This window comes from Plectropomus leopardus, chromosome 7, assembly GCF_026936395.1.
Source record: "Plectropomus leopardus strain MGB_pleo_1.0 chromosome 7, ASM2693639v1, whole genome shotgun sequence".
NCBI classification, from domain to species: domain Eukaryota; kingdom Metazoa; phylum Chordata; class Actinopteri; order Perciformes; family Serranidae; genus Plectropomus; species Plectropomus leopardus.
This window is the reverse complement of record NC_142182.1, coordinates 14,819,991-14,885,483: the sequence shown is the minus strand read 5'-3', so window position 1 is coordinate 14,885,483 and position 65,493 is coordinate 14,819,991. Positions and strand designations below refer to the sequence as shown.

Genomic DNA, 65,493 nt, shown 5'->3' with positions numbered 1-65,493 from the left:
TATGTGATATTGGCCCTTAATTGGGCAGGCGCATATAAATATTTTTGGAAAAGTAGTTAATTACTAGGCTAAAATTACAGTATTTCATGATTTTCATTCAAAATGTAACCTTTACTTTCCAGATTAAAATTTGTATCTCCAAAGATACATTGCCCATTTGGAGTATAAATTTAACACTTTCCCCTCAATTGAACTGTCAGTGTGCCAAATTTTTAAATGTTTAATTAACAATTAATTAGCTACTTTCTTTCATGATTTGCATTAAAAAAATAAAAAGGTGGAAAAATTGCGCAGTGTACAAATTTAATAAATTTAATAAATCAAAAAAAAAAAAGGAAAAGCAGCAGGTTCTTAGACATACGGTTTAGATGAGGCTGGAACCATGAAATGTTTTTGCATGAAAAATGACCTACACAATTATAAAAAAAATACTGTAGTTGCCAATTAATTTTGACCTATTTGACCATATGACCTGTGCACAAAAATATAATCTAGTTCTCTAATAATAGTAGTGGAATAAAAAATATAATATTTCCCTCTGAAGTGTAATGGAGTAGAAGTGGAGAGTGGCATTAAAACACTAAAATAACATAAAAGTTCATCAGATTTGTACTAAAGTAGAGTGCTTGAGTAAATGTACTTACACTCCAGCTCTGGTCAGCAGAGGGACGCACAGCAACTGATATTATAGTAATTCAGATCAATGCACCTAGCAGTATTTCTTTAGCCCTGAATTTTGGCAATGCAGTCATTATAATTACTCTAAAACTTTAAATTTGATAAATAATATCCATGCAACTTTTCAAGCCTCACACTCATAGGCATGCATACACACAACTTATAACTATACTCGGTTGGACGTGTAAGGTTAATGTTGAGTTCAATCAGCAGTCAATTCATTTTAATTTAGACACTCAGTAATGCCCTCAGTACACTTCCAGCTAAGTGAGACTTAACTCTCACCACTTTAGTGTGTGTGTGTGTGTGTGTGTGTGTGTGTGTGTGTGTGTGTGTGTGTGTGTGTGTGTGTGCGTGTGTGTGTGTTTGTGTGTGTGAGAGAGAGAGAGACAGAGAGAGAGTTAGAGAGAGAATTGTAATGAAGGTTCAGGTCTGGGGCAGTGGAAAGTGGCTGTTTGTGTCACAGAACAAAAAGGGAGAAAGTAAGGGAGGAGGAGGGAGTGCTCTAACAGCAGAGGTGGATAGACGGAAACAGTTTGGTCTACAGCGGGATTGTCCTGCCAAGAGCGGGCACTGGGGCCGCATGGAAAGTTTCCCCCTCCGACTTTCAGGCAGCCGGAGGAGAAGCTGTCGGTATTGAATATCCTGGAGAAGAAAAAAGGGAAACGGTAAATTGAAGATCCAGACGCGAAGATGGAAAAGTTTGTCAGTTGAAGTGAATAGTTTTGCATGTAACGGGACTGTTTAAGTGTTTCCCTCTGAAGGCACTTCATCCCTCCATGAAGAATGGACCGCACTGATGCCTTGAATCATTTCTCTAAATAGTTTGGCAAAAATATGTGATAATGATTACTTGACCTTTTTACATAACACTTTACGTGCAAAACATCTAATCCAAAGATGTTATCAGCAGCAGCAGTACTACCTTATTGCATGGAGCCACAGAGAAGTGGATGAAGAGCAGGTACAGGAACACGATCAAAGACAGAGAGAGCAATTAGAGAGAGTCCAGATCCGGTTCAACAGTGGCCTGTTAGCGTCTGCTGTCACAGGCGAGGCTCGTACAGTAGGCTTGGGCTACAGTATGTTATGTGTGTTATGTACCACAGTCAGGGATGAGGCAGAACTGTGTCGGGGGAGCCAATTATCATTTTTGGCAGCAGTTGTGTTTAAAACCATTCTCATCCCGCGTTGACAATCTGTAGCAGATGTTTCATAGATACAAGATTCACAAGGCCTCAGTGGCTTGTTATCTATCAGGGGTCATTGAACACATCAATTGATTTATACTTATACATTTTAGCTACCCTTATTGCATGTCTCTGTAACCATCGATCCACTGCTTTGACTGATATATCTCAATAATTATTGGATGGACTGGCAGGAAGTTTGATACAGATATTCCTGGTTCGTAGAGCATGAATCACAGGGAATCAGGTGATCTCCTGATTTACCCAATGAAATATCTCAACATCTAGGCTATAGTATATGGATTGGCACAAATTCTTGTACAGATATGGAGACAATGAATACTAATGACTACAGTTGGATCATTACTTTTCATTCAGCACCATGATCTTACCAAACTTTGAACATGTGAAATTCTTGAGGTTTTGATAAAGCACCTGCAAAACTAATGACATTCCCATCAGCCTCAGCTCTACTTAGTGTTAAGTACTAACATTAGTGTACTAACTTGTTAAACTAATTAATTATCGGAAGTTTTTAATGAGTGTTGGAGATGTCTGACTTTTCTCCGATATGATGGAACTAGATGGTTATCAGCTTTTGGTGCTTTATAAAACTCAACAGCGATCAAGACCTTGGTTACCTAAGATTATCCGCAGAGCTTGTTGTGAGCAGTTTCATGTAGGGACTGTTATCATTCTACCAAGCTACACCCGCTGACAGTATCACCATGCAGAATAAAAAGGTTGCACCTACTGATAGCGTACTTAGCACCACTGAGATTAATGTTTACATCTCACCTTGTCACAAGCATGAGCCTCTCGTCCATGAGTACATGCACGCTTCCGTCTGTGCATTAATAGGCAGGTGTACGCTGGTAAAAAGAAAACAGTTCCTTAGTAAAACTGCTCACAAAAAGCTGTGGATTATCTTGAGTAACTGGGTCATGATTTCTAGAAATACACATTGCTGTTGATTTTTTTTCAAATGTATTTGTTGGTGCTTTGAGCACCAAAGACAGAGTGCCATTTAGTTCTGTAATATTCGAGAGAAGGCAGATACCTCGATAGCCAATAACTCAAACACTCAACAACTCACACCAAAACAATTAAGGTTGATAATTAGCACTACGGGTAAGAGAAAAAAATCTGCTTGTTTGATTTTGAGATGGACTGTCCCTTTAACTTTCTCTAGCCTGAATGAAGCAGCCAACTTGACACACAAAACATAAACCATTAGCTGCTCCACCCCACGCCTAATTAAACCCTTGCCCCTTTGCCATCAACACTAAATGAGTGGTCAGAGGTAATGGCCAGTTCAGGTCAGATTCCTCTGTTTTTTCATGTCCCATGTTCACACTCTCAGAGGGAGCGGGTGCATGCCACGCAGCAGTCCTCTGTCTATTAATAGCCACGAGGGATGGAGTCGCGGGCAATCTGGATGGCGTGTAAATTTAGACCCTCCCCCCTGGATGTTCCGTTGATGTCATAAGCCTGACCTCTGACCCAGGAGCCTGGCTGCCACAAGGCCCATGTTGAACTTGAATTTCAGGGTTCTGAATGTAAGCGTGTACGCCTGACACATGCAAACGCTTATTTATCTACAGTGCAAGTACATGCACACAAATGCATTGATAAAATGCAACATCAGGAACAGTTTGAAGCAAAGAGCCGTATGAATGTGTCACCAAATGTGCTCAGTACTCTGTACCTTCTTTCACTAAAAGACTCACACATGACTATGACGCTCACTGACTGTGAAGCCCCTTTGTCTTTTATTCACAAACTGGTCAGTGTGCAGATAGAAGCACCGTTTGTGTCCTGCAACAAACAAATCAACAATAGGATCTTCTGTCTTGTCTTCTCCAAAAAGCTTGACACTAGAATGCAAAAATGTCACACATGATGACGCTCTGATTTCCATAGATTTTGATATCGACTGCAGTTGGAGTGGGGCGATTAGGTAGAGTGCTCACACAGGTTCCCACAGCCTTATCCAGTGTCTCTGCCCCTGCCAGAGTTATGTGATGGATCGGAGAGAGGCTGGGGGGGCTGACATGCATAAACGGGGACAGGGGCAACTGATCTTCAAGGTATGTCAGCCGACACTCTTGGGATATCTTGTGCACAGCACTGCGGAAGAGACATTAACCCTACAAACACAACAACATTGTTCAAGCCATGATTCCTCTTGTCTTATTTTTGGGTCTGATAAAGTTGTTGTTGGATACCAGTAGAGCCATGACCATGTTACAGTAAGAACTGTGTTGAAATAAATGAATAGTGACACCGGATCAAAATGAATCAACATGAGCTGTATACAGTTTAGGTTTCGGAAAGTTATGGCAAAGGATATACTTCTGTGAGAAAGTCAAGCTTTGTGCATCGACTCAGCACAAACGGAAGCTGATCTATACTTTGTTGACATTATAACTCCAGACACAATAGATGTTGACAGTCCAAATGCCAATGAATGCCACCTTCGACCAATCATGCCACCCCTTGCCACCCTTGAGGCACTCATAAACAACATTCCTGCCCTAAAATGTCTTCTGCGCTCCACATGAGACGCTCAGCACATTAAACAGCAGTCAGTCTATGATATGTTATCACAACACACCCTAAATCCATCACAGATAATCATATTGCTTCACATTTGGTTTTTCATTGTATGTGATTATCCTAAAGAATCCTCCGTATTTGCATATCACGTCCTAAAATAGTGATTAAACTGCAATACATTTTGATTCTTATTATTTGGTCTTCTCGCAGGGGTTTTGCATCTCTTTCAGTAAGAGATTTCTTCCAGTTTTGTGACATAATGTTGTCAGTAGTTTCACATGTAGTATCAGAGCTTTTTTTTTTTTTTTTTTAGAAATCAGTGTCACTTGGAGAAATGCAGAAAAATGACAGTAAGGTCAGACAAAAGCTCAAAAAAAGTGAATTTTGTAAATGTATGCAATATCAAAAATATAATGCTTGGCTTTGGTTTGGTTGGTACTTGGTGAAGGTGAGCTACATAGGAGAGTGCTGGATGGCAGGTGCCTCATCTTGCTTTGTAAAATGAGCAAAATTGTCAATGCAAACAGTCTCGAAGCCTTTTTAGCTTCTTCATGCAACCAAGTCCCTGGACCAGTCCATTACATGTATCCACTTCAAACTCAGTGACAGTGTTGGTTTTAAATATTCCATTAATTCTCAATTTCAGTCTCTGACATCACTCCTTGCACTCTATTCAAATATGAAACACCACAAGACCGCATTTGGATAAGGCAAGTGTCCTGACCTTGCCATGCCCAATTGATGCCCCTGATCCGTTTACCAAACCACCGGATGACAAGTCTCCACAGTCTTTTACGCACGGAGAGCGCACGGGGGGTTTGCAAGCACGCATGGGGATCCCTCCCTTCCAGGCTGTCCATGGCCTCCTCGCCCCGGCGGGCAGTTCCGAGACTCAGCCAAACCCTCCCGATCCCCCATTTCCCTCTCTCTACCTTTCCTCTGAAGAAACAACCCGGCGTTACGTCAGAAAGTGCAGGGCAAGCAAGACAGCGTCTTAGGAGCTATTCGTAGGCATTGCTGCCAAACCCGGCTTGGGGCTGCTCACGAGCTCACTGCAGCCAATGCAATTTACAAATGCAACTCTTTTTAAACAGCAGCAGTATGTGGTAAGTCACTTATTCATTCATACTGTTTTATTTCCTCGCTGGGATTTTTTTCTCACAGCTTTCTTCACATGACAGGTCTCTGTTGCTGGCACAATTGCGCAAAAAAACCCAACAACAACAGTGTAAACGGTGTAAAGATAAAGAGTAGGCTGGTTTACCCTGTAGCCTCACTGAAAACACCATGACATGATGAAGCAACAGAGCTTTTTGACGCACAGAGATTTCTGCAGCATTTTTTTGTGTTTGATTCTTTGCTGATCTCAAAGACAACATGCCCCACGCTCGAAATAGGAACCCCAGCCCCATCCCAGAGGTAACATGGGACACGGGGCTGAAGGAGATGAACGAGACCTGGAAAGGAGCTATAGCCTGTCTCGGAGTGGCCGTCTTCTTTGTCATGACCATCGGGATCATATATTGGCAAGTGGTGGACCAGCCTAACAAGAACTGGATCCTCAGGGGGACTTTTAGCGGACTGATCTGGGAGAGAAGAACCCACTCGCTGGTCATACAGACCCTGACGGAGGACAAGACCTACGTGGAGATAGACGTCGGGAACGTGGGGAACCCCGACATCGAGGTTCCCTTCGTGAGGAACCTGTGCTGGCTGAATAAAACAGAGTTCTGCTATACGTGGGACTCGGTGGCCGAGGTGAAGATCTCGCTGGAGGTGAATGAGGAGACGGAGACGGAGTGCTACAGCATGACTTGGGCGCCGGTGCACTGTCATGTGGAGCTGAAGGTAGGATTTCTCTCAGTGTGCACTTAAGAGTCCAAAACACAACCACAACCTTGCCAAAATGCGCTTTAACGCACAATGTGATGTGCAAAAAAGGAGTTTTGCACTTTGAACTTTCATGCTTCATTTGCAATTAACTGAATGTTAACTGGCATGTGATTGTGCATATTGTTGCACGATGTAAAATACAAAATTTGAGGGCCCCCGTCCACTTTAAAAATCTGAAAACACTATATTTAGCGTTTTCCTCATACACAGCAGTTAAACGACTTTTTTTGTTTGTTTGTTTTATATTAGTGGTTACCTAGATTTACCTGATTTCCATTACCACCTGTTTGTATAAAACTGTTAAAACACTAGAGACTGCATTTAATTAAATAGGTGACTCAAAAACAAACCTTTTTTTCGCAGCAGACTATTATGTATAATCCATAACTTGGCTCCTACTAATCAAACAAAAGTACTGCAATTTATGTTTATTTTTAATTGTCGAATTTTATTTTGTTGAAACTGAATTACAGAAACTACGACATCCAATGAATTCATCTGAAAAAAAAATAAAATAAACACAGCCATGACGCTTGAGTGATCCATTTGAGCTGACATGATGTAATAGACTAAAAAAATAAATTGTTTGCGTGATTCCCTCTCCCTTCTACAGCCCCCCATTTAACTGAGCGGACTACATTCGAGTTAAATCCGCCTCTTCACAGTTGTTACGCTTTTTGACATGCACAGTACTTACTGTACTTTCCCCCCTCAGCTTAATTATCAAAGGCATTTAACTATTGGGATGTTTGGGGAGGTTAATCTGTCCCCGCTGGAACATTCCTCGCCATAACTCCCTGTCATGTGGCGCGACTGCTCACAGAAAATCTTTCCAAACTAAAGTCGCCTTTATTTTTCTAATTTCCAAAATCCTGTCCGGCGCCTCTCAGGTGACCACTTGGCACCTGTTATGAAAGTCCTTAGCAGAGCCCGGATTTTCTGACGTGAAATAAATGAGCTGCCGTTTTACGCATTTGTAGCCCTCACGCGTAAAGACGCTTGAGGAAGGACAAGCTTTCTCTTAGAAAACATTGTCATTTAATCCCCCCTGCGTGCGATGCTTTCTGAGACAGTCCCATGTGCCAGCCATCATCACATACCACCCAGTGCCCTGCATTTTATACACTAAAGTCACAGTAACTTGCTCTGACTGTCAAATATGAGATTCATCCATACTCCAGCACATCATGTACAGAGTGTGATTGCACTGGAAACATGTTGATGTGTTCCAGCTTCTCCTCTCTGGTAGGAGTTAAGGAATACTGTATGCCAAAATATTCAGACAAGAACAATTTCTTTCCACAGAACATCACTCAGATGAACAGTTACCATCATTGAAATAGTGTCTGTAAGACCAAACATCCACTATACTTTTTTGTAATCAAATGTTTATTGAGATTTTCACAATAACTGGAAGGGTTTATTACAATAGCCAAAGTGGGATGTAATCAACAAAGCACATTGTGGTGTAAAGTTTGCCATTACAGATCTAGGCACTGTAAGCAAATAAACCATATAAAAACAAAATAAATAAAACAAATTTTAAAAAAGGAGAAACAAAAACCCTACCCGGGCCTCTAAATACCCAAAGCTGAATCCCAGAAATAAAGATTAGTAATAGACAAATGCTAATTTCCTCCACTAAAGGGTATCAACAGAAATAGTGGACAATAAACATACGCTGTATGCATACACATGAAAAGTTGTAACAATATACATGTGATATATATATATATCAGTCAGAATGATTGACAGATTTAGACAATCACAGTTCAAATAAGAACACAAGTCATTACAATTAAACATTTCTTTTGTGTAGTAGCCTTGACCAACAATAAATATTTTTCTGATTTGACAAATGTAGCCGAGCTGAGGAACATCCGCTACACCTCATTGTGCCTGTAAATGACATGTTTTCAACATTATCACTGCCAAGACAAATATAAGCAAGCTGAATTTGCTGTCAAATTCTACTATAAAAAGCATGTTACATTTTTAATTCCATATTTATTTCAGCCCCCTTTGCAATCTACACCATTATTCTGTGGTCTACTATTTTTATTGTGTTAAGGGCGTAGGTTTGGTTCAGCACTGGGGTTGGGGTACACATATGAAAGAATGTTTGGGGGTTCACCAGCCAGAAAATCTTGAGCATCAAATACTAAATTTCTTACATTCTAGTGGGGAAGGGGGTAAATTGTATTGCATAATATCACTATATTTTTCCATGGCAACATTTTTTCAATACACAGAAGCAAAGTACCTATTTTTATCGATCACTTTTAAATTATTAGCAATGTGAATACAACTTGAACTTTTAGTAGCCTACTGCATTAATAAAATCAATTGCTTTTTCAGTTCACTCGATACATTTTGCTGCAATAAAAATGTCTGAAGTGAGATGAACCAACTGAAACCTTTATCTTTTTAGATAAATGATTCATCATCATTTGTAGTAGAAACACTTTGATGAATTGGATGAAATCTGGGGATTCACATCACTACATTCTGGTTAATTTTCATGCAACAATTTGTACCTTTATTACATAAATTTGTGGTGTAAATGTCTTTAATTTGGTTGAAATAAAAGGCTTCTGCTATGTAAATGTTTTTAATGGAAGAAAAAAATGCACTTACATGTTCTAAATATTGAATACACATAGATATATAGATATATAGATAGATACTTTTTATATATATTTATATTCAGTCTAACTGTAAATGTTTATCATAATCAGCTTTGTTGTCCTTGCTTTTAACTGTTATGTTGATTTTTGTGCAAATACATTGAGAGTAACAAAAAAATGGAGTCAGTCTTGTTGTATTGGCCAATAAAGCTGATTCTGATGTTGATTAAATTATAGCCAAATTCACCTTATAACCACTCATATATAAAAACGTACACTCCCCATTTATTTTAAAGTCTCCTTAAAGTATCTGAGTTAGCTCATAAACTAATGACACCTCTTCTGTGTTTTAATTTTCAACCCCTACACCCTTTTATATATATATATATATATATATATATATATATATATATATATATATCTATATATCTATATATATATATATATATATATATATATATAGGCTATTTCAGTTTTTGGTCAGGATCCATATCAGTTCATGTTCAGTTGCTGCCTTCACTCTGTCTCCATGTATGTAAACCTTAATCTTGCGTGTCCTTCTCACTCACACTGTTCATGTGCATCTTTGCAGGACTGCTTCTCCATGACCAATGTGTCCTGGTACGGCGGAGCCAGCGTCCGGGGTCAGACCTGGCCGATCAATGACCAGAACGCCACCACGCAGCCCTTCATCGTGAGTGATCTCAAGGACAATCCGTCCGGCTTCGGCTCTGCCCTGGAGCGCTACTTCTTGGGCTCATCAGGTGAGCAGCTCACTGTTGGAATGAATCATTTGCATCAACTGAGATTTACTCGTAGTCATTAGCAAAAGCGGAGTCATAGTTCTTCTTCGCACCTCGGTCTGTTACAAGAAGTAAGACCTTTTTAAATCTTTCAAATGACACATTGTCAGCTGTTTTTCCACACTTGCCATCAGCGCAGGGTTAGCACAAGGGCTCGGGAAATCTGACCCCACATCAGTGGGTATACAATGCATGGCGTGAATCCCAGGGTGTGAGGGAAGCCCTGTGGAAGTTGTTGTGTTTTCTTACCACCCCCCTCATGTTTGTTTGTGTTTGAGCTGAGAAAAAAAGGCCTCCAGAACAAGCATCCGTAAAAAACATACACTTGTGACTGGACGGTATGTCATCTATCCCACAAACAGAGTGAAACACAATACTGTCTGTGGTATCTCGGTTTATTAATTTAGAGATTAGACTACAAAGGGAAGCAAACCACCTTTCGCATCTTAAATTAACTCTTAGGGATACCAGGGTAATTGCCTTTTGTTACTATTAAAAGGGCAGGTTGGATGAGGGCCCTGATGACTCTTATAACTCACCAGGTTATTTTGGGGGTGTTAGATTTTATCCTGGGGGCAAAGGGGGGAGGCAGGGACCACTGGCGGATGTGAATGGTTAATGTGACTGACGAGGAACGTGTGGTGTGGAGTGTGTGTGTGTTTGTGTGGTAGCGGGTATAGCATTAACCTCGAGGGACTTTGCCCTCAAGTTATGTTTGTTTGAGGTTTGCTTATTGAGCTGTAGCTTAAATTTAATCTTTGTTGTTGAGAGATTTCACATTTTACAATCAGACATTTCAAAATCCTATTTTACACACACATTGCAACATGTAGTTTTATTCGGACTGTCAGTGTGTTAGAAAATTATGTGCATATGTTTGGTGTGAGTGTGCGTGTGTGTGTGTGTTCGCCCACTGAGTAGTGAAAGAGCCAACCAGCATCTAGATCAGTGCAAAGTGTGTGACATCAACCCATGAGGTGACACAAACAATCGTCCGTTATGACTTCACCGATTGTTAGCAGCAATCTTACACACATTCATTCACATACTGACAGAAGCAAATGCACCCATGCACGAGCACATACACCCATGCACATTTCGGGATGTTATGTAACACAGTGGCAGGCTTAACAAGAGAGTCACATGACTCAAATCCCACCTTGTGAGAGGACGGCAGTAATTATCAGGACCCTGTAACCCTTTGTTTCTCCGTTTAGCTTTGCACAGAGAACAAAAAAAAAACAAAACAGATGAGATGAGATGGGATCCTGATGAGAACAACTGTTTGAATGTTGCCAAGTAACCACTCACAGGCACACTCTGTACATAGCCCCAAACATAGCAAACTGATGCTCAGCAATGACAGCGATGCCTATTGGAGCATTAAAGGTATATTTAACATGATATCTTGCTTTAAAGTTCAAGGATGTTTTTGTTTGGCTCTTAGATTCACATTATGTGCCTCAGAGAGAATCGTTTTCCACAACTGAAGACGTATTGAAATTTGTACTTGGCTGCTTTCCTGTTCCCTAGGCTCAGTGGAGATTATAATTGAGAAATTATTTTTAATGAAGTTAGACTGGTATTCCTCCCCCGTGCACGCAACTAACAAGTTAAAAATTAAATGTGGGCTGTCACACTTTAGATTTGGCTAATGTGTCAAGTATATTTCATCACCACGAACAAGGGTTCAACCATCAGACTTGTAAAGCCTCCTACCTGCATGTATTCACACATACAGTACATATACGTATAAGTATGTACACATGCATAGATGCATAGACACACACACACATATATATATATACATATAAAACAATAAGAAACTTTGAAAAAAAGGTTTTTTGAGAGAGAAAAAAGAAAGAAGGGAAAAAGAGAAAAACTTGATTGCTTACTTACTTCATTTCAATACCTATTCACTTATGTATAATGATTTAATTTAGTTTCACAATCAATTGGCTGTGACCAATCAACATATCTTCATACAACCATCTGTAATATCTTACGAATATGCACATAGAGTGATTCTTATGATACTTCAAGAATTAGTACCCCACGAATGAGGTTACATGCTTACCATAAAGTTATATACTAAATGTGAAGTTAACTAGGTTAGGTTTTAGAGAATAAAGTTATTCTGGTTTGGTTATAATAAGAAACATGGTTAGGCGCCTATAGGCAAGTAAAGTTTTGTAAGTTAAGTTTTGGAAAAGAAACACAGACGTCCCTTAAAGTAAGGGATTCAGGTTAGGTTTAGAGGGTTGAGGGTTAGGGTTGGGGTGAGTAGTACTCCTGACACAGACTTCCTTCTTTATTACCATCAGTGCATTGGTCATATGATTGAAGCCTTCCTGATAGTGTTGGTGTTACATGCATTTTGGTGCATTACTTTTCATAGTGTACAAACGGTGTAGGAGAACAGCATACACACACACAAAAAAAATTAAATTAGAAAAAGAAATAGGAAAAAAAGTCTTATGTGCCTGGTCCCATCATGTTGCTGGTAGAAAATGATGTTTTATATGCAGTGAGGGGTTTTCCAACTCAACAAACTTGGTATCTTAGAGATTCACCATGAGCTCTGGTGGGTTGATAGGCAACACATAGTATTATATTTTGGTGTTACATTGAAGCACTATGTGCAACATTTAGAGTATATCTACAAGTCTAAGCCAGGATTGTCTGCACATGGCTTTCAGCATAGGGGCCACTGGGCTGCTGTTAGAAGCTATCACTGCTAACAACAGCAACAGTGCTGACAAAGCTAATGGTGTTAACATGGTGAGAAGTAGAGGGTGGGCGCTTTGCTTCTGTGTTATCTGTGGTAACCACTGTATAAGCATAGTGCAGAGTGGCTAGTTAGTGGAATACACACACAAACACTCTCAAGGACTCACAAGCACGCCCGGCAGGCCACAACAATAAACAAAGAAGCACGGATTACAACACACACAGAGGCAGCATCACCTCATTGTCTGCTCAGGACACCATTACTCCACCAAACCTTTAAATAGCTAATAGTTATTTGCAGCTATTTTACTGCTCTGAGAGTAGCATACAGCCTCTTTAAAACTTCCACAAAAACTGACTTGTGGTGCTTGTCTGTGCACCTCCTCAGACCATTGTACATGGCTAAAAGGTGCAGCCACCTGAAACTGTTTTTTAACCAGTACGCACATGAGAATACAGTTTCTATTCAGTCAAGCAATAACTACTATCTGATGTTTACTGTCTGACACAACAGTTTGCATCCTGCATGAGGTTTGATTAATCCCCTCCTTTCAGGGAAAGTATGCTCTATATGTGCAGTCCCTTTTTTGTGTGCAATTCCACACATCAGATCCACTGGTTGCCTTGAATAAATCACTGATGCATAAGCAGCTCCAGGCTCCTGCAAAATAACCACATATGCTCTTGTGCACATCAGACTGGTCGGACCACCATTAAGAAGCATCACATTTTAAACTGCAATGGATGACTGCAGCTTGACGAACAGCATGATGTGGTAGTCATAACTGTTTTATTGTTGTGGGACCGGAAACTATTACAGCAGCTATAATGGAGAAAAAATCTTCCTTTACGTGTGGATAGTAAACAGCATCATTATGGGAAATTGTGACTTTATGAAACTGTCTTAGGGCTTAATCAGATTATTGATTTGTTCCAAATTTTGGCAGTGAAATGGTATTATTTTTGCGTGTAAACCGACCAAATTTAATTGAATGCAGAACTGAAAATCACTTATTGCACGTAAAATAAAAACAACATACAGAACGTTTCAGTTTCTTTGTATAGACTGCATGTAATCCATAACCATATTTTGTCTTAATTGTTTAGTTTCCAAGTAAACAGGGCTTCAATATGTTTGCAATAGTGAATTGAACAATTTTTACTGTATATTTCAGACTCTACACCTCTCAGTCAATAATTTATCCTCTCAGGAAAGCCACTTTTAACTCCAACTTTCTCAACCAGCAACTCTCAGTACTGCTTTTAACCAAATGAGCGGAGCTGAATTGACCATTTTTGAAACCAGCAAACCCAAGTTTCATTTATGACATGATTTCCAACCATTTCTAAATCATTTACGGGTGTTCTTTTCCAGTGTCAGGCTGCTGAAACAACTGTGGTATTGTGCAAAACAGATCCATGAAAGGCATCATTTCCAGCGGTGATGAAAAAGTAAAGGAGTCACCACATTGATTTTATTATATTTAATTTTATTTATAATTAACAGACCAAATTGCATTTCAGCATAAAGCCTCCATCACAGCTACTTTTTCCCCGAGTCTGCTCTCTGCAGTTTTAGTGTAACTTTACACAGCTGTGTAAGCCCACTGACTGTTGTGAATGTATGGGACCTGTCTGCACCGACTCTCATTAGTCATAGTAGCACATTATGAATGTGGTAGGCAATATATGGAGCTGTGACTGACATTGCTAAGCTAAGAGGGCCCCTGGGTACTGTTAAGAAGCAAAGAAAGACAGACTGGAACACAAAGCAACAGAGCAACACAATGACCACATACTGTACTGTAATAGTTGATATTAAACTGAATCAAGAGCAAAGAAATGTTGTGAAAATCTCCTTTGGTTACATTTCATTCTGTTAATGCTGAACAAAGCCTGTGTGCTCCGTGACCTTGTCTTGTAGTTTGAAGAAACCTGTTGCACTCCCTGGCTCACTGCGTCATAACCAAGCCTTGAACCACATCCCTGATTTTTTTTAATCTTTTCTTTGCTCAGAGCATCTCTGAATATATCAGTGTATGTGTGTGTGTCATTTCAGTTTCAGAACAGTCTGAGCTGCTGCCTCACGTCAGTTTATTCTCCGAGTGCTCGCCTGCTTCCGGAGTCAGCACCAACAAGGGTCAAGCTAGTAGATTACATAGGATACGAACCACAGAACAAAAGAAAAGTGAAGCAGAGAGACAGCAGAGAAGATATATGCAGCTGTGCAGTAGAGTGACATTTGAGAGTGTTGCCAACTGGAGGAACTTGTCATAGCCCCACCTGTCTTTATCCATACAAAAACAACGGGGCTACTAAGAACAGATTAGATATCACTGAAGCTACGTCCTGCATTAAAAATATAAGAGGGGACTCTCAGGGAGAAGTTGTCCTAAAGCTTTCAGGGCTTATTCCTGCATTTACTCAACGGAAGGTCTTTGGTATACAATTTACACAGGATTTTAGAGAAGAAATGTGCGCAGAAATAGTGTACATATATGTACCTATACTTTAGAAAATACTTACTACACATTATGTCAAATCGCAGGGTAATCAGGTGCTGCTTGTTTGCTTAATATAATACAGGGATTTGCCATTACATTGAAATATAATGTAATGTAATGTAATATAATATAAATTATAAGTGAAAAAAACTGTAGATTCACCAACACAATTTTGTGTATTCAAAAACATGCCTTCATTATTGCTCAAAATTTTAAATTAAATGGTCCTACATCAAATAAAGATGATTTAAAAAATGTAATTCACAAATGAGTTGACGTTTTCTGAGCAATTTGTTTCTGATATTCTTCATTACGTTACAGCAACAATCTATTTTTGTCACATGTGAGGCAGGATGGGGACCCAAAATGCAGAACAAACAAAAAGGGAGCCAGAAGTACAAAGTACAAAGATGACGAGGAAAACAGACAAACTGACCAAGAAGAAAGGGAAACACAGGTATATATACAGAAAGGGCCTAATCAGGACAATGCCACACAGCTGGGTAAATGGACACAGGAACAGGAGGGAAACACAGGGATTGGTTAATTAAAGAAGGTGTGACTGGGAACACTGGGCTGGAGCAAACGAGACTTGAACAGAAACAGGTTTGCCGGGGAGACTGACAAGGAAGGACAGACAGGACTGATAACAGAGACAGAGGGACACAGAATGAGAGAAACACAGAGACGGGGAAAGAGACACAGAGACACACAGAGACATAGAGACATGGAGACAGAGAAAAAGCACAGGTGAGACACAAGGAGTAAAAATTCAAAATAAAACAGGAAACAGAACATCAGTAACAAGGAAAAACTGGAAAACAGAAAACCCCAAAACAAAGTCCACAGGAAAACCAAACTCCCAAACCATGATAACTTTTCAATTATCACTTTAAGTTTACTTTAAATTAAAATGTTATTTTGTTTTTGTTCGATAAATTGAAAAATAAAGCCTTTTTTTTATTTGTATATTATTTAATGATATATTTACAATTTTAATTTAAGCATTAGTTGTGGTAACTTCACAATTATTTTTTTATTGTATATAAATAAAGACACATGAGATGTTTTTTAGTGCAAGGATTGGAAATAACTGAAAAAGTTCAAATATTTAATTGTAATGAGAGATTTGTAGGTAAAATAACCAAAAACAAATTTATTTGTATTTGCATCTATTTTATTTATATATACAGACATAAATATTATTAGCAGCACACATTGTGCATTACTATTATTATTATGAGTAGTAGTAGTAGTAGTAGTAGTAGTAGTAGTAGTAGTATGCTTTTTTACCCTGTAATATATTTTTATATTTTAAGATAAAAATTATCTTTTTTTATTTTATATGAGCATTATTGATAATCAGAGGGTCTCTTAACTTGGCTCTCATCAAAGTTTTCTCAACTCAGTGTTACAAATAAGGGCTTGAAGTGTTCCTATTTGTTTTCACAGCAGGTTGTTGTAATAGTGAGCGTGTGATAGCGCTCTGAAACGAATAAAACTAATTTATCTACTGTCTCCATATCTGATTTTTTTTTCCCATACTAGCTTTTATGTAGTCAGCATCAGAGATAAGAATCAAATGTAATTTCTGCAGGACTTATCAGAATCGGTTGCAGCTTCATAACATAATAGACCACCTCCATGCGGAGGTGTATGTCTGCAAATGAGCATACGTATTACAGTACCTCCTTATCCTCTCTCTTTGCATCTCTGGTCCCTCCATGTTAGCATATTTTTTCTCCCCTTCTCCTCTCTGTCTCCCACCCCCTTTTCTTTATTTCTATCTCTGACTCAATCTTTCCGTGTGGGATCCAAAGAAATGATACTTTACTGCTCCTGCTCGTTTGTTGCTCGGTCTCTTGGAGGGAACCAACCAAGCACAACACACAGATAGGGAGAAAAATTATGTAACCATCATAGATTTAGATTACTTTTTCCCTTTCAGATAATGATACTTAATCAGCTTTATTTGATACAACAGAACCTTAAAATGACAAGGATGAAGCTGTTTTTTCATTATGCTGCTAAATAGTGAGCAACAGCAAAGGATGCAAGATAATAACAGACACAATTATCCAATCCAGGAAAAGATATTTTAAAATTTCCTAAATTTCAGTGACAACACACATGCTGGCACAGACGGTTAGGATTAGGGTAAGGAGGCACATGGTAAGGTGTAGAGAAAAGCATCACATTCAGACGCAAAGCGGACACCAGAGTCCCATGTGAAAGTCTGGGGTATGTTGGACCCCCATGCCACTCACCATATAGGTGCCCTCATACTCCTTATATTACATCATTATCATCAGTGTTTCAACCTGACACCTTACTGCCACTTATCATGCATGCGGCAGGTCCTGTCCTGCTGCATTCTCAACTGATGCCGCCTGTCCGCATATCATACACATACAGCAGGTGCCATCCGGTGGCGTATAATAACACTGTGACTGATTCTGTCCGGTTGCGTTCTCAGCTGATGCTATCCAGCAGTGTATCATGCAGACATGAAAGGTGGCTTTTGGCGTTGGGATCTTACGCCCCACTGACAAAGCGGCAGTATTTGACGACTTCAGAATGAGAACGGGCTGGCAATACTGTTAACCTTTTTGAATGTTGACCACAGTCTCCTGCCATCTGCTGGTATGGAGGGATATTTCCTCTCACGCAGGCACAGAACTAGGTGCTGGTTGGCCACCAGTTTGGTATGTTCATGTGTAACTTTTTGGCTGAGACATGGCAACATGAGGCGCTGAAGCAGGCAGCTTTCATCACCGCTAGTTTTGTGATGTCTGTCCGGTGTGTCTGGGCCTTTACCCAGACGTTGATTCAGTGCTGTTGCTACCTCCACTGCTGGCTAAAGGCAACAACTGTCAAGACAACTCTGTCCTCCAATTCTGCAATTGCACCTTTTATACATAGCGTTGAGGCAGATTAATGCCACAAAACTCCAACTTTGAACAGGCAGCGTAAACAGGGCTACACTAGTATGAATGGATGTGGATGTATGGAGGAGCCCATAGAGAATACTTATGTACAGGGTCCATAAATTTGTGCTGCACCCCTGACAAACAACATAGGTGGAGTGAAAGCTTGTTGTCCTCAAGAATGTTTTTTTTAATTACTATTTTTCTGAATAGTTCCTAGCTGAGTGTTTCTTTGGCATTTTCTTTGTCTCTCTGCAAACCCCAGATCACTGAGTCACACTTAAACAGAAATAAATGCTCACAATATTCAGCTCACATGTGGAAGTTAAAACAAGCTGCCACTATGTTACTCAATAGGTCACCAGAAGGTCCCCAGGCAGCTGCCCTGAAACCTCGACTCTCGACAAGTAAGAGGTGAAACACTTTGACAATGACTCACTTAGTCAACAGACATTTGTTAAAAGCAAGCTGTCATCTCTCATATGAGAAGGCTACCGTGTATGAAAATCATCCCATAAGATTTTCCACAGTCGATCTCCTACCTAATACTTTCCATTGAGGACAACAAGAAAGAGACGGCAGAGAGGGACTCTTTTAAATGGGGGGTTGTAATTACGGTGTGTATCACACAAGTGACCAGTCTGTAGTTGCTCAGGTCTGCTCTGTTTCCTTCCTTAAATATACTGAACTATTAGAAATGGCCTTAAAGCCAGCATTAATCCAAATCTAGGGATTAAGTTGTCTGAAAAATTTGGAATTGCTTTAATGGTCTCCTAACTTCACCAATTGAGACTGACGTAAACGAAAAGGATCAAGGAAAAGAGAAAAACTTTTTTATTACATCAAAGTGTGGGATCTTCTTATTTGATCTATTTTTACATTTTCTCCTTGTGATATTTGTACAGAACACAGTGTCTCACACTTGAAACAATAAAACTGATTGATTATAGGAACGGAGCAGAAAAAGTCTCTTTAGTGTTTCATTATTGTTTCAATGAGTGGAATAGGAAATTTACTACCATGGCAAGATCCCAGTTTTGTGGCCATCAATTTCTTGAGGTTGGGCACAGAAACTAAGTTTCCATTGTTAAGGAAATGCATGCCTGAACACACACACACACACACACACACACACACACACAGACACACATATACACACACACAAACACACACACACACACTTGCACGCACACATAGTTTGCGTTTGAATGCACCTTTTTATAACCCCAGTCAAGTCTGTAAGCGTGCACAGGTGTCATAAATAACAGTATAAATATGACAGGTAAAAGAGTGCAGCCCATCTGGTCCGCAGCAGCAGGGAGTCAAGCAGGAGCTTTTTCCACCCAAACCAGCCGCTCTCCGAGGGCCTAGACGCCACATTAAAACCTTCCTGACCCATCAGAAGGTGCACGGGGTCACCTCCGCTACCACCTCCAAACATTCAGCTCAGACTGAGCGAGAGGAAGTGCAGAACCTTTATGGTCCCATAAGTTCTGCTCTGTTTTTCTTGGAAGTCTACAGTTTCCCATTAAAGAAAAGTGCGTGTGAATGTGTGTGAGAATGCATGTGTGTGTGTGAGTGTGTGTGTGTGTGTGTGTGTGTGTGTGTGTGAAGAAGTTGATTTGTGCGTTCGCTCAGCAGCTGTAAAAATGGAGGCATGTGTGTGTCAAATCTTTCAACTCTGCACAATAAACTTAAATCTTTTTTCGCCTATCTATTGCTTTGCAGGTGAGCAGATATGGTCATCGCTCGGGCATATAATTTTGCTTTTGAGAGCTAGTGGAAAATATTTGGGGGGAAGCTTGCAGTGTTTAAGGAATTGTTCTAAAAATAGACCCCCTTCTTGCTGCTTCCCCTTTAACTCTTGTGCACCCCACTTCTGGCTGTAACTCAAGACCACAAACCTGCTTCACTTTCTTTAAATAACACTTATTGATTCCTGCTTCCCTCAGATTGTGCTCAGTCTGAACAAGAGGTAAGAAGTTCATTTTCAAATGGGAGGACCCCCTCCTGTAATGAAAAATGCATACAGGCACATGCAAAGTTCTTTGTATAAACAGATCAGACAGGATTTAGTATATTTAGCATTCAAATCTGCTTGTTTAGTCAAAGATAGAATAAAAGGTACAGCTGTTTTGTCCCATTTCCTTGAGGCCCTGCAGTGTCATTTCCCATAAAAATTAAATATGACTCAAGAAGTCATGCTCGCAAGCTTAAACATCACTTTCCACCCCGTGTGCACTTTGGTAAAACACACTGTTTGCAGCCTGCTGTATCTGCACATCATTCAACAAGGCTGCTCGGTGTCTGGTGTACTCTGGTCGCATCTTTTTCCACTGCCTGCATACCACTTCCATCCCTCCATAAACCTATAACAAAAAAATATTAATTTTAGCCATTTTTCCCTTGCAGTTTAACTTCTTTGACTTCGTTCAAAACATGGGAAGAGAGTGATGAGCAACTAAACAAAAAACAAACAAACTCAATAAAGTGCTAAAGGTTAAACTAATTTGTTTCTTTTCTCTGTGACATAATTTTAAATATATATTTAAGGGAATTATAAATATAATTTTCTGGACATTTTCCCTTTAAAAAAACCCCTAATTATCCAGTCTTTGTCACCTCTTACTATTTTTTTATTTCCAGTTTCACAATATTTCTTGCCAAGTTGCTCATTAGGTTTTTTCTGCATTTTTAAAAGAAATTAAACTAATTTTCACAGATTTAAATTCTAGTAAAATGCATCTGAATGCAGCACAAGAAAAAGATATCGATCCAGGTGTTAAAGTGTTAAATATGTAAGTGTTTTTAACAAAAAAAATCCACATTTATCCACCATTATGAATCCATAACAAGCAGTTTGGAGGTGACCTAATACCTTGTGAGGGGCAGCTGAGGAGTTACCAGTATCTCTTTGACATTATCCGTTGCAAACACGTGAGAATTACCCTGTGGTCGAAGGCTCTTCTCAAGGCTTTATGCAGCACTTGAACACTGATCTCTGAAATGATTAATCTGATTATGGACCGGGACGTGAGTATCCTGCCTGCTCCTGGTCCCTGCCTGCTTGAGAACAGTAAGCCCATTGAAACTAGAGAGGGTGGCTGAAGTGAGCCAAGCTTCCACTTCTCAGTCTGTCTGCCTGCTCAGGAGACGGGTCTCGCACCCTGATCTGTTCATTGATCAGCTCCCAAATCCCAGTTTGGCTTATTTGAAAAGATTGTGCAAAAACTGAAACGAGGGGTCACATTTGGAGGCTGTGATCAATACTGCTACGGGACAGACCCACAGGAACAGGAACGTAGTTACAAGTTGAGAGGGAGAAGGTGGGAGTCAGGACGGGTGAGAAATGGTGAGGATAGGGGGTAGGGGTAACCTGAGAGGGACGAGGCATTCCTTGCAGGGCAGCTACATCTGCAGACACAATTATCTGCTGCGCATAATCGTATCATGTCACACGGCCTCTGAAGGGTGACATATACATACAGTAGGAGGGAAATTTTTTAGAAAAGCTAAAGTTGACAAATTTAATTGCAGGTGTTCTTTTCCCATGTTGGTTTTGTCCAGGAGATGTGCTCTGGATTAAAAAAAAATGAATCGGTCTTCAATGTGACTTTGGATATTTATCCCAGGCTTCTCTCATTGGTGCGCAGTGTAACCTACCTACTCAGATGTTGCCAGCAGTCCCGGTGTAAACTCATCTAACTGCATACTGCTATATCTCATTCTAGGGACTGTTTTTCTCACATCTGAGTGAAGCAATATCAGCTGACACAGCCCACACTCTACCTCCCACAACACTCCACCCGTCACATTCATCCTGGTCTCAGTATCACTCACACACTATGTCATGTAAGAGGAATCTGCAGTGGGCCGTCTCATACTTACACTGCTTCTTATTGATTTACATCAAGGCCAAACTTATCTGTTTGACACTATATCATCTGATTCCCTGACACAACAATTGTGAATTTCTGAGAAGCATGATGTAATGAACTAACGTCCTGTGCCCTCTCCTTTCTCCTTTTCCACCGTGCAGGTGTCGCAGTGCTTGTATCTCCTGATATTCCCCTGCAGCTGGGGGTTGACAGCAGGCAGCAATTCTGCCTGCAGTCGCTGCCCAGTATGGAGCGTCTCCCTCTGCAGTACACCGTGTGTGTGGCCCACAACGTGAAAGCTGCTCACCAGGAAGCGGTGCAACAACTCTCCCAGCACAGCAGGGAGCTGCCCAACATGAACACGCTGTGGTTAGTTCAGTTTAGATGCAGATTAGCGGTGATTTCCTTGCCTGAAGGGAGATTCTGTTTTAACATAATAAGCAAAACAGTGGTGCATGTGTGGGTCCAGTAAATAAAGTTTTGTAGGTTTTTAAGGAAACTACAAGATCCATCCAGGTTCCTCAGAGCTGCAGGTTGTGTATGATGCCTCTGTGTGTGCTTTAGGCTGCCATTCTGGAAGCTGCTCGCCAACATGGATTCAGGGCCGAAGGTGGAGAGGGAGCTGAGGACCTTCTCTAATCGTCTGAGGAGACACCAGCTCGGGGAGGGAGTCATCAGCCTCAATGAACATTCCACCACCCTCCTCTCCGATATGGTATGTCCGCCCCTCACTGCCCACTGTACCACACTGAACTTTCTCCAACCTCAAAATCTTAAGCAGACAGGGGAATCTTTCAAAGGCACAACACCAGGTTAAGTTAAATCTCAGAGAGTCAGCACCAAGAAAATCATAGTTTTAGAGTTTTTAGTTAGACTGCAGCCAAGTGAAGATGACTGTCACATAGCTGGTAACACAAAGCATCCTACTGTGTGAGAAAAAATCAATTCATCTCTAAGGTTCTGACTACATAGCGTCCAATGTTTTACTTCCTGTTAAAGTACATCATTACTTTCTCTAAAGAATCAAAAATCTGAAAACAGTAAAACAAAAAGAAAACAAAATCAAACATTTTTAACAAATTTTAAAAATGGTCTCTGTCCCAAACAATATCTGTGGGTTCATTTTTTCTCTTTTTAGGTTCTGCCCCATTTCAGAAGAACAGAAAGCAATGTGCTGTTTCATTTGGGAAAAACATATTTCTCTCTGCATTTAGATTCGTTAATTACCTAGCACTTAAAAGAACAAGTTCCTTTTCATTTTATTTTATAGCTTTGCTCATTCAAAGGACTACTTCAACCCACAAATGATCATATCAGTTACTGATCCTACGTTATGTTGAATTTGTGAAGAAATTTTTTTTTCTTGCCTGAAAAATCCCAAAACTGAGAAAATTCCTGATTAGCTGAAGTCAGTTGACAACCAACTTTAACAAAACTATTTTGTTTACAAACTCTCACATGACTTGTGCAGTTATATCCATTGCATTATTATCCAATCCAATATTATCCAATATTCACTTATCTGTGCTGCACTCCACTGACAAATACTGTAATTTTACCTCACTGAACACAAGAGCTGCTCCACCGTTTGGATCTTTGTTTTTTGTGTTATTGTGTGACACCTGTGTTTTTAAAGGTTAGTTCAGATTCAGCAAAGTCACACAATAACACAAACTAACTGATGGAGGCAGTGGTAGACCAGTACCTCACGTGTTCAGTGAGTTGTTGTCAGTGAGATTTTGGCTCTGAGGAGAGCATAGATTAGTCTCACGTTCAGTTCAGTTTCTTGTTGGAAAAGACTGTCTGTTTGGGAAGTACAGAGAATATAACTGGATAAATGAGACTTGGATATACTGCAAAAGTTGTGAGAGAGTTTGTAAATGGATGGTTTAATATAGTTTTGCTGTTAAATGTGGCCCCCATTAATTTGATTCATCAAGAATTTTCTCCATTTTTGGCAAAAAAAACAGAGTTCTCTTAGAGAATTAAACTTAAACATTGGGTTAGTAATTGATATATAGTCTACAAATGGTAATTTTAGGGGGTGAAGTATTCATTAAAATTTGTAGCTACAGAGCTGTTTCAACACAAAATGTTTGTAAAAGTATCAATGTTTAACTTTCTATCATAACCCGGGAACCTCCATACAGGAACATTCACTGTAGTATAGTACAGTGGCCAACTACTAAGCGTATCTCTTTTGGTATAAGTGTTTTTTTCTACATTCTCTCATCCAATTCTGGCGGTGTAGAGTCCCATAATCCTCCTCTTCAACCATCTGGGCTGTGATACTGGTAAGGGTTCATCGGTCAGAGGCTCAGGACTGGTCAAGGATAAAGATGAAAGAGTTTTCTTAAGTGGATCTCCAGAAAGCTGGAGACGAGCGGGGAGCGAAGGAGGGAGGACAGGTTCACAGAAATGTCACAATGTAGAAAAAATGTTGAAAAATGTGTTTTCCTAAGTGCACATCACACTACCTGCAGGCCACTTTTTGAGTTATGTCTTAATGCTTGAAAATGTGATATATCATGCTCACCTAATATGTTTCAGGTATTCTTAACTTCATGATTAATTGGTCTGTATCTGGTATCCAACAAAAGGGCTGGTGATGTTTATCATTGGTTCACATTTATCCAGTTACTTTCCTTGAAAGTTGTTGGAAACTGCCTGGAAAAGAGACCACCAGGACCACTCTGGAGTGGATCTAAGTCAATACCCGGTGATATTCCATTACAAAACAAATATAGCTGAGAGAAGACAAACAGAAGCTCCCCTAACTGACCTTAGGTTGCTCTGAGTGTGGTACCGTGGGACGGCGAAGAATTGGGTGTGTTGAGATTTAGAAGGGACGCGAGCCAAGACTAACTTGAGTAGATGATCCTGACACCAGCTCGATGCTGCGATCTGACCTGAACCGTGCTGCAGCAAAGAGGGAGGTAGAGAAGTTTCTTACATTCTGTCCATCAGAGAGGTGGAGTTTATTATATACAAACACTACACTTACAGTGCGTTCCCATCACCACTTCAAAAGGTATGAAAGGAATAATAAGAGCAGTGAGTGTGGGAGGAATAACACATGTCAGCTGATGGATGTCATGTGGTGAGCAAAAGAATCTCGTTTTTTGGTTCACCAAAGATACAAAACACAGATTTTGTTTTCGCCCTGTTACCTCTCCACAAACACCATAAAGAATCAGACAAGTGTAGCTGCATGGAAACTTGTCATTGTCCATGAAGTTTAAAGCTCTAAAGGAGTGTGATGGGCAACAATGATCGTAAGTAAAAAAAAAAAAAAAAGGACCATTTTATGTGGAATTAAAATCAAGGAAAAGAGCAAAATAAGAAATTAGAGGAAAAAAAAAATTCTAAGAAATTACATAATATGTGCTAATCTACCTTTTCTTCCCAGAGCTGGTTCGCCTCCTGGGGTCAATCTTTGTATTCTTAAAAGGTTTTTTCCACAGTTATGTAACCTAAAATCTTTGTTGACTTTACCATGTGATTTCCAAAGGATTATATTGTATGTTAAAAGGTTCTGACAGAGGTCATATTGTCACTACTAGTTAACAAAGCAATGCGTCCACATGGAGACGTCAATGTGTCATAAATAAAGCTGCTGTGCCTTGTATTAAGCTGCTTGTTTTACATGTTTGCGAACATTTAGATTGTTTCATTAGAGCACTGTATTGTATTACTATTTATTATTTAGATGCAATATAGGCAGTTATTGTTGAAATTACTGTGAAATAATGTTGGTACTGGTCCGCCTCACGCAATGCAAAGTGTTTTTCCGTTCAAAGCTATTAATGCAGTCGTCACAGTTTATCTCTGTGTCTCTCTGCAGGACCATGACTACCTCAACAGCAGGAAAAGGGGGATGTCCAAGAGACTGACCAGGGACCTCCCACTTGTCAAGCTTCTTAACATTTCCATCACCCTGTCCCCTTTCCTGGGCGTGGACACCACACAGTTCCACACCTCCCTCGTGGATGGCACCGAGGCCTACTGGCTCAGTCTCCCCTCAGCCCCTCAGGGACAGTTGGTGAGACCTGAGCGGAGCACACTCATCCTGTACTTGTGTCCACAGTCCTCTGCGTGTTAACTTTTATCCAAGGTTTCTCTGATTTCACTCTGGTTGTTGTTGTTGTGGTTAAAGGGGAGAACTCCACTTCCTCTACACTGTCATTGGTCCATTCACAGAAAACTTATTCCAAAACATTGAACTTTCCTCAACTTACGAGAACACTCTTTATAAAAAGAAACCAGACACAGAACTTTTTCCAAAGTGAACACTTTCCATCTGTCCTGAAGCCTGTCTCCATTCACTGGTTACAGCTTGATAAAGAGCAGAGCAGTGTGAACATGGCCTAATCCAGAAAATCCATTTTGCAACAGCAGAGCCTCTGATGTTCCGCTGTAATATTTTGTAATTTAATTACAAAATAAATGTGATTGTAATCAGTTACGGTCACTGATAAAAAAAAAACTGTAAATAAATTACAGTTACTAATCAAAATGTTGGTGATTACAAAGGGGTTATGGATGTATAAAAAATATATATATTTTCAGTAGAAAGTTTATATGTTGAATAAAACATTTTTTCTGTTGCTTTACATCCTATTGCTATGCAGGAATGCCTACTTTGGGCATATTTTTGGACAACGCAGGTCAGCAAAGCCGTTGACACAAATTTGAGCGCAGTATTTAGGCACTTAGGCTTTAAGGTCTTTCCAGCTTTATTTCATTTGTTCGAAAAGTAATCAAATGCATTAAGTTACATTACTTTGATGAAATAATTAAATAGTTGCATAACTTTTTACATTTTAGTTACATTCTAGTGATCTGTAACCCTTACATTTCAAAAGTAACCTTCTCAACACCATGAGGTTCATAATTAATTACCAAAATACAGGTTGTGTAAAATGAACTCTACTCTCTGTCCTTCAGATCCCTGTGATGAGTCAGTGGCAAGGAAAGTTCTGCGTTAAGCTAAATATCACCAACCCAGGAGCGGTGAGCTGGTTCCTGGACAGGGTGGGATCCCTGCAGGCCCACTTGGGGATGGAGTATGTCATGCTGGAGGGGGGCGAAGGAAATCTGTTTGAGGAGCAAGCCCTGCGGCCGCCGCAGACTCTCAGCGGAGACAAGTATATCAGCCTGCTGGCCGACCTGGCCACAAGGATAGGAGACTCCACCATCGTGACAGCAGGGACACGGTAATGTATATCATGTTTGTATGCTCCCTTGACAGTCATTTTTACCCAGTTGTGACTGCCTCTTTTAATAGGGAGGGACATTTTCCTTTGTGAGGTTGCTTCTTCTACTTATTATGATGATGTATGTGTCTCAGGTCGAGCCACAAGCCTCTGTTTGTGAGGATGACCCCCTTGCAGTCCGACTGGAGCCCAATGGGCCTGAAGGGCATCATTCCCTCCCTGCTGCACCACACTCTGCTGGGATACAACTTCCTCATTCCTGATGCAGTAGGTAATACCACAGCCTATGGGTCACTTTTCTCACCTCTAATATGACACTATAGTACTTAATATTTTATGTAAACAAAGAAAGAGCATATTCTTATTATTCATATATTCATATTTTTCTTAAAAAAAAAACAGACTATGAACACATCTGACTCCCGTTTTATCCTGTAAGTTTTCAAATTCCTCCAGATCAAAGCCGGTCAAACATCTGATGTCTGTCAGGCAACTACACACAGAATAGTACCTGATATACTTCACACTTAGACTCTCATGAGACATGGTATTTTTTGTGTTTTTACAGATGTACACAGTGTGAACACACAATACATGCCTATTTTCACATGACAATTAAATACTCGAAACAAATGAAAGATGGTAGATAGCTAATTTTATGCTCATATGTCCTATTTTTCAGAGCCAGCAGATGAAATAGTGTAGTGTCTTCAGATCCAGTTACTGCCTGTTGTTCTCATAAAGGTTTTTTTAACATGTTTGATATTTGCGACTGACATCAGCAGCACTTGTGTGTAGCCTGCGAGAGAAAAATCTGTAAATAAACAGATTTACCGACAGTTAGCTAACTTTTGCAAAGTTCTCTCACCTCCAGTTCTCTCTGTCTCTGCAGTTTACATTGCCCACACAGGATCTCACCCAAACAGCCTTTTTTCTCCTTTTATGGCCATATTCAAACCCACGGCAGAAAAAGCTTTTGAAGCATGTGACTGCCTGTTTTAGGTGTGTGTGAAGCTGAAGATAGTCAAGATGTTTTTTCTGTTTTATTTTAGCAGAAATTACACTGAATATAATAGTGCAGGCACCTGGTTGCTCGCCCTGTGTGTTTTTAGTAGTACAAGTACATGTGAAAAGTGCTGTTTTTGCAGGATTTCTTGAGGTTGTCTCCCGCCCAATCTTCAGTTGTTAATCGCGAGTCATTCAGTGTGTTATCTAATATAATTCACTCAACTGTAAGGTTTATAATCTATCCAGAGTGCTAAAGAGTTTAAAAGATCTGCAAAAAAAAAAAGATCTGCACAAGTTGGTGGAAACATTCTTTGCATGTGGTTCACCCTTTTACTGTAGGTTTCAGTTAATCCTCAGGTTTGTCCAAAGCTTTAGTATGTGCAGCTAAAAAAAGGGATTTCCTTCTTCTCCCCAGCTCACATGCATATTTGTAATTTATTTATTTGAAAAACGGACATTGTACATTAATCCACATTTAAACAAATGTAAATGCACTTGAGTTAGCTGGGGAGCTATTTTTCATCAGTAGTCCCTTGCCTGATGTTAAGAAGCATCCTAAAATAATTTTAAATAATACAATATGAGGACACAGTATGGGCAATAATTAAGACAAAAAATATTAAGATAAAAAGGCACACAATATAGTTAAACGTGTACAAGTTAAGAATATACAACACAATTTAAATACATGAGTGGATAAAATCCAAATAGCAGATAATGCAGGCACAGTATGAGTAAAGTTATTTTTAAATTAGGAAAAAATAGCCTTAAATTAGTATTGACATTGTTGGTTTTCAATAAACAATTACTTCACATTACATATAAATGAATAATACAATGATATTGTTTGAATCTGCTAATTTCAAAAGACAGAGAAACAATAATATAATCTACATATTTCTAAAATATAATAATTAAATAATAAAATAATGTGTTCAGGGAATATTTCTTCATCTCTCTCCTTCTTTCTCTGCAGGTGGCTCTCTGTCTGGAGACCTGGTCACAGATGAGGAGTTGTTCATCCGTTGGCTGGAGATCGCAGCTTTTCTCCCTGTTATCAGCTTCCACACACCGCCCTGGGTCTGTGGAGAGGACCGGGTATGCAACTAGAATTATGATTTTGCAAGTCTACAACCAAAAAACAAATCACAAAGCAATCAGCACTTCATGAAGCTACAAATGAACCCAGCAACTCTTTCCACTGCAGCTCCAGGCTGAGGAGCTGTCATATTATCCGCCTTATCCACATTTAGATGTGATTACAATTGCACATTTTTCTCTAAAATTTTCACTGGTGAAGATTTACGTTGAGAGAGATTAGGTGAAGTGGTGTGTGAATGCTGCCTGTCAGATGTTCTTTAAGGAGTGAGAGATTATCCTTCCTTCCTGTAGACTGGTTAAGGTTTCTTATGAAAAGAGCTGAGAGAAGGAGAGTTTATTGACCCAGCAGCCTCTCCCTAGTTTTGAGGGTCAATGTGGAGAAGTTCCCACCGGTGTGTTTTGCAGAGGAGCACGAGGGCTGCTGAGACCAGGTCTATTGAAACTCAGATCTGGCAGCAGGAGAGCCAGGACTGGAACCCTGACTCTCTCCGCTGGAAATCAGGAATGTACTGTTCACCGTGCACGGCAGGAAAACAATCTCTGCAATCTCAGAGTCCTGTGACAGATATCGATACTTTTCACGACTCAGGTTCCTGAACAGAAAAGCACTTGATGCTTCTCAAGAGAGTTATTTCCCCCCTCCCCTGCCGGCCCGTCCCTTCTTCTGAGCGACTGCCCGGCCCCTCCCGACATCACCTGTGGTTAAGAGTCCATCTGTTCCGAATTACAATCCCTCCTCTAGATTTATGGCTCACTTTCACTCTCAAGAGCCACTTCAGCAGGAATGATAATGAATTTTAGGACAAGTCTTGGAAAAATACTTTATTGTGGCAATTAAGATTTCCATGAGTAATTGACAAGTGTGACAGAGTGGGAGTGATCAACAGCCTTTTTTTTTCATAAAGAGAGGACTGGGGGAACAAAATATATTAGTTGTGACTTGCATTGCGTGACAAAGATAAAAATAGGCCTTTTGGACAGCTAGACATTTGACAGCAGAAATGTTTTCCATTTGGGTCCCTTGCGTGGCTTTCGACTTACAGTATAAACTTGGATGAAGTGAGACTGAAATTTCAGAGGTGGTTCAACTGTTGCATTGCACTTGATAAATGAGTCTTTTTTAAATGGGTGTTTTACTGTAGTTTAAATGTGGTGCACCTTTATTTCCAGTGTGTGTGATACTTCAGTCATAGACAGGTCACAGCAGCGACCACATTGGAATCAAATAGCAGTAAAACCACAAACCCACACACACGCCTGGCTTTTCAATTAGAGAAAGACCCACTCAAAGCCAGGCTGTGACTTCAAGCTCATTCCTACAAACGCTCTCAAACCAAACTCATAAAAAGACATTTTTTATAGATGCGGTCACGTTTTCTGTTTTTGTCATGGGACACTGAAGAGGATGTGACCCTCACTGGAATGCTGGACAGTGGGAGACAAGAGGAAGACTTGGACAGTGTTAAACCACTAAGTCAACAATAGGCTGCTCTGAAGTTCTGACTGCATGTCTGGACGCAGAGATGGCACAAACGGCTTTTGCAGAGCTTGTTGTCATTATTATTCCTGTCCTGAAATTCTTGAGTCAGATGATTTAGTTAAGGAAAGGTTTTTTTTGTGTTTTTGTTTTTCAATTGTTCTAGATATCTTGAAAATATATTTGGCTCAGTGGCGCCTCCAGAAATGTTTCATGAGGGTGGTCAGATGAAAATCTTGGGGTGGCAAACCAACACTAAAAGCCATAACTGAATTGCAGGAATTATTTTATGATGTTGGGGTATATAGACTAGTTAAAAACTATATCAATTACGCACTCCGATCAGGCTCAAGGAATGAGGGGAGTAACAATAAAAATGAAACTGGGGAAAAGGCAAGCGGAAATGGGTGTATAAACAAAAGCTGTGATTTATATACAAATAAACAAGGCAATAAAAGTGTACAAAAAAGTAACAAAAAACTGCTTTCTTTAAGAGCAGAGAAAGCGACACTAAATTTAACAATTAAATTACTAAATCAGTAAACACACAAAATTTCACCACCCTCCCTCCAAAACAGGAGCAAAGATCACAGATTCTGGTTCACTACAACTAGTTTCTTCTGTTTGCAATCTGACACACAGCAGTCACACTGGCCCACTGGCTGTGACGTTTGGCTTCTCCAGTCCTTATATACTGCATGCTCCTAATCAGCAGATTAAGCACAGGTGTGCTCAATCACTCTCTGCACGGTGAGGAGGGGAGGGTTGCACCTGGAAAAGCACACAAAACAAAGAGAAACGAAAAGGCACAAAAAAAAGGCACTTCCGCCTCTTCACCTGTAAAAGAATCGCATAGTCATAAACTGTGGTTTCCTCTTTTACAGTTAATTTAAAATAACTAATTATCTGATTTGCATGGCCAATACCAGTTAAGTTAGCCCTTTGAGTTTCACAACAATCCTGTTTTAATGTGTTATGTATCTGTACATGTTCGGTGATCCTTTGTTTTTTTTAATAGGCTGGTTGCCCTTGTCCTTAAAAAGACAAATATGCAGCTTTATTTTCAAGACGTACATTGATTGTAAGGAACAAGACATTTACTGAGAATAAGCCTCAAGTTTAGGGATTACTTGTGGATATCTGCAAAACCCATTTTATTTGGATAACTTGAGATCAGAGTTTTCAAGGACCCTCTTTGAAAATGGCCATGCCAATTGTTTTCCCCTTAAAATTTTGCTTAATTCTTGAGCATTATTTAGCCCCCTTGCTGACAAACTATGCCGACATGGTTGATAACAATGGATGCCGTAGGTAGTCGTGTTTTACAGGATATCGCTACCTGAGCACTCAACAAGCTCTTTAAGCTAGAATTATTTTCACTGGGGTGGGGGGCATGACCTGCCCTATTCAATACCATTTTTTGACCAAAATAGTGCATGCAAGCAGGTTTTTTAAACATGGGTAAACCCGCTAAAAATAGACTGTAGACTACTTTCCCTTTTTGCTATCCTCTGAAATGTAAATTTGCCCTGGGAATGCCAGTGATTCGGCTGGATATTAATAACATGATGAGATGGTTCTGAATGAAAATAAACGTGGAGATGATGACATAATAACTTGACTAAATAGATTCCTCAATTAGTTTTCTTTTACTGGCTGGTAAATACTTATAAGTATGAAAATGCATGATTTTACAAACAAAAATATACGTATGTAATTGATTATTTCTACTATAATTTTCATTATGTTTATGCTCCTCTCTCCATTGGTGACCCATAGGTGCTAAACCTAACACGGGCCTACATAGCCAAGCACCAGAGGGATGTGGTCCCACTGATAGAAAAGTATGCAGAGGAGTGGCAGATGACGGGAAACCCCATCTACCGGCCGATGTGGTGGCTCAGTCCCAGTGACCCCATGACTTTCACCATTGATGACCAGTTCTTCATCGGAGACGAGGTGACTTAATGATGTTCTGATGAGAAGGGATCAAGTTCCGATATACTTGGCATCTGATAGTGCACAAATCAACCCCCCCAGCTGTAACCTGATGTCTCACTTATTAAGTACACAATCTCTCTGACATCTGAATTTACCAAACTGATTTGTGTTTCCAGGTCCTGGTGGCACCAGTGGTGGAGAGAGGGGCAGTGCAGAGGGATATTTACTTACCTGACGGGGGCTTCCAGTGGCAGGATAGCCAGAACGCTCAGGTGTTTGACGGGGGGACGTTCCTACAGGACTACCCCGTGCCCTTGGAGGAGGTGGCCATTTTCTTACGGAGAAGCTGAGTCACATGACTTATTCTGTTACTGTTTTGAATCAAATTCTTTTTTCTTTTTTTTTTTAAATTTCTCGTGCTGTTTTCAACTTGCACTTTTCCACTAAAGACCATTGAACCTGTCTCATGGCTTGAGATGATATGTAGAAAGATTTTTTTTTATACTTGCACTTTACAATTCAAAATGATTTTTTTTTCCTTTGTGACAATTTTTTCATCCTTTTTTAAAATGTTAATCGGTTTTACCTCTTGGCTGATTTGTTTCCGGACTTTTTTAAAATTTGTTCTGCTTTTTTTTTTGTATGTAAGTTCTGGAGAAATCTGTGCGTTTACATACTGCATTTCTACAGTCTTTAAATTTTTAGTCGCTGCTGGCTCTCTTGATAAGGAGGAACAATGCAAGCCCCTTGTTTTGCTTGAATCTCTCAAGAAGACCAAATGATGATATAGACGGACGAAGGATAAAAAGGCTTATTGGGAGGAAATTGGCTCACAAAATGCTTTGTACTGAGACCGACGCACCGTGGTACCGTATGTCTTGCTCACTCATTGGAGAGGCTTTTACTTGAACTTATCATGCCAATGGGCTGATGTTTTATGAATGTACCTCAAGTTATGGTTTTTGTCTGCTTTACAGAGTCATCAGACACAACAACCTGTCACCCCTTATACTTAGCACTTATTCTTAGAGTAGTTTCACTTAATTTATCAACATACCACTCTGTTGGACACGCCTGAATGTCCTTTAGTACTGTAGGCCGGATGAACTTGAGGCCAAGCCACTGTAATTGTAACTCTGGCTATATTTGAATATAGATTCAATGTTAACTTCTTACTAACCTGCTGTAGTAAGGGCTTTTGTAAGGATTGCTCATTTTTTTATCAAGTCTGTCTAATGTTGTGTTGATATGCTCTTCTATGAGTGTCTGAAGAAAGCCTTGTTGACGACACCGTGGAGGTTGAAAAAAGATTCTTAACAGATAGTTGGACATATTGTGAAATACATTTATTCACTGCAGAGAGTTTGATGAGAAGGATAAAGCTGTTACACCTGTGTGGTAGGCCTAAATATTTAGCCACCCCGAGCAGAGGGTTAGCCAGCCAAGCATACGCTGCCTGTCAATGGAGTTGTGTTAACAGCGTTCACGAGAAGAGTCCATATGAACCTCCCAAAGTTTGGGTATTCTCAACCTCAGAAATTGAAATTTTCTTAAAGCTCAGAGTTCACAAGTTATGATTTGTTTGTTAACACTGTCAGAAATGGCAGAGGCCCTGGAAGTTATTTTTTTGATGAATAGTTAGTAGGCTTGGGAGGTATATAATATTTCATACCCACATATCTTATACTGAAATTACATTGGGGTATTCAGTATATGATGGTAGAAGCTTTTCAGACTGATAAATACATAAAAGAAACCCACAAAATGTTAAGAAAAGTAATATTCTCAAACCTGTTATTTGATAAGTAGGTGTAAAACTGTACATCCTTTGAATTCCGCTTTCCCTCAATCAGGGAAGACAAGGCTTAATTGCCTTGTTAACTCATTAAACACACTTCCTTCACCCATAGATGTACAGAAACAAAATTAAACTCACACAAACTGTCTTTGATACCTTTGCTAGTAATCCAGTTAGTAAATCTACTGTTCCAACAATCACTAGCTTTGGTTTGGTCAAAATAAACCCTCAGTTCACCAAGTTAGATGTAAAAAAAAAAAACATGTCATCAATCCTCACAGTCTCTCTGCTGCTGCTGGCCACCGGCTGTTTACAGTCCTTTAACTTATCCTTACACCACTGGGTGTCGTGGTATCTTTCAGCTCAGCTGCCTGTTCCACGAGTAGAAACTGGAGACTGAGCTTTTTGTGGTGCATGCTGTGCGCTTTATACAATGTGTTTAATAGAAAGAGCAGCACCTGTATTTATGACGGTACTGAAAAACATACTTTTGGAATTTCTAAATACCCTGGTATACCACAATACTCTGATACCGCTCAAGCCTAATGGTTAGTTAAAATTTTGTAGTTTTAATCGAATAGCATTTTTCTTCGGAATTTTATACTATGACCGAGGCAAATATTTATTTTCCCAGCAGTCTTTGCATTTCCCACAATATGTTACCCGCTTGCTTGCTTGTTAGCCTAGGTGACTACTAGACACTTCTGCCTAGCAGCGGTAATCTCACAACTTAACCGCTTGAACGCCAAGCGTATCCTACACACCCATGTTGTAACTATGAGCTCATGACTTCCATCTGATGGCAGCGTAAGTGTAAAGATTAGAAACATAGGTAAGCAGCTAGCCTGGCAAACAAGCAAAGCAAACAAAATCTGACTACCAGCACAAGCTCACAATTTACATCCTATATCTTGCTTGTTTAATTAACACTCGAACTAAAGTGTAAAAATTATGAATTGTGGGTTTTTAGGGGTCATGTGCTGGATTTTCTGGCACAGAGGCAGACAATTCCTCCAGTTTCCAGTTTTTATGCTAAGATACGAGTGACAATAATCCTCTCTTCTAAGTCTCGGTAAGAAAGAGAATAACCAAATTCCCAATATGTCAAACTTTCTTTAATAGGACGACGTGGGGGAAAGTGATCTTTGGACCCCAAAGTACATGAATAGGATGCTGCAACAGGTAATAGGTTCTATTGCAGCCATCTTGAATTAATCAGAAATGTATATGTTTTCTTAAGTTACAGAGGTGCAGTGGCCATTTGACATAAACCCTGTATCTCATTTTTTGGACTGCCATTGTAATCACATTTACTTCCATTGCTTGCTTTAGCTTAGTATGATTACTTATGTATGATTATGTTTGATGTCAACCCTGACTAAATGCTTTAAGCAAATGATATGTGAATACAATAACTGATTCTCTTTCTGATTCTCTTTATACTCAAAACTAGCCCATGGAGAAATGTAACAATCTTTGCACCACGATGCATTGCTCACTGTACAGTTAGTTAGTTGTCTTTATGATTTGTTCTTCACAACACGATCTTAACTGGCCGGCAGTGATGATACAGACTCTGAAACCTTAGTGAATGTTTTACCGCTAAAGTGATGGTGTCACTTCGATCTAACACATTTACTGTATCAACTCCAACACTCAGGTCTACTGAAGCTTATCAAATCACTAAATGTCTTAGTGCAACGCAATATGTTGTGAACACATTGACGTCTTAATCTCTCCCAGAGCTGAATGTACAATGGACAAACTGTGATTTCCCAACCAAGCCCTTTGCGCAAGGAGCTTTTCTGGTTCCCCGTTCTAATACTTTTACGGAATGCTGTGGTATGTTCACATATAAATTGCAGGAAAAGCTTTGATGTATTATTCCTTCTCTCTACAGACTGAGTGAATCATGTGCCTTAATTAATATACCACTCTTAAATCTGGATGACACGAGTGTCTGGATTATTGCAGTATCAGCAATGTACATATTACGATGACTGTGCCATTACAAGTGTTTTTCTCTTCTGTAAATCAGAGAACTTAGAATGACAAAGTTGCAATAAAGTTTACATTTTTCTTACTTCACTTTGAGTAATTTAGTTCACGTTTATTTCAGGACATATTTTATGTGTAAGTGTTGAACAATTTGGATGCTTCAGGTAATACACTTCCATATATGGCCTACACTGTCTACTTATTTGTGTAGTTGTTCTCTGTAATAGCAAATTGCAACAATACAGAGCATTTCCAGCAAAGTAAAATATCTGCTGGGTTGTTTTCTTGCTCAATGGAGTAACTACAACTCAAAGATGTATAAAGAGGCCTGGATACAGTGTTTGAGTTTAGCTCTCCACTAACTTGAATGGGGATAAAACAATACAATTGTGCGACTCTTCTGGAGTTTCCAAACGTTATCGGACAGATAGATCAAATTCTGATGGTAAAACAAGTCATTTTGTGGGGGTTGAGACACAAAATGTAGGTAGTTATTTACAGACTTTTCTTTCACAATTTCTATTAAAAACATTTTTTTAGGCCTAATGGCATCACGTCACATACTTGGAAGTTGTAATTCACAGTGCTTTTTCTTCGAAAAGTGGCTGAAAAAAGGAATGACCAGCCCTTCTCTTTCTCTAATTGGCTGGTACTCATTGCATTTGTTGATTAGATTGGTAAATTTTAGGTGGAGAGGAGTGGGGTTGGTTAGGGTTAGGTTAGAAATGTCAAGATAAGACTTGCAACTGGCACCAAAGGATTGTGGGATAATAGGCTCCAACGCCCATAACGTAAAAAGAAATATGCAAACATGGGAAACAAATAAATAATGATCATCTTGTAAGAAATTTGGTTTTTCTTGTTGTATTTGTTGCATCTGTGTCCGTGCCAGCTTGCACATGTGCATGCTCCTGCGTGAGTGCATGTGTGTGTGTGTGTGTGTGTGTGTGTGTGTGTGTGTGTGTGTGTGTGTGTGTGTGTGTGTGTGTGTGTGTGCAAGGCTCTTATTATTAACACCCCGCACTCTTCCATCTCCTCATGTCAGAAAGTCTATGTCTATATATCCGTGAACATGCTGACGACTAACATCTCCACTAATTCCACTTAAACCTAATAAAAGTTATTTATAGATTTTGGTGAGCACGCGGTGGGAGAGATTCTCAGGGGAATCACATTCAGCTCAGCATAAGCTTCTCTTCCTTTCCTTCCTCTCCCGCTGCCCCTTGGCTGAGCTCCACCTTGGGGCCCCAGGCCCTGCTCCTTGAGGGCAGTTAGACAGGTGCAGCTGGCCGCAGACATGCAGAGTCCCCACCACGCCAGCCTCCGAGCTCACCCTCTCCGTTTACACCCTCGCCTCAATCACTTAGATTCACATGGCACTTTTTTAAAATCTGAGCGCAGTTCTCAGCCAGATAAACTTCACAAGACATACTAGTGTGGCTCCATGGTTTGTGAGGTGATGAAGTTACAGTGAAGCTTGGGGGTGACTCTGCTGCAGAGGACAGAGGTTAGAGAGCTGGAGTCAGGTAACTTTGAGAGCAAAACCTTATTTGACCCTCATTATTCTTTGATTATTTTTTTCTGTTTGTTTCAGAGTTAAACTAATATATTAGTTTTGCTTTAATCTGGGTATAACAAATTGTTATATGTTTAGTACTGATCCTTTATTCTCAACTCTTTCTGTGAGGTCCACTTTTTATGTGAATTCATGGGACAAAAACCAATTCCTTCCAGAAATCTTGCGGTCAGAGACGTCCACCCTTAAACTAACATTTAGCAACAGGACACAGTATTCCAATTAATTTTTCCTCATTCCCTAAATCAACATGTAACATTCAACCCAATTAGTTTGGGGCATAACGGAGCCTTATGTAAGTTGTCCAGCACAGTGCAGGAAAAACAAATTGTCCTGCCAAAACTCGAATCAAGAATGACACAAATGATCAACATACAGAAGCTGCAATGAGGACAATCTTATTCTTCACTGCTAACAGCTACCAGTGACAACCAACAGACAGAAGAGGAACATCACTGCTCCTGCATGAATGCGTTCACTTATAAAACAGCAGAGGAAACATTGGCTCCCCTCTTTTCTTTGAGGGTGTTGTGGAGCAAGTGGTGCATGAATTAAACTGGTGACAAGCAGAGGCTGCAGTCTCAAAGTCTACTTTTAGAAAGTGCAAGTCAAGGTTTTAGGTTTCAGTGTCTGCTCTTCGGTGAATGGGTTTTCCAGCTTGCCAATTAGGTGTACAATTTAAAGGCTTGTTGTCCAGAAGCCAGGCGGTCAAAGTCTGTTAATTATGCTGTTTGAATTTGTCGTGCTTTACCTGCATATCTTGTGGTGTGAGAAGATACTGCCTCTCTTCTTTGTGTACATAAAAAATCTCTTAATATTATAGCAGTCACAGGAAGCATTTTATGGCAAAATGAGTTCATTTACTTTTGATACTTTAACTACAACATACTGACAATGCTTCTTACTATTACTAAAGTGGGGTTTTGAATGCACATATTGTTTAACCCTTTAAAACCTGGAGCAACATCACTTTTCTTGAGCTGCTTTCAGATGCCTGTCACAAGTATTTAAACCTTTGACTCCTGAGCAAATTGATGCTTACAGAAATATTATAATTATAAATAAATATTAGAATTTGTAATTAATTTTTTCGTAATTATAATTACTAGTATTTTTACTGTGTTTTTTACTTATTTATTTTATATTATCTTATTTATTTATTTTACTAATTTTCAGGAAATTTTCCTGTACTTTTTACTAACTTCTTGCTAATTTTAGGGTCATTTCTTCTTTTGTTCTTCACTGCTTACCTCCAATGTGCTCAGACTTTTAAATAGTTAATAAAAAATGGCAAAGACACACTATGTTTTGATGTGACATGATTAAATAAAAATGTGCTAGCTTTAAAAGTGATCATTTTTCTTAAGCAGTCTGGTTTCCAGAGTAGATGAGGAGTAAGCAGACCTCAGGAATGCAGTCGTGAAATGTTAGCCTGCTATCGGAAGCTCAAGGCACGGTAACACCCAGGCTGGTTTACCATTGTGGAAGTGTGTGTGTGTGTGTGTGTGTGTGTGTGTGTGTGTGTGTGCGCGTGTGTGTAATAGAGAAACTGTGCACAAGTGGTGGACAGGAGTGAGAGGGACACTATCACATGAAATCACTTCCTGCCTACGCCCTCCTTGGAAATCTGTCACCTCTTGATGCCTTTAATCGTCCTCTGTTTAATTCAGGTTAATAACTGAATATGCCACCAGCAGCCCACAGTGAAGGGACTTATAAATACCCTGTGAGACGGAACTGGCTCCTGTGTGCTGTCCACTTGAGCCCAACCACCTGGCCAGATGGATTAAGAAAACACTGAGCCAAGAAAGGAAAGATCCCATTTTCACACCAGACCGGTTTCAGGAGGTTTACAAATTGTCAGCTAAGAAAAACTGATAAACATGCACATGACTATTAGCCCATGTGGATTTCACATCCGAAATAAATGTGCTTACTATATCTGAGGTTCAGGAACAAGACCATGCTTCTCTCTCCCACTGATTCAAATCACATGTTACTTGTTAAGTTAACAATTTGTGCCTCATCAATTCAATCACCTGCCATATTCAGGTGTGTCTAACCCCTTCTCCCCTGTTTGTCTCAGTTGTCACGACCCCCAGCCTCCGAACCCTGTTCTTATCCTCTTTTCCTTCTCAGCATAGCGAAACCCAAAGATGTTCTGAAAACCAACAAATCTTTACATTTTCGAAGCTGAAACCATTTAAGTATTGGCTTAATATTTCAGCTTGAAAAACAATAAATCAAAACGTTTTTTGACTTCTGTAAATCAATTAATCTATATACAGCATCCATTCAGATTTATCAAAGTATTTATATCAGCCATTAAGTTAATGGTGGAAAATTAACTGCTCTTTTTCTTTCTTTCTTTCTTTCTTTTTTCTTCTTTTAAACAGATAAAAAAGAAAGACTGTTAGTAAGAAATGACATACTCAGGCGCATCATACAGCTGTCTGACATTCACTTTATTGTTAAAACTTGTTTTGGTATATCAGCTGCTTGTCTTTTTTCTTTTTTTTTCCTTTTTTTTAACACCATCTTTAAATTAAAAGGCAAACATATACAGCTCCATCTTCAAAAACCATGCAGCAGTGTAAACATGAGGTCTACTGAAATAAAAAGTCAAAAAACTACATCGTACTGGCAAAGTCTGTGATAGCAAAACTGATGTGTCAAACAAAACAAAACAAAAAAAAGGAAGTATTTTTGTCTGTTCTTAAAATCAGTAAAGCTTTAACTTAGTGCTCATCATCTGTGCATTCAGCTGGAAAATATGCACATTTGTTTTGTGAATAAAAAGGTTAAAACATGGAAAAATAAATAATGTGGTGAACTGACAACATATACATAATAATAACAGAAATGCATTCCTATCATAGAAACAGCCCCTTTATATCTGCACTTCCAAAGCGTTACTCTGAGAAAAACACTGAGTTCCTACTGTACTGCAGAGAAAACACAACCTATTAAGCGATTCTGCACCTTATATTGACAGCTGCAATACCACTACGCTGTGACTGACAACTTGACAGTTTGCTCATAAAAGTTTACAATTCATCTTGATCTGACAAAAGGCTACCAAGGTAGTTAGGAATTGGGTAGTTTAAACTCAAGGACCAGTCAGAGAGTGCACAACAGAGTTTAAGTACAGTTAACCCACTCTTTTTTTTAACACAACAAACAGAAAAAGTCACTGTCGGTCACTGTCAGACACACAGCCCGTCCTGCATGTCCCTCACTTCCACAGCAAACTTAAAGTTTAACTACCCACCAGCTCACCAGGGTCACATTGTACTGCATCTCAATTTCTTCTTCTTCTGTTGCACATTAACACGGCAACGCAAGCGCTAATCTTCCAATGTTGCCTCCAGCACCCTGTACTGGGTCAAGTTAAAAAAATAAAACCTGAGTATGAAAATGACAAACACTCGCACACATAAAAATGATCTGCCTTTGTCGCTACGTCATTAAATAATAGCAGCTAAAAGGACTAATCAAACAAGCCACAAAGGCAGTGTTGATCTAGTGATTAGAAAGTAGCTCCCTTTCTTCTGTGTTGGTGTCTAGGATCACACTGACACAGAGCTACTTTACAGATGAAAGCTGGATATTTGTAATTTGCTTATTTATTCATCAACTGTTTTATCCCTTCTTGCCTCCGCAGCTGTAAGATTACTGGATGCAACAGCCAAGCAGGCTCATATGAAATTAACGGACGCCATGCAACATGCAATTTGTTGATGATATTCAACATCCCGTTTGCTGCTTTGGCCAGTTACAAATGATTCAGGTGCTGCAATCGGAAAGACCAAAAGAAACCTAAAAAATTGTAAGATTTTCATAATTGGGACAAAGTAAAAGTAATGATAGTAAAAATATTGCACCATCTCTCAACTTAAAATTCAAATATTGGATGATGCTACTTAACAATCCTTTAGCTGAAATGTCTCTCAGTGTGGTAACACAGACTTGATATCAGACTTGAGCTCTAAATTTCCCTCCCTTTCTGCCCTTTTCACTAAGGCACCTGTGCAAACAGTCCTGTGAATAAAAACTTTGATCTGTGCACTATCTGTACCCAGTAACACCAGAATCTCACCTTGCCCATACATACAGTACACATAAACGCCTCACAAACATATCGACAAATAATCATCCTTATTTCTGTAACATCAATTAACTTAAAAATAACCCCAAAAATCTAATATTTGATTCTGTACAAGCTTCAGGAAGAATACATTTAATGCTAAAAATGTATGATTATTCCACTCATGGAGAGGTTGATCACTTGGTTTTCTTGTCGAGCTGGAAGAGATCCAGCATGTCAAGCATGGCCTGTCTGATGTTGGCGCCAAAACGGTGAGAGTCCTGAAATCAAGCAAAAAAGAGGACACACACTTTTAACAAGTCTCCCTAAGTCATCTTGTATTGGACATAGAGAAAGGAAAAAGTGCCTGTAAAAGTTGAAAAACAGTGAACTTACGGTTTCTGGGCTCGAGTGTTTGCTGGAGATGTGAAAGTTGATGAGGTTCTCGCCAACGATGATGTAGGAGACGCCATAACCATCGTCAGCCACCTGTCGGACACAAGAGGAAAGAAAAAGAGATGTGAGTTTAATCTCAAGAGCCACTTTACCCCAACACTTGGCCCAAACCCTCCATTTTTCACGTTCACGTCTCGGGGTACGGTGTCCCAGTTCTTGTTTGGATAGATAGGTAGGGTGAAGTTTAAGAGCTTTGTGGCCCGCCAAATGAAGATTTTAAAGAGGCACGCTTCAAAACGAGTGTATTGATAAATTGAAAAGCAACTAAGAAAATACCCACAAATGTATTTCTTTGTTAATAAAGATTTAAAAAGTCAGATAACCATAATATTATCTAAGTTTAATGCTGTTTCAGTTTATTATGGTCCTTTTCCTTATAACAAGCATTAAAAAAGCACTAGTATGCCGATGTCTCGGTGACTAACTAGCTAGCTTGCTATCATTACATTATTGTTGCTGATTTGCGCATGACAGTACCACATTTTGACATATTTCTGTGTCTCATCCACCCCGTCCTTTAATGACATGTGAGGCCCGAAACTCAACACAATAAAGTAGCTGCAATTGTTACCGCTACTCTATTATCGGTGCAGACTGACAGGGTAGGAGCACGGGCTGCTAACCTTAGCCTACAGAGCACCGCTAGTGATCTGGTGACGAAGCGGTGTTTTTTCATTTGATGACTTATTTGATCCGTTGATAGTGTAAAATTTAAGTGTGCTGAACAGATTGTGAGCATCCGGACAACTGCAAAAGGATGCCTAGGAAAGAGAAATTACCACTGCAGAAGATAGCATATTCATGATGTCCAGCAACACTCGCTGAGTCTATCTACGTACACGGCAGAATACCAATGACGGAACAGTGTCTGAAAAGGTTGACAACACTTAAAAAATATGAAATGGGATTGGGCCGTGCTGCTTTGGAATTGCAGAAAGACTGCACAGCCTTCTTAAAATTGTACTGTCAAAACGAATGGATAACTTACTGGACCAAATCCACCTCCAGAGGACACATACTCAGGGTGTTTGACCAAATCAAACAACTCGAGCTGCTGCAGAGGCGTCTGACTGGTGGACAGCCTCCATGGCTCAGACAGGACCTAAACACGAAGAGGTAACTTAGATTTCATCCGGAAAGCAAACTCATGCTGTGTTCTCAGCCTGCAGATAGCAATAGCATGTAATGTAGAAGCATTTTTCTATATTGGAAACTCAACAGAAAGTTATTAATGGAAGGGCAGAAATAGCACGTTATATAAGACAGTGATGGGCTGGATTTTAACATACCATGTCACATGAGAAATGTGCGGTTTTTAATCTTTTGTCTGAGTTAAATCATAAAATAAGTATACAGAGCCCAGTAGAAGTAAACGTCTATTTTGAAATGACTGTATAAGACTGTAAACTTTAGGGGTCGACAGATTATCGGCCTGGATGATTATTTTGGCTGATATTTCAAATTTTACCTATTATCTTTACCGTTTTTTTTTTTTTTACTTAACGATCGCCGATAAAATTATTTCATTAAAAACCTTTTTTATTCATTCATTTTTAAATTTAAATTTTCAGTTCAATTTTTATATAAAAAGTTGCTGTGTTGTGTTTGTGTTTTGTTGGAGTTTTATTATATTCAAAATTCTAAATATTGACGGAAAGATTTTAATCTTTATTATAAAAACATATCGGTTCCAAATATCGGTTATCGGTTCATTAACTACTAATAATTGGTATCTGTATCAGCCATGACAAACCAATATCGGTCAACCCCTAGTAAACTTGATGAGTCAGGATAATCAGAAGTGAAGCACAATGTAGTTAATCTTTGTTTTTAAAGGTTAATTTCTATTTTAAAAAATGCACTATTATTATTAACGGGACAGGATTAATTTCAGCTTGCCACCTGTCACTTTTTCAGGAGTTACGTCAATAATATTTATTTAGTAAAATCAGTTGTCTTAATTTACAACTAGTCCAAACTAAATCTGAGCAACTCAACTTGATTTTTTCTCTTTTAATGACCCTTTAGGCTCGAATTGGACTGAGACCCAAATCTTTGTCATCAACAACCAACTATCAAAGGTTTGATAGGGGACTCTGTTAATTTTACGACAATACAGTCTGTGGTCTGTGCTGTTTCATACAGACGATATCACATTGGTGGAAGTGATTCACAGGATACTGTTTCAGCTTTAACAGCAGAAATCTCACAGCAACTTGAGGCAACACCTCGTACCTCCTTGAGGAAGGGTGAGTCCTCTCCCAGGTATTTAGACACCACATAGAGACAGAAAAGGTGGCGATCGATGCCCTCTCCTGTCATCGCCAGGCGGTACATGTTTTGGTGCTTCTCTGCCGCCTGTTTGAGCAACTTGAGACGCTCTTCTCTCTGAAATGGACATGAGATTAAAGTGAAACATGACAAACTGGTAAGGAGCATGATGTGCAAACTGGATTAACAATCTGTGACTGAGAGTAGCACTGTAGTCAGAGGAGCCGTGTGTTGCTGCTGTTTAGTCTTACTGTCTCATCTCTGATCATGGCACGAACAAAGGCACAAGTCTCCATGGTGCAGGAGCGCACAGTTTCTGTTCGGCCCTCACGGAACAGACGCGTCATGGAGGCTTCGTACGTCAGGCAGAACTTCCCTTTGTCCTGTTGAGAGACGATACACAGGTCAGAATTAAAAAGACAAACCACAAGAAGTTGTTTTACAAATTATTAATTACTTAACAGTAGATTTTTGAGAGTTATGAGATCGACTAAATACCAGAAACACCAGCAAAGACCATACCTAAATTGCTATACCAGGTCAGCTGCATAAATGAATTATCTGAAGCTAAATTTGCATGCAAATTTTACAAAGATGATCTGTTATCTCCACGTTGATATGTTCTTGTGCTGTGTTTTGTATGAATACTCTCAAACTGGACCTAAGCTACATTTTGACTGAATCCCTCACTGTCACTCTTCTATGAAAAGTTGGCTGGCGAGTGGAGACTGCCCTCTGTTGGAAATCAGAAAAACTTCACTGGATTGTATCAGTTATTATAATTATAACATACAAAGGCCACAAACTGACAAATAAGTCAAAAAGACTTTTGTTACATGTGCAATCAACAGAATGAACATGCACAATTCTTAGTGAACTGTTTCTGTAGCACTTTAAGACCCTTAGTGGTTGGAAATGACTGATCGCTCCTCTTACTGACATTCTCTGTGTTTTGATTGGTGTTTTTGGTGGTTGTCCGAGCTTGCTCCATTTATTGACTCTTTCAGATGACTTTTGTTGACACTTTTACAAAGAACTGTCTTGTTGATCAGGATTGCTTTTAATCAAGTTTTGTTGTGTGCTACTATGATGCTCTATGTGCCTGTTTACTGTATTTTTAAATTGTTTGTACCACCCACTGCAGATCAAATTTCCCCTTGAAGGACAATAAAAGCTCTGAACAAAACTAAACTGAACTTAACTGAATAAATGCATGCAAGTGTTATTAAGTCAGATCATTTTGCTTATAAACCAGTGAGACGTATGTACTTACCCTGTAGTGAGCCAGCTGCAGGGCGATCTGAATGAAGGCATCGGGACTGGTGCGGCACTTCTTAATCAGTCCTTTGCCAAAGTCATTAAAGGGGAAAATATGAGAGTCCACATCATCGGCCAGAGTCCTGGCGACTGACAGCGAGCTGTCGATGGCCTCCTGGCACTAGAAGAAGTGACAGAATTGCACGTTAGACTGAGCAGATGCAGCATGGCATTACTGACAACATACTTATAAAACAAAACAATTAAGGAAGCTCAGATAAAAAGTTGTATACTGAAGGCAAAAAACGAAGAAGCCCTGTGCACAGCTGTGCCTTTCTCCTTGGTGCCAGCCAGTGCAGGGTAACAATGAGTCACAGAAAGTTATGTTCAAGCGCACACCAAGATGCTCAGGTTGACACTTATTTACTCACAATTTACATTAAAAACAAAAGAAGGGGCAAACTATTCATTTCCATATCGCTTCATCAGATTCACTCTGTGTTTAATCACCATTAGTAATTTCATTTAAATCATCACATGCTCATTAGCGGAGGATGAGACAGGTGTGTTTTAACAATAAAAGTCACAACAACTGTAATTTTCCTATGTAGAATTAATCACAACATAAATATACATTTTATAGAGAAAAAAGATAGAAAACGAAACATGTAGTTCACTCCTTCCTCCTAATTTTTTTTGTAAATTGTTAATAAATGTGTGTCAACCTGAGCATCCTCGTGTGTGCTGGAACTTTAATTTCCTTGATTCATTTAATATTGGAGGCATTAGTACTTCTTAGGATAGCACAAGTGTTTGCACTGTGATATCTGAATTTTAAATACACTACATAAAACAGTCCTTTCTCTACACCTTTAAAAGTTCAGTAATAAAATAGTAACACTAGAGCCCATAGCTGAAGCTACCAGCAGAGGGAAGCCAAGAACTATGAATATCAAATCTCAGGTATCAACAGTGAATGAGATCTTGTAGCAGTTTGAGGAGCAAAATCGAGTGCAACTCTATCAATATCCTATAGGAGAGACTGTCGAGAAGTGAGTGTAGCAATCCACATATTTTATCGATTAAACACTTAGGGTCCCTGCAGCTTAAGGCAAGTTAGATTTAAGACTTTTTAAGACTTTTTTACTGCCACTCAGAATTAAGTTTAAGACCAATTTTCTATAACCAAAATTGAACAAATGCCCAAATGTTAATTGTAACAAAAACTTTACTTTTTTGTTCGGTGAAAAAGGTGATTATCTACGTCAAAAGTTGGGAAAATAACTCCTTTTAGAATGGAGCACTTGGAAGACAATAAACATATTTTATTATCAATTTAGTTTACCAACAAAAATGGGAAATATCTGGCATTTCTGGCCTGTTTTCTGGACAATTTTGTGTTTCTAAATATGCACGCAAGATTCAACTGCTTGGATTCCCATCATGACGTGTTTAAGAAAAGGAATTAATTAAATTATTTAACCAAAAAAAGGATTTTACCAATTATTTTGAGATTTTACAATGCAATATCAGAAAAAAAGATTAATAAAATCCTACTTGCCATGTCTGAGCTTTTTGAAGGCCTTATCTTTGGATTAATGAATTCAATGCCTTTTAAGACTTTTAAGGATCTGGGGGGACCCTGAACATTTTCGCCTTTCAACACGGTCAGACAACATTTATGAACTACTACTTTTTCCAACCCTTACCTCAGCAGGGATGTCCCACGACAGCCTCTGAGGACCTGGCAGGTTGGGGTGGGGCTCTCCATTGCAGTGACCCTCCTCAGTGTATCCCAACTTAACAGGGTCCATGGAAAGAACGTGCTGCAACACAGAGTCGGCTTTTAACACGACTTATTCAGTAAACTGGAAGACATGAAATGGTTTGAGTTCACGTCTCCTAAAAGCTTTGATGGACAACCATTGTGCCAATCAGAACATTAAAAATATTTTTTCCCATTTCATTGTATGACTTCAGATTGTTAAATCATATTTTGCTGTTTTCATTTAAAGAAAAAAAAATCAATTTTATTTTTTGACATTCTTTTTATTGAGTTCTGACAGGGTCCAAACAGATTGTCCTTAAAGGGATTAGTAAATGTATCTCTCTACGCCTCACAGATACGTTCAGAGATGCTAAAAAAGTGAATTCAAATTTTAAAAAAATACAGAAGCCAAAAAGGACCAATAAAGTTAATTTAAGTAGTAGATATGAACCTAGAAAAACAAATTCTACAAAGGGAAAAACAAACTTCATAAAAAGAACAAGAATGGTTCGGTCGCACCTTCCTGATACTTTAACCTGTTTAAATCAATAATAAATAATACATTTATAAATACATAAATAATTAAATAAAGATAAATAAATAAATACAAAAATAAACCCAGATAAATTAACTGTAATTAAATGAAAAACATACAGGTGTAATACACTCCATCCACCTTACCCTGTTACAGTCTAATAGCAAAAGTAATCCTTTCCATCTTAAAGATGTCATATGGGGACATCTATTTTTTAATAATACCCACAGACCCTTGATTTATTCTTTGTGACATAATAAGATGCTGGTTTAAAGCAAACATGAGAAATCCCATCGACAAAACGATGACGTACCTCCCAGAGATGGCCAATGATTGGAGCATCAGCCCAGGAGTGCTCTGCGTTCAGTCCCATGGTGCCGTTCTTGAAAACGATCAGGTTAAAGGATTTATCAAACCACCTGAATGGAAACAAGGAATAAAGAGTTCATCTAGAAACATACTTGTGCCATAAATCCACTAATAATCGAAAACAAAATATATCAGGTTCATTTGTCCCACCTGTCATAGCACTTTCCGTGAAGCAGGGACTTGGCATAACTGTCCAGAGACTTGACTGGGTTGCTGGCATCGAAGCGCTGCTCGGTGTCATCGAGGGTTACAAAGAAGGCTGCCTTCTCAATAGCGTCCAGAGATTGCTTGTTCTTACCGCGGCTGAAGAAGGTTTCACGAGCCTTGGCCCATGGGGTCCTGTCAATGTCAAATAACAGATCTGAGGCAATGCCTTACAGAAGTCAGGCCTACTTTTAACAAGTGCATGCAAGTTTCTCTTCAGTCTCCAAAGTGTGATGTGTGGGGCGGCGGTAACAAATTTTTCTTGCATTTTTGTGGTCACTTCCACACCCGTCTATACTTTTCAGTACTCCTCTTACAGTCAGTGCTACTAGATCCAACCAATACATTATCTTTCCCTGTATTACGGGTTTTATCAATCATTGTCAACAGCACGGTCAGCAATGAAGTAAAAAGAAATTACAACACAGATACATCACACGTATATTTGTTTGACCATGTTTATCTTTTTACTGGAAGATATCCTGCTCAGTAGCAGGATTACTATGGCCCAAAATAAGTTAAACTTAAGTCTTTTAAAGACTTTTTAATGCCACTTGAAATACAATTAAAGACCAATTTTACAATCACTGAAGTTCAAGAAAAAAAAACCAAAAAAAAAAACCCACATTAGGTACTTAGGGTTAGGATTTTGTCCAAAAGTTTATTGTAACAAACTTTTTGTGTCAAGCTAAAAAGTTGAACGATCTACTTATAATGCTGAAAAAAAATCAAAACCTTATAGAGTGGAACACATTGAAAACATATAGAAAAGTATCAATTTGGATTGCTGTAAAAATAAATAAATAAATAAATAAAATAAAAACATTTTAGGTTGTCATTTGACTGAATGTGGTAAATGTGTTGTTGGTTCTTCTGTTAATTATTTAAAAGTTGTTTAGCACCAAATATGTCAGTATTTTACCACCCACCAGGAAAAAAAACTATTAACTTTTAGACTTTTTATTACGAATTAGTTTGTTTTTAGATGAATAAATTAAATGCCTTTTAAGACTTTTTAAGGATCCGCGAGAACCCTGGGTAAGCTGAAGATCTTGGGCACGATTCTTTAGTAACAATTTTAGGTGATCCTTATGAAAAATGTTTGATATTCAGCTTTACAAAGAAAGATATAACAGACCATGTATAATGATGCGGTATTTTAAACTCTCTGACAATGACATCTGCCTCAAAATTACAATATCAGCTGGGCAATAGTCGATTTTAACACCTAGAACTATTAACCTTTGTCCTGACTTTATGTATTCAGTGTGCAAACACTGTATAACAGCAGAATGCAAATGATTACCACTTTGAATAAACTTCAGAACACAGAATTGCAATAAACTATATACGCATTGTATTTCTTTACGTCCTGTCGTGCTACAACACATGTGTTAATCATGTGGCCTCATCAGTCCTGGCTGCAGCTCACTCTGTATTGCCACCCACCTTTCCCCTGCAGTAAGTGCAGCCAGTTTCTCCTCTCCAGGCATTGGCTCTGACTTGTCGGCCAAGATCCTTTCCATCTGCTGCTCTATCTCCCGTGGCAACAGCAGCCGTCCGTCATAAAACATCCACACCTTGTAGAAACGGCCCTTATGGTACACAGCTATGTGTTTGCTCTCGTTCATGTGCTGAATGGTGTCTGGCAGAGAGGAACCAATGGTAAGGAGAGAAGAAGAGGAAGAGAAAAACAGAGAAAGAAAGACAATTGGAGTGTTTGGGTGGTGTTAGGGATCAAAATTGTATGTAATTAAAATCTCAAAAAGAAGGCAGCAGTTTGAGTGTGGATGTCACAGCATTTCTGGGAAAAACAGAAGAGTTAGTAACCAGTTCTTGGTCCCAGTGAAATGATGTGATATCCATAACATCCACAGATTTCCGTCAAGAGCAAAATAAATTTTTAAGCACTTTTATTTTTGTAAAAATCCTTCTTTTAGTCATTTGAAGGGCAAAATAACAGCTGAATTCATGATGAGAGGGGCTACTATTCAGTTCAAAAACTAAAGCAGCTTGAAATGGGGAAGTGCGGGAAGTGAGATGAAAAGGGAAAGTAATTTGGGAACAGGGTGGTGGTTTGGAATACAATGAATTGAGTCAATGTTTGTTTGAACAGCACTGTGACATATCAATTCAAAAACATCACTTCCATCCGTCATGATATTGTTGTAGTGCTGCTTGTGTTGTTCAAACAAGCATCGCCCTTGTTACAGGCAAGACAAAGAGGGGATACTTACGCTTGGACCAACCACAAGAACAACTACCTCACATCCAGGTAACACTTGGCCTACACCTCCGGTCATGTGAATATGAATATAGCGGCTGGCCATAAAGAGACTGGTATTTAAATAAACAGGCTTTAGAAATTGCACTAAAAAATATGTTTTATTTAACGCTTATTTAAAAATGGAAACTCTTCGATAGTACTAGGATCAGTAACCCCCATCCTTCTGTCTCCAAAGACGCCTTAATTTATTAATCAATTCATTACAACCTGGCAGGTAAACTTCAAACTCATTACATTTGCGCGACTTTTTTTCTGAAAATGTATAACATATTTAGATATTTTAAATTGAAAAAGTAGTCATTTTTCACATTTTCTGGACACTGAACCTCACTCTTTTTCTTACACATTTCAGTCCGTTAAAATTGCCTTATGAAGAGTGTAGGAATGCCGGTATCTGGAATTAACATCATATTAAGCTTACTCTTACTGTGATGGCCCTCCAGCAGATGGAGACACGAAATACAATGCCTTTTAGTGCAGACAACATTCATTCATTGTGCAAAATGAGGAATATGCTTAAACTTAGGGTTTATTTTTTGTTTATGTTCACTTTATCAACTAATTATCAATTTAAAAATATATAGATTTTTGATGTCAGCCGAAATCAGCATGTTGGCCGATTGTGAGACTTCATTTCAAGGCCAATATCTGCCAGTATCGATGATGTGCTGATATTATCACGCATCCCAACTAAAGTGGTCCCCGTCTTGGTTATCGGACTGAGAGCTATATCATGCATTATCAGTCCTTTCAACACTCATTTTGCATGTTGCATGCCATTTATTTTTCCTATGAGTAAACATCAGCACTTCATCACAAGTTTCCGAGGTTAGTTTCAGGTTAATTTTAGACAATGCCAAAATAAATATGGGTTAATAGTATTTAATTATCTTTCAGATGCAATGAACTGTATGCAAAATAATGCTGATATACTCTCTTATTAAACTTTTTTATATATATATTTGGGCCAACCAAGCACTGTTGGGCTGTTTTGCGTTCTCAAACTCAAACACTAGATTTCAGTTACATGCAAATTAGTCCTTCAGTGTTCACAGACCTTCTCACATGCATTATGTATTCATGGAGGTCAGATTATTTCTAATTCAAACATATGGACAAATGTCCCAAGGAGAAGTACAGTAGGAATAGTGTGGAGGAGGCGGCACTGCTAAAGACTCTACCTGTGTCTACACCTGGGACGCGACTGGTGTTGAACATATGCTCGTATTGGGCTGAGCACATGGGAATAGTGTGTAGGAGCATGAGCTGAAAAGCAAAAGGGGAGAGTCAAACACACAGAGATGACAAACTAATTTACTAAAATCCCCAGAGAGCGGCAGCACACACACACCTACGCGGACAGGAGCATGGATGAAGTGGAGAGGGAGCGGTGAGGATTGGTTTGATAAGCAGTCTTAAGGAGGAAGAAGGGACCCGAGCAGACTGCCAGGGAAAGGGACATGGGCAGGGTCCAGAAAACCGGTGGTCTGCCATCTCAATGCCACCAGCAAAGCCCTGATATTTGCGGTAAGATTCATACTAAAATTTACATTTAAAAAATTTAAATATTTATATCTCCCAAATAGATGCCGAAAATAAAACTAACAAAAATGAGAAGCAGTATTTTGAAAGGGCTTTGCTGTTGAGAATGAGCCTAGTAGTCAGGGTTTCCAGTTGCTTTTGCCGTGGCAGTAGCGAGGGACACAGGGTAGGGGTTCAGAGGGCACGGCGGAGATGTGCCCTCCTCTTACCTGTCTCCAAACCAGGGACGCGGGTGGTGTTAAACATCCGCTCCCACTGAGCCGAACACAGAGGAACCTTGTTCGCCAACAAGTATATCTAACGCAGCGTCCGACACAGCGAAGGGACAAAACAGTGAAACAGAGACAACTGAATGTGAGTGCGTAATAGAGCGAGCTCATGCATTGGTGTTAATATAAAATTCATACAATTTGTCTTTGAAAGAGTTCAGTGTCTGTTTATGTTGGTGAATGTGTGTGAGGAGTGTGCAAATGTAAAAAAGGAATTTGCACTTAAGCATCATGCAGGTTGGTAAAGGAAAAAGGACTAACAAAGCGGGAAAGACGACACTGATGAGTGTCAGTAAAATCACCAGCATTAATTAAGTCTTATTCACTAAGCCTTGAAAAATGCTCATGATTTTGATTTGCCACTAATCACAGCTCTACCTTTATCAAAACAAGCAAAAGCACAGAACATGACACTTTTCAAATACAGAGATAAGCACAGTTAGCTATGGATAATATTGAGCAACTTCATTATCACTAGTGAGATAACAAACATACATGAGTATGAAAGAAAGGGTTGTGAAAGATAAGGAGCTCATATTGTAAACTTAAAAGACAAACATACAGAGATAACAGCTATTAATCAATAAATCATAAATGAGAAAGTTAAACATTTACACAGGATTGATATGGTTAATCATGTGATAATGTAATTATAGCATAACTTGCACACAGTCTGTTTAAGCAGTGAAACGTAAAGACGGAGGAGCTCTGTACTCACTGGTTTGATCTGAGCTCTGTCCAGTTTTCTTCTGTAGAGCATGATAGCATGGATGGCATTACCTGCCCTTGCAGCCTGGATGGAGGTGGGGAAAACATATAGGAAGTCCTACAGAAAAAAAAAAGTATACATTAATGACCACTCACATTTATCCAGCATTTCACATTGTCGTTTAAAAACACAACATGTGACATGCAAATGCAAACAGAAGAGCACAATGTCATGGCGTGATCCATCCGTGCATTCTCTGTTGTTATTTCGGTCCAGGACTGTATGCACACATACAGCAGCTATTGTGACCTGCTATTTCACGCATGCTGAGTATTGTTCCACTGACCCCATACCAAGTTTACCTCCTTTGAGAGAAGTGTTTTTGTGATACAGCTTTGTAAGCAAGAGCAGAGATCTATTTCTGTGTGAGCTGCAAAACACATTTTGATGGTGCTGGCATGGTAATGTCCAATTTAGGCTGCATTCACACTAAATCAGGCATTGTGGGGAAAAACACAAGTCAGGCTGTGTCAGAGGGGCCGCAGGAGCATCAGATAAAATAAATAAAATAAAATAAAAATAATAAATAATAAAAAAAGCAGTAGCCTGCAGCAAAACGTTGAAATGGACTAAACGTAAGCCAACATCATACTGCTGTGGCCAATCACAAGACTGCCACAGCCCAAAGGAAAAAGCAATACAGTCTGTTTCTATCCTCGAATATTAATGACTAAAAAAAACAGCAAAGTATATATTAAAAGCTTGTGCGTTCTATCTCACAAAGGAGAACACTTGCATGGTTTGAGTGTATACGCATGTGTATCTTGTCTTGCAGTGCAGATACTACAGGATGATAATGAAAAGAAATTCTACAGATCTGTTCAGCGAACATAAACGAAGACAAGTAGTTGCTGAGATGAAAGATTGGCAAGTATCTATGGTTACACCTTCCACATTTAAGTGACACTCCTACACTGTCACACATACCTGTGGCTAATCGCTGCAACGCCTGATTCGTTGTGAACGCAACCTTAAGCTTTGATGAATGCACACAGACAAAACAGATCCACTGTAGTCTGTGTCTAGGAGCAGTGACTCATGCCTGCCCTGCTCCAGTGACGGTCCAGTCCAGTCCAGTCTCTCACTCATTCAGGCAGAAACAAACAGGGGGAGCTGTGGATCCTCACTGCTGGATAGTTAAGCCTTTGAGTTCCCCCCAGGTCCATGATCACAAATCTGACACAGATTTGGAGCTATCAACCTGCCCACTAGTGACATTGTAGACACATTGTAATACAGTGATTGTAGCTTTGCCAGCCAAGATGCTGAAAATCCCAAGGCTGTAAGACTGTAGCTATAATGAGTCCCCCTGAAACACAGACTCATGGGATTTATTCCCCAAAGTGTGTCCTTACTGTAGACAGAAAAACATTTGCACACAAATGGGTTTATATTCATTTTATCTATATTTATATGCAACATGTTTTTATTGTTGCTGTTGTTTGCTGTTGTTTTACTTGTTATTCTTTTTATTGTTTTTACTATTTTACTGTAAAGCACTTTGGTTGGCCACTGGCTGTTTTTAAATGTGCTATATAAATAAAGCTGACATTGACATTGACATTGACAAGAAAAGACTCGTGGTACACCATAAAAATACTCTTACCTAAAGGTTCATTCAGATTTCTCTGCAAATCTATCTAGTCTGTATCACTTAATAAATGAAATAAAATATCCAGTCAAATCAAAGATGCAGGAAGAAAGGTGAAGAGTTCAATTTTAGGAAGTTCAGTTGAAGCTACGACTGTACAATTTAAGCCATTAACTTTATGTTATAGACACCATTATCTGTCAGTATGTATGGTTATGATTTACACTTTAGCCTAATAAGCATTTAGCAAAGCTGCTGTGCCACATGTTACTATGCAGAACTTACAATGTCGTATATTAAACAAATCTCAGTTATCGTGCCTGTAGGTGATCGAGGTTATTCTGAAGTGCTTCTGACAAATTATTTTACACATCTGACACTTTGCATATACTATTAAACTTTTTTCTGCTGTATTTTAGGTCACAGAGCTGCAAAAGGGTCACACTCACACCAAAGTCTCACACAGAAATATTTAAAGCTCTTGGAATGAATTTGAAACATCAAGCACACCTTCGGAGAATGAATCACAACCCACATGGAGATGCTTGTTGCTTAAACAAAAGGCTGAGGCGTTGCTTGCAAGCAGATACTCAGGTGTCTTACCATGGCATAATAGTTGCTGTTGACCATGATGGGCCCACGGCCTCTCAGGTAAATATACTCTTCCCACCAGTCACTGACCTGTGCAACACAAAGGAAGAAAAGGAAAAGAGAGTGACATTTTTAGACACACTGCTTTTCTTCGAGAGTTTGAAGGTGATTCAAGACCCAGGACAGTGTCGAAAAACTGTGGCAAAAGAGCGGAGAGGAGAGAAAGAGAGAAACTCACATAGTTGGAGGCCCACCAGGACTTGAGTTTGAGGTACCACTGCAGTCTGGGTCCCAGGTTCTTCTCAAAGTCTTTAGCCAAGGCAGTCATTCGTTCATACTGCTCATCGTCCATGAGCGGGCGCACAGACTCCAGGTACTGTCAACACAGAGAAATGTAAATCACAAAGAGTGAAGCAAATGGTTACTGGTTTTAAACATCGAGAAAGCTGGGAAGCCAGAAAAACTAGTCGTCTAATTTTTCTCACAGGTGGGTAACGACAAGCTGGCAGTAAGCTTGTTTAGTGGCTCTGCCTTAGGCAACACATTAAAGGGACAGAAAATAAGTTTTTTCTATAGGCCAACCCTAAAGCTAACTTTGCCCCAGTTCTCTCATCAAACACTCTATAGGGTTTTTCCATTGGTTTTTTGGATTATTGCAAAAAATAAGGTTTGTGATATTTACACGTTTTGTGAAGCAGGATAATCTCCACAAATCAACAACCGTTTCAGGATTTTTGAAGCCTAAACGCAGGCGCCAGAAGTAAATAAAAAAGCAAATACTAGGCTAAAGCAAACTACACAACGTTTACGTCGTCACCTCTACAAGGGTGTAAAGCCATGTTCAGCGCAGCTTGGAGTGTTTTTTAGCCACTTGTTAGCAACTGTCTTTTTTAAGGCCCATGAAAGCTTCAAAGTTTGCGTTTGGGCAATTAACTGACGGAATTTATGTCAGAGAACAAAACATTATGGTCTTTAAATCTTGTGTTGATCACAGACCTTATAAAAGACTTTTAAGCAAAAATCCATTCAGAAAACATACTGACTCTGAGCTACGGAAACCGAAAAAAGCTAAAATGCTAAGTCATTTCTGGGAGGCCTGAGGAGATGTTTGAACTTACAGAAATTGAATCCTACACTGCTTGTTTGATTAGCAAGGCTTATTTAAATGGCCAGATTTTACTCGTTTACTGAATTTCAAGATTTAAGCAAGCACTAAACTACTACAAGCCAAACTAAATAAAACTGACTTGACTTGACTACACAAACAGAGTCGTTGGCTATGTTGACATGACATACAGAGATAAGGATTTACATGCATTTCAATAGCACTCAATGGCGTTTATCTTAATAAATTATTAAAATGTCATTTTCTTAAAGATCCAAACTCTGGTTTCAGTCCAATAACAACAATCTTTATAAACAATCAGGAATGTGCAAAAAAACGCAGGTTCAGACAAGAAGCGGTTACCCTTCGGCAGGTGTTCTTGATAGAGGGAAGAGGTAGCCGTGGCAGAGAGTTCTGGAAACTGTAGAGCATTGGCTTCCTGCCAGAGAAAATCTTCACTAATATCTGTGCAAGTAGAAAAAAAATAAAGGAGGGGGTAAAGGATATTTAAAGTTACTCTGTGTTTCACTTGAAAACCTTCAGGGTATGACTGCAAACACAAAGCTATGGGGTTAAACTAAAGGGACCAAAGCATGGCCTGCACTTTACACAACAACTGTCCTGTTAGTAAAAAGGAATATATACCTTTCATAAAATGAAATACCTTTGACTTTATACTAGGTATATTTTAATGGCTACATGAACAGGAAATTATTGTCCTATGGCAATGCATATTTAATTTACATCAAATTAAAGGTCCAATGTGTAGGATTTAGGGGGAGATAGTGGCAGAAATGAAGTATAGTAAAATAATCGTGTTTTCTTTAGTCTTTAGTGTATATCACCTGAAAATATGAATCACTGTGTTTTTGTTACCTTAAGGTTTTTATCATTATTGGAAGTGGGTCTTCGTCATTGGAGATTGGAGATCAACACCATTTTTCTACAGTATCTCAGAATGACCAAAGTTAACACTGGCTCGAGATAAGGCCATTTGCATTATCACTAGGCAGCCCTAGTTTGTAGCCCCTTGGCAAAAAGCAGCATTTCCTCCTAAAACCTCCTGAACGTCTCGATCAGAAATAAGGTGAGCACACATTAGCGGATGCTGGGCAAGTGGCCCATTTGCAGCATGCTGAACAGCACAGGAAAATCACTGATTCAGTGTTTTCGATGGTTTTAATCACCTGGACCAATTGCTTTGAAGAGGAGGAGACATCTGCAGATAAATCAGCTCCTAAAAAACCTCCTGAACAACTGAAGGAATTCTTACTAAGTTTCAGCTGGTTTCAATCTGCAATCCTCACCCTAGCTGCCACTAAATCTCCCTAAATCTTACACAGTAGACCTTTGAATTTGCAAGAAAAGCAAGTTCATCAGTGCATGATAATGTATCATAATTTACATGCAGTTCAATAAATTTAAAAGTTAAATAAATGTTCCTTCCAACTCTTGTCTCTTGTTGTCACTGGACATTCTCCGTCTGAATCTGCTGTAAGGTCGATTGAACTGAGGAGCACATCTTTTGTCTCACCATCCACAGACGAGTTGACCAGGACACGGAGCCATGGCGAGAGTGCATCCAGCCGTGCCAAGACAGCAGGCACTTAAGGACATTCCTCATAATCATGATTATGGTGACCCACAGGCCCGTGCCCACCAGAACTCCTCCGACTATCCTCTGGCTGTCTGTGGACATGTACCGACTGAGGACAGAGACAGAGAGGGAAGGGTAGGATAGGGATAGGATAGAGGGTAGGGAGTGTGACCACAACAAAGACACAGATGGGGTCAGTATAAGAGTGGTAAATTAACTATTTCTTATTCAATGTATGTAAACTCAAATTTTTATTGATGGGTCTTAAATAATATTTTGTTTGATGTAATAACACAAGCTGTTTCATTTTCACAATTAATGATTAATTAACTGTCAATGACAAAACTCTAAACCTTTATTACTCAGTGTAGCCAGTGTCACTGATGATACATTTTATAAACTTAACAAGCTGCATTACATTTCTGCAGTGTCACAATGTTTGAAACGGTGCAACACCAACCGGTGTACTCAAAAATATACGCTTGTGCTGTGGAAATTATGAGACATTTCGGGGAATAATAACCTTAATGCCATGGTCATAAACAACGTCCTTGGCTTAAGGTAAAATCGCCAGCATTACTGATAAGAGAGTTATTAAAAGCTTTATATGGACAGAAATTGTTTTCATAATATCAATGAACATGGTTAACATTGTTAGCAAACAAGAAGATCGTTGGAACAAAATGCACACAAACGAATTAACAACGACTTCACAATTTGTACTATACTTTGCTGCCACTGAAGCAAGCACTAGAGACAACGGGCCGACATGTTTTCTCGTAAATGCCAGAGACGTGCATAACTGCATCACTGTCATAAAAGCTTGATGACACTGTACCAAAGTCAGTCAAAGTCAAAATGTTACATATTGGATTTTAAGCATAATTTCCTCTGTATGTAACTTTATGTAACATCTTTATTTGTGTCTTCTTTTACTGTATCTGTATGTTGGAATTCTATATAATCTTGATATGATTTTTACCTTTTTGTATTATTATTATTATTATTATTATTATTTATTTTATTTTTTTTACCATGACTGTTCTTGTATACACGCTATTGTAGGTAACCTTGATATCTTCTCTTTTTTTCTTCTTTTTCTTTACTAAAAGCCTAACTAGGGACAGGAGTTAGAAACTAGCACAAGCTATAATCTCTGTATATGCGAAACATCAGTTACTTCAGCTTGTTCATAACAGGCTGAAGTTGTACTACGTTAATATATAAATATATAAATAAATAAAAATATTTGTTCAGGGGTCAACTTGTGACCTCATTAGCATGTTGGTAATGCTCCATATTGTTTTATTAGGTAAATGAAGGAGGGTCTCTGGCTTTCTCTGTCTGCTTATGGAAAAAAAAAACACCACGTCATGTGAGGGAGCACCTCATAAAGGTGTCCTTACCTGATGGGTATGTGTTGACCCAGCTTGGCAATCAACCCCAGAGAGGGATCCAGCTGATTATATTTATTGTAGGACATGTAGGACACAACCACTACCATAAAGCCAGCAGGGCTGCCCGGGTACACGCCGGTCATTATGCCATTCTGTGGGAAGGTAAACCAAATGGAAGATTACAAACATTAACAGAGTAACAGAGGGGAACAAATCTTTACGTACACTGTTTATACAATAACTGATGTCATAACAAAGTGTTCCTGATGATCTATGTGAGATATCTTTAATGACAGTTAACAAAGATGAATGTGTGAAAAAGCTAGCAGGTGTTTGGGTTTGAGTGACTCAGTATATGACTGTGTGTAAACACACAACTAGGCCAAAGGCTAGGACACAGAGAACAGACAGGAAGGTTATCGTCACTGTTGGCTGTTTGTGTGAGAGTGGGTGACCTTCCAGCGTGAGCGAGTTAATGTAACCCAGAACACATTTACAGTAGGATAGATATCAGTATATAAAAACATACTATTATTGGGGCCTTTATGATGTTGTTTATTGGCCGAATATTTACTAAAAACAGAAACTAACGCAAACTCTTGTTGGACACTAGAAGCATACAACAAACAACAGTAACTCAAATTTCTCCACATACCGTACAGAAACTACAGCTGGGCGATATATATCTATATTCTATCAATATCATGATATGAGACTAGATATCATATTAGATTTTGAAAATTGTGACACTGTAAGTTCTGTCTTTTGTTGGTATTGAAACCTGTATTATAGTAAACAGATGCAGTTGCCAAACTCACCTGATTGCCCAAGCTGTTATTATTTGTCTTTACCCACTTAGTCACTGTGTCCACATTAGTAATGATTACTAACCAAAGATCTTATTGTGTAAATATTTTGCGAAAGCACCAAGAATCAACCCTTCAATACTGTCACTATATCGATATCAAAGTATCTGTAGTAACTTCTCACTAAAACCACACATTAAAAACCTTGTTTCTACGCTGAAACTTAAAATTAAATTTCTTTTTCAGGGATAAGTCCTGTTTCTCGCTTCAGGCAAGGAAACGCGTGATATCATCAACATTTTTACCTTTTGTGGACTATGGTGATCTGCTCTTTATAAATACACCTGACCAGTCCCTAAAGAAGTTAGATACTGTGTACCATTGTGCTTTACGTTTTATTACTGGCTGTGTAAACCACATAAACCACTGTACACTGTACACTAGTACTAAATGGCCCTCTCTGTCAGACTCATTGGTTGGTTTTTAAGAGTCTACTTGGGCAGGTTCCTTGTTATTCATGTACATGTGTAAAAACCAAAATCAAAGAGATTTAAAATCTAAATGAAACTTTTACCCGGTTAAATAAAGAATATATATTTGGTCAAAAACACTGTGATATTTGATTTTCTCCATATCACCCAGCCCTAACAGAAACCACCTGCACTTTGCTCTTCCATGTATCTATCACCTCTCACCTTGAAGCGAATGAATCTTTTCTTCCAGGAGTGGAGGCCAGAGAGGTAGATCTGGCGTAGAGCCTCGTGGCACAGCTGGAGGTCAATGCCATCTGGGGTGACGGTGAACTGGAATGCCACCGCCTGATGAGCTTCTGCCATGGTGGCTACTACTGTGCAGGGTCACTGAGGGTAAGGAAAGTGAAAGATAATAAAGTTAGTGAAGAGGAAGTTTCAAAAGTAGATGTCAGTCAAAAGCATTGACCTTCCCCTTGAATCTAATTCCTACAATCCTCTGTCACTTTATGAATGTGAATTGCATAACTATAGTACATTTGTCGTTTGGGTTATCATGGATACTGACTTCAATGATTAGATCACAACAAGCAACAATGTAAAAGCTTGATATGAGGCTGTAGATGATTGTCGTCAGGCAGCTATCAGAACAATCTTTCATATTGACTGGCTCCTGTCACAGTTCTTTGAAATCTGTGATCCTTATTCGTCGACGGCACTGCAGATTGCCTAAATTCCAGGATTTAATCAGTCTAAACTCTTTGTAGTGGATTGGATTTGAAAACAACACTGACATAGAGTTAACACTGAGTTAGATGGAAAACTGAAAGCTTGCTCCGAAGCACAGTATATGTAGGGTTAGACGCGTAACTGTTACAGCTCTGAAACATGGAAACATACAACAAACACGTGTTCTGAGTCACTATAAAGGGTTTTTCCTTCATTAAATGTCTACGACTGAAGTCTTGAGCCCACTTTCTTAGGTATTGCATCCCTTTTTGTATCGTATCCATGTCCTAGTCTTGCTTGCAACTTGCCTTGGTTTTAAATCTAAGATCAAAAGGACTGAGGGCTTTTTTGTGAAGAATCCTTAGACTTGTCTCGGAGAGATATCTTCTGTCTGTGTTTTTCTAAAAAGCTGTTTTGTGAGCCAGCACTGCAACTTTCGGCTATTTATAAAAACACAACATCAGACACCCTAAGAAGTAGAAAGAGTATCCACAGCACCAAACTGACAACTTATGCTGTTTTCCTGCTTTTAAAATACTTAGCTACAATGACTGTTAACTATTAGCATTTTACGCTAACAAAAGCTATATATCCTTTATTGAGGAAATATTGTGAATAGCAGCTTCATAAATCAGCTTTATGTGCACGTTTTTTTTTTCTATTTAGTTACTATATCAACTAAACTGGATCCTGCAAGCCGACACCACAGGAGATGCACTGGTAGGTGACAGTGTTGTGCTCATCACTGAACTGGTTAGGCAGGTGTAGCATCTTATCCTACATACAATATGTAAGCTGACGCATGACAAACTCTTTTATTCCAAACTCAAAGCAACTTTTTTTTACATTTGCAATCCTTAAATGAGTTATTACGTGTTAAAGAAATTTTAAGATGCTATTTTAAATGTTAATCTTTTATAATTGATGTGGTAAGGAAGAGAAGATGATAATGGAGTCAGGAGACAATGGAAAGCTTTGGAACTGATTTTAAGTTTGCAGAAGAGACACAACAGCGTGAATACTTTGAACTGTGGTCATCCATCACCTTTAATGACCTATTGGAATCGCATGAACATTTATTACCTCCACATGTGACGTTACATCACACGTTGAGGTAAGAAGTGGACATGGGAGCATCATCTAATGTGCTGACTCTGTTTTGTATTTTAAGATAACAATACCCAACACAAAACTATGTTTAAATGCCTTTAGCACATGTTTAATCAAACCTGAAAACTGAAATAAACAAAGAATACTTTTAAAAAAAAATAGCTCCCTCAGCTTTTACAAAGTAAAGGTTCCACCCATGATGACACTTTCTATGGATTTTTAATTAATTAATTTTAATGGTAAATATCGGCCCCAATAATCATCATGACCGATAATCTGTCGACACATCTGACTATATATAACTGACTGTAGACTATATATATAATAAAAGACTAATATAGTCTGTAGTCGACCTCTACTACAGACTGTGACCTGAAGGATGAACCTCTGACTGCTGCATTGTGATGAACCTGCTGTCTCCTGTTGCCTTCAAGTGCAGTCGGAAATGCAAGCGCTACATGAGCATACATATAAAGTAACTGCCTTAAAATGAGTGTGAAAGTCTATTGGTCAAACTGATGTTTTCACAGTAACTCCGATGTTTGGCATCTTACGGTTATACTTTTCTGTTGCAGGTTTTCTCTTCTCTTTTTGCTAAGACTACACCCGTTTACAAAGCTCTTTTTTTTCATTTCTGAAAAGCAATGCTTTATCTTTGCAGAGTGCATTTATGTGTCATTCAACAAGAGCACTCTGAAAGCAGGACACGTCTTTTCTACGTTTTCAGTCCTCGGAAGGAGCACCGTCCACAGAACAGTGTTTGAGCAGCCAGTCCCCTCCCCCAGCCACTTTCCAACATCACATGATCCACCCTATGCTGCAGAAACTGGGGGAAAGGTCGCAGCGCTGCGCCGCTTAGATACCGGGGAAAACTGGCAGCATAGTACTCACACACCCTCGTATGCCATCGAGTATTTCACATTGAGGTCACAACGAAACCACAGAAAAACATACTTTTTTTTTTTTTATCACATATTTGGCGTTTGTCCATCTTCTATTTTTTTCTAAAGCAGACACAAAACGTTGTTTAGCGTTTAATGAAGCCAACTACCCTCAGTCCTCGTGCAAATTTATGTCTGCATTACGATTCTGGGCGCCACATCATCCCTCCATAAAGCCTGTTCAGCCTGTTATCATACCCAAACACCTCAACATCACGCAAATTCACTCCCGAAAAATACACTCAGCATTCTTATTTTGGTATTATATCAAGTAACTGCCCACGTGGTCTGTGTGAAATGGGGTCACTAGTGTGCACCCCCCGCAGTGTCAATACACTGTATTATATTTATGTTAATCACAATAGCCTGCGTTTTCAGTCACATGTAAATAAACAAAGTGTGTTATTTCTACCTCTACTTTTATGATGCTTTTACAACAAGGACACCATGACAAATCAGATTTTACTGACCTTCACTGACAGGTGACATAGTCACACCTTTTCTCTAAATGTCTCATTTACTACCATAACACATTAAAGGCACAGACATACTACACTGTGTTATTATTAAATAACAGTACTGTATGTGCATCGTAATAGTTCTGCCAGGTAGTTGTCAATGGATGACCTTTACTTGGACTTTTGCCTACATTCATGTTATGAATAACCAAAGGGGTCGACTAGGTCCTTACCTGGGTCGGTCAACTTTATATAGTAATAAAAAATACGTAATAGCAGGTTAAATGTTTACTGCTGATATTCAACAGAGACCTCTTTAACATATTTCCACAACCTGTAATTACAAAAAAATGAGGCTGCGAGTGTAATAAACAGTTCTCGTTGAGGACTTTCATAAGTCAAGATTTGCCTGTAAACTTCATTTCTGACTGCTGCAGGCCAAACAAGCCCAAAGCCTGCCGGTTATATCAATGAGAGGGTTAAAAAAATCTGCTATACGTGATGTAAGCATCTCAAAGCTTTAGCGCCGACAAGGAAATGCAACATTAAATGCGCATTGCTAACGACAGCTTTCACTGAGGTCTTGTTTAGCTAGTCCAGCTTTTTTTTCTTCCAAAACCCCTGCAGCCATATTAGCACAGCTACTTCCAAAACTGCCAAAAGACAGCGTCAGTGAGACGTTGAGACAGGTCCCGAAAAAGCTGAATTATTACTCACCAGCCCTTTCTATCAGTCTGAGGGAGAAGAGCTTTCTGTTTTGACGAGGATGTTGCACGGCCTGGCTGTCGGCGGTGACTGCTATACGCTGTGCATGAATGGGAGAACAGACGCGTTCAACGCCTGCCCCCTTTTAGACAAGACTCCTGCTGAAACACACGCCTGTCTCTGTAGAAACAGCGCCCCCCAGAGGTCTCTGAAATCTTTGCATTTATGGGTTGTATGAGGACAGCAGGTATCCAATGGAAATACTTGATGTTGGC

At 39.2% G+C, this 65,493-nt stretch overlaps 2 protein-coding genes across 4 annotated transcripts; one reads left to right on the top strand and one right to left on the bottom strand.

Moving 5' to 3' along the window:
• Nucleotides 1-5,202: 5,202 nt before the first annotated feature.
• Nucleotides 5,203-36,418, top strand: LOC121950691 (SITS-binding protein). Of its 2 annotated transcripts, XM_042496768.2 has the most exons (11): nucleotides 5,204-5,533; nucleotides 5,609-6,275; nucleotides 9,540-9,711; nucleotides 21,951-22,158; nucleotides 22,354-22,504; nucleotides 25,634-25,831; nucleotides 26,737-27,005; nucleotides 27,140-27,276; nucleotides 28,990-29,111; nucleotides 32,371-32,550; nucleotides 32,709-36,418. In XM_042496768.2, exons 2-11 carry the CDS (start codon nucleotides 5,805-5,807, stop codon nucleotides 32,880-32,882), a joined length of 2,082 nt encoding a protein of 693 aa, XP_042352702.1. In that variant the 5' UTR covers nucleotides 5,204-5,533; nucleotides 5,609-5,804; the 3' UTR covers nucleotides 32,883-36,418. The 2 variants fall into 2 exon arrangements, with proteins under 2 accessions (XP_087936128.1, XP_042352702.1); XM_088080002.1 differs by lacking the exon at nucleotides 32,709-36,418 and having other exon boundaries at nucleotides 5,203-5,533; nucleotides 27,140-27,272; nucleotides 32,371-32,511.
• Nucleotides 36,419-40,348: 3,930 nt separating this feature from the next.
• Nucleotides 40,349-65,388, bottom strand: cpt1ab (carnitine palmitoyltransferase 1Ab (liver)). 2 transcript variants are annotated; one of them, XM_042496755.2, is made up of 19 exons: nucleotides 65,231-65,388; nucleotides 61,501-61,665; nucleotides 60,009-60,151; nucleotides 58,540-58,711; nucleotides 57,369-57,470; nucleotides 56,139-56,276; nucleotides 55,913-55,990; nucleotides 53,668-53,775; nucleotides 52,890-52,977; nucleotides 50,301-50,496; nucleotides 48,798-48,986; nucleotides 48,592-48,697; nucleotides 47,685-47,801; nucleotides 45,992-46,156; nucleotides 44,970-45,101; nucleotides 44,683-44,835; nucleotides 43,436-43,549; nucleotides 42,388-42,480; nucleotides 40,349-42,272 (listed from the first exon to the last, which is right to left on the bottom strand). In XM_042496755.2, the coding sequence occupies exons 2-19, from the start codon at nucleotides 61,639-61,641 to the stop codon at nucleotides 42,189-42,191; spliced, it is 2,319 nt and encodes a 772-aa protein (XP_042352689.1). In that variant the 5' UTR covers nucleotides 61,642-61,665; nucleotides 65,231-65,388; the 3' UTR covers nucleotides 40,349-42,188. The 2 variants fall into 2 exon arrangements, with proteins under 2 accessions (XP_042352689.1, XP_042352690.1); XM_042496756.2 differs by lacking the exon at nucleotides 52,890-52,977 and adding an exon at nucleotides 52,320-52,404.
• Between the last annotated feature and the right edge of the window lie 105 nt (nucleotides 65,389-65,493).

Coding starts and splice junctions, on each gene's coding strand:
- LOC121950691 (XM_042496768.2), top strand. CDS start 5,805: ATGCCCCACGCTCGAAATAGGAACCCCAGCCCCATCCCAGAGGTAACA. Junction 22,505..25,633: donor CCACCCTCCTCTCCGATATG/GTATGTCCGCCC, acceptor GTCTCTCTGCAG/GACCATGACTACCTCAACAG. Junction 25,832..26,736: donor CAGCCCCTCAGGGACAGTTG/GTGAGACCTGAG, acceptor TCTGTCCTTCAG/ATCCCTGTGATGAGTCAGTG.
- cpt1ab (XM_042496755.2), bottom strand. CDS start 61,641: ATGGCAGAAGCTCATCAGGCGGTGGCATTCCAGTTCACCGTCACCCCA. Junction 60,152..61,500: donor AAAGATTCATTCGCTTCAAG/GTGAGAGGTGAT, acceptor ACCTTCCCACAG/AATGGCATAATGACCGGCGT. Junction 42,481..43,435: donor CTGGAGGTGGATTTGGTCCA/GTAAGTTATCCA, acceptor TGTGTCCGACAG/GTGGCTGACGATGGTTATGG.